At 41.8% G+C, this 72,089-nt stretch overlaps 1 protein-coding gene across 2 annotated transcripts; it reads right to left on the bottom strand.

Annotated features, from left to right (window-relative positions):
* Window positions 1-7,095: 7,095 nt before the first annotated feature.
* Window positions 7,096-33,927, bottom strand: SNX16 (sorting nexin 16). Of its 2 annotated transcripts, XM_086465410.1 has the most exons (8): window positions 33,911-33,927; window positions 29,236-29,697; window positions 25,333-25,419; window positions 20,688-20,836; window positions 12,997-13,066; window positions 11,264-11,400; window positions 8,911-9,027; window positions 7,096-8,623 (listed from the first exon to the last, which is right to left on the bottom strand). In XM_086465410.1, the coding sequence occupies exons 2-8, from the start codon at window positions 29,605-29,607 to the stop codon at window positions 8,515-8,517; spliced, it is 1,041 nt and encodes a 346-aa protein (XP_086321536.1). In that variant the 5' UTR covers window positions 29,608-29,697; window positions 33,911-33,927; the 3' UTR covers window positions 7,096-8,514. The 2 variants fall into 2 exon arrangements, with proteins under 2 accessions (XP_086321536.1, XP_086321537.1); XM_086465411.1 differs by lacking the exon at window positions 7,096-8,623 and having other exon boundaries at window positions 8,933-9,013.
* Window positions 33,928-72,089: the final 38,162 nt, after the last annotated feature.

Consider the following 72,089-nt stretch of genomic DNA (forward strand, 5'->3'; position numbering starts at 1 on the left):
ATGCTTCTCCTGAAGGAAGACAATAGGCTGGAGAGAGGAAACCGTAATAGGAGAATATCAAGAACAAGGAGAATAAATCACATAGATAATGCTTTGATTCTTTCACCATGCTTTGCAAACATGCTTGTTTACACGGCACAAGCAAGAGCTTGAGAGAAAAAGCCCTTCAGATCTTCAGCCCCAAGAGGCTATTAGAGTGGCTTGGCTAAGCTAAAATGGTGGCAGTGGCAAATATCGAATTTGACCACAAATGCAGGTAAAAAAAATTCTGCCTTCAACTTGGGTAATTTCTGCTAAAACAAATAGCAGAAACTGCATATGGATGCACAAGTAAAATTGATAATGTCACTAGTGACCTTGATATGGCTGTGATGCAAAGTTTCAGAAGTTAACAGCTGGGTGTGAGTAGCAGAGACCACCTCGCACTTTTCAGGTTAAAACCTTCAGCTCCCAGTGCTTTGCAAGCTCTGTCAGCAAAATGGGTCTAATCAATTTAGTTTCCTGAGCTGGGAAAAAAAAAAAAATCCTCCTGCACAGACCAAGAAATTCTGGAAAAGTTTTGTAATAGCACTAACCTGAAGTCAGATTTTATCTGTACCTTTTATCAGACACTTGTGGTTGAACACAGAGGGTTTTATTTCACAAAGATGACAATAGGAGGGAAAAAAAATGATGGGGGAAAATGGTAAGTAGTCAAGACATGAATTTATGTAGCCTGAGAATCTGCCTAGAGCACATATTGCGTCTGAATGAACTGAAATCTGAGCCAACAGCTGCTTCAGCAGAGCAGAACAGAGCAGCCTCTTTGTTGAGAGAAGCAATCTTGTGCTCTGACCTTTTGACAATCATGAGTCTTGTGTAAATCACATCATTTGAGAAATGAAAGATGTTGGTCTTTCCGTGGTTTTCTAGATAGAGAACTGAAACACATCTCTCAGAGGATGCCAGTAGCTGACTACAACATGCCGACAGCAGAGGGAACAGTCATTATTTGCACATGTTCCATTTCTCAGGTTAACTCACAGCAAGGTCGAGCTCAATTTTTCATTCTTTACTACTCCTTCATAACACATTACTTCGCACATTAATTTTGTGACACTTGACCTTTTTTTAATTGTCTATTTGAGTAGGGACAATTGAGTCAGATCTGACTGGTGCGAGATGCAAACGCAGCGATCTCCACAAGAAGCTGGCTTATCTGGGCTTTTCTTCTACACATAAGCAGAAACACCACCTCTCTAGACACATCAGCATCTTAATGGCTGACTTTATATTGTTTTTCAAAAGATCACATAGAATGAGACAGTTTTCTCATCTGCCTCTTCCCACACAAGTTATCTCCTTTCCCAACTCAAATCTAAGAGGAATGGCATGATGTTTGTTGTTAGGTTTATATCACCCTACAAGCTATGCTATTAAGAGTTCTAAATTAACAGTGCACATGAACACACAAAAAGTAAACTTCTCAGGGCAAGACTTTCTCTAAATGCACAAAGCTGTTGCCATAACAGGGTCGATCTCTTGCCTGATGCCTCTGCTTGTCCCTGTTTATAGGCATACTTATACTACAGAACGTGCAGGAAAGGGAGACCCCTTCACATCACAAACTGTCCACCCACAACCCCGATATCAGAAACACTGAGAACATCTAGGAAGGAGTCACAGGAAATTTGGGAGGACCAATCTGTAGGAGGTTTGCCACATGTTGCAACTGCTTCCTAAACTGCATTGATTTATTTATCTGTATCTATCTAGCTATTTATTTATTTTTTGAACATGCAAAGCAGTAATGAGATCTTGAAAGGTCAACACGCAACCTTCTCCTCATAGGCACTTGCCAGATGAGCAATGCTTGACAAACGCACATTAACTGCCAAACAAACAACTGAGCAGCATCTCATAGTCATCCTCAGCATTTCCATAAAACAGCTGTGGCAGCTCTGGTTTCTTCTAGATGAAAAGCATTAACTCACAGGGGGTGCAGGGACCAGAGGCTTGCTTCCCCACTGCATTAATGTGAACATCCTACATTTTCAGTTTGAACTAGTAGATGAAAGGAATATTATAGGCTGTAGAAGCAGCTAATAATTTATGAGCAGGGATGTTTAGACCTACTTGAAACCCAGCCAAGATATCCCAAGACATAGTCCATGCATACAGATAGGAGTCTCACCAGATGAGCGAATCATCTCGTTTTAAGCTGCTGACAAGTCTATGGGATCAGCAGTAACTCTAGGGCTACCTCAACTGACTTGCTGTGCAATCAGGGTGAATCATGTAATTGCTTTCTTCCTCATTTTCCCTATTTGCAAAGCAGGTGGAGCTACACCACTATCTGTCAGATAGGAAGTGGGGACAAGTCCATTACTTGGAGAGCATCTTGGTGATCTGTGAGTCACAGGAGCGCTGGGTGCAAACTAGCAAGCATTTAAGATCTCCAAGAGGAGCTTAAAAGGGATAAAAAGGTGTGTGGAAAACCATGAAAACATGGGTTAGAGTACCACTCCTGAAGGCTTAACAAAGGGCTGTGCAGAACCGGCTGACTTCCCTTGTGACAGACGAGACTCAGCCAGCACTGGGAGCTGAGCCCAGCACCCCATTTATCAGGCCAGCACTTTAACCAGATGAGCCACAGCACCCACTGGCAGGGAGGCCCACCCTGACAGTCTCCATGCTGTGGAGGGTGCGCTCTTCTCTGGTGATGCACGTTCCCCTCTCCTGAAGCCGAAGGGTTTGGCTCTGGCTACCAGTGACAGTGCTCTTCAGGACTGAAGTTATTCCTGGAGTTTTCCAATCCCGGTCCCATGTCTCCTCTTTCTCCAGAGCCACACTGCCCTGCTTGTGGTTTGGGCTCTTTACAAGGAGCACCACAACTCCAGCCTAGGCTAGGTGCTGGGATATCCTCAATGAGGCAAGTCACACAAACAGGGGCAGGAAGAGGGTGAGGAACTGGGTTACACACGAGACAAACGCGTTACAGACTAGCTTTCTGCCTGTAGATTGGAGGTTAAAGGTATAAAAAGAGAAGCTTTGCCAGTTCAGCTAGAACATAGTTAGCTTTCCTGAATTGTCCTTTTAGTGCCAGGTGCTGTTCTGTCAGAGAGACTTCATGGTAAAAGTGTTCATTATCTGTGAAGTGTGAACAGCGTACACGTCAGGTTTTCTGATTTATCCAGCTACACAGAATTACATTTGAGGACTCAGTAACTTTGGCCATTTGCATAGCTCCTTCAGCCTTCCTGCTATCTCTACATGCCAGTGAAAAATACCCTGCCTGCACACACCCTGTGCTCTGGGCAGCCTAAGCGTGGCTCTGACTGACCCTTGTTAAATGCAATCCTTCAATACTAGCATCGCTTTATCTGCTGATGCTGGATAAACCTGCAGTTTGGAGCTTTAAACTGTGCCCACCAGAAGAAAAAAAATGCTTTGTATGTGATGTGTGGGGTTGTGGTTAGACACATCTCAGGATAGCCTTTTCCTGACTCTGGGACAACCATCGGAACGGTCCTGAATTCATCAGCCCAAGAAGTTTTGAGAGAAAGATTTCCTATTCCAGTGTAACAGTCCAGCTACCCAACTGGAAAATAATCTATAAGCTAGCAGCAGGATAGATATGGCCAATGGTCACATCCCATCTAAGCAGGGATGACATAAGTTTGTTATGTCTGCCTATTACAAGACAAGAATACGTTAATCTTTTACTGTTTAGAATAAAGGACCGCATTTTTCCTACATTTTCACTCTTCCAAATCTGGACAGTTGCATCAGAAACAAAAGCTAAGTCAAACTTTGGAAGAAAATGGAAAACATTTAACAAAAGCTCTCGCTTAGTTTGTTTTCCTTGCAACACACAGCCCAAGAAAGACCAAAAACTAAAGGTTGCCCTTTGAAACAAGACCAGGATAAAGGTTAGCACAGCAAGGGGTTGCAGAAAACACCAGTGCTACAGAAGAAGAAACCCTGGGAGGAGGTTCGTGAATGGGTTGAGGTAACAGAGAACCTAAACCCCTCACAGCACAGCATCTGCGCTTAGCCTGTAGCTGAGGCTAAACTGCAACAGTCGCTCTGTCACCCAATGAACCGTCACCAGCCAGGGAGGGGAGGCAGGGAAAGGAGAGCAGAGCCATGGGTGGAAGGGAAACAGATTTGATGAAACAGCACCAACACCAACAGAGACACACAGAATTATACTCAGCCAAATGAGTATCTAGTTGCCACAACCGACTGGAGAGCAGTCCTCAGGAGGAGCTGGAGGAGGACCAGTAGGAACCTCACCAGAACCCCAGCAGGCACCACCCCAAGGAGCTCCCTCTCCCCAGCAAACCTCCCCCTTTATAACGACCATGACGTTACGGGACGGGCTGCACCTGGAGCTCACTCAGGGCAGCTGCCCTGGCTGGCTGGAGCCTGCCCAGCACGGCTGGGTGGGATTCTGTCCCAGCCAAACCAGGACACGCAGAAACGTACATTAGAGGAGAAGTGATTCTGGTTAGCAACGGATCAAATGAATTTTCACCTTCAAAGGGGAAAAATCCTCAAGTGTAAACTATGGACAATGCAACCACCCCCTTATCTCCCCTGCTTTTTCCACACTCTCTCATCTTTTCCTTCAGCTAGGAGATTAAGATCCTATGCATTAAAAACGTGATGGAGAGAATAAATAAAAATGTAGAACAAAAAACTCTACTGGTCAGCATGTTGGCTGCTCATCCAGAACACAAACTGTTTAAAAGAGACCTCTTTTGGAGAGAGCTCCATTATCAGTACTCAAAGTTCAAACACAGAAACACGGATGTGAGGCTACAGTTCGGATACCCCAGCATCCCTTAAAGCAAGTCCCATATTTCACAGGGAAAGAATGTATCTAGTTTTGAATGTTGGACCTGTTTAGAAATCTGAATGTACAAAGGGACAAAGATGTAATTGAGGTATGGAAAGTGGTCAAGTACTGGAACATGCTGCCCAGGGGAGCGGTGGAGTCACCATCCCTGGAAGTGGTCAAAAAACGTGTTGCTGTAGGGCTCTGGGACATGGTTTAGTGGGCGCGGTGGTGTTGGGTTGATGGTTGGGCTTGATGATCTTTGAAGTCTCTTCCAAAGTAGTGATTCTGTGGTTCTGTGAGTAACAGGAAGCAAGACCCCTAGATCTCTTATTCCATAAACACAGCATTTCCTACAGGATTCTTCTCTTTAGTGGCGATTCATGACCTTGGACTATCTGTGTTATCCAAAAAAACCTGAGTGCAGCAGCCACAACTTCAGAGAGTAACTCTTCAGAATCCCTCCCCCAGCGTGCATTAGAGCCTGCTGTAGCATAGGGGAAAAACCCCACGTAACTCTTCCTATAGAAAGTTGCATTTGTTATCAGTTCTACTAGAAATACAAATTTCTGGCAGGATCTGCTGCTGCTTCAGAGCTACGTTTCAACAGAGGACTAGAAACCGCAGAGAGAAAAATTAAACTAGTTAGTGGTGTAACGAGACACACGGAGTAAAATCAAGTTGGGACAGACATACCACCTGGAATGGGAGCTTTCCATGTCCCTTTTCTCCACAACTATGACCCCCCCAGAGCCACAAAGAGACCTTAACACCAAGTGGCGAGGACAGCAGCCAACAGAGGACACACAGTGCAGGCGATTCTCTCTGACAACTGCCAGGTGCTGCTTCATAAATTAGCGAATTTGCTCCCTTCCCTTGCGCTGGTTCGATGGGACTGTGATGAACGGCTGTCACAGCGGGGAAGGAAGGATGTGGGTTTTATAGGCATGTGTTGTGGATTCAAGGCTAGTCAGCATTTTCTTAGTGATTTAGCAGCACAAACCGAAAGCAGAGCAGCAGCATGGCCGGACTGCAAATTCTGTGAAGGATAAAAAATCCTGCAGGATTATTAGATTTAAGATATAGTATATATAAAAAAGCAAAACCCCAGTGAGATTAGACAACATATTAAAATATAAAACTAAGGGGAAAAAACCCCACTGTGAATCAGGGGCCGAACCATTAAGACAACTACCTTTGGAATGATTTAACTACAACAGAAAAGGACAAAGTGTTACTGGTCGTGGTTCCGGTAATTAGTTCACTCTGCTACAATTCCAGGTTTAAAACTCCTCTGCTCATCGTGAAGAGCGCAGAACTCCACTGTCCCCTTCTCATGAATGAAATAATTGAAAGTTGGCCTCTCCTGTACTAAAATTGCAGCTGTTGGTGAAATGAGAAGGAAAGGGGTAGAAAACAGGGCCAGAATGACTTTTTTTCCAATATGGGACAGACTTAGAAACCACCTTGATCAGAATGTTCAAGGCCACCGTGGCTTGTACACCTTACGTTTTGCATGTCCCTTGGGGGGGGGGTGTGTGGGTGTGGGTAACCATTCCTTAACCAATAACGCAGGGCAAGCGATACCACACGGCTGCTGAACAAATTCACATTTTCCAGCTCAAATTAATTAAAAGGCAAGGTCCTGCTAAACAACAGTGTCTGTTCATGACATAGTGAGTATTTCAGGTCAGCAAAATATCTTATAAACCTTCAAGACAGAGCACAACAAAATTTTGATTCCTTTGCCCTGACATTAATGCTTTCTTCAGTGACCAGATGCACAGATTTACCTCAAGTATTTCAGCAATCCCTAGCGTGTATAACCCAAGCACCTTTTCAAGGTTTTTAGAACATTTACAGTTGCAAACCTAACACTGTTTTAATATACACAGTTCAATCTTCTTTTCAAATAAGTAAGTGACATCTGACAAAAGATTTCATGAAGTTTCAGTAAGGTGTCAAAACTTTATTGAGTTCCCTCAACAGTGGTGAGGATTTACGCAGGACATACAAAAAAAAAAAAAGACTAGTTCCTTTTTTATTTTAATCTTCAACAGAAGTACAGTAAGTTTTCTGGTGTCTTGTTACAGTATTCTCATTCATTTGCATGCAGACAATTTTTGGTACAAAGACAAACAGATCTCAGCCCAAAAGTTGAATAACTGCAGGAAGTCACTGAGGTAAGAAATGTCTCTTTCTAACAGCATTTATCCTTCTACGGGACAAGGCATCGAGCTGCTGTTTCTACAATGGAAAAAAGACGACAGGTGTTTTGTCCAAAGTTTTATTTCACCAGGAAGGTTCATACAGTCCTGCACAAAGGCCATTGTACGCGCAACCCGGAGTACAAAGCTCCCTTTGAAAACTCCAGCACAAAGACACTGCATATCAACAGCATTAAACGACGTGGGTGGTATAGGACAAAAAAAAAAATTAAAACAAAGCGGCATTCTTCCTATTGGAAAAGCAGAATAAAACAAGGCACTTTCAGTAAATAAGTGAAGAACGGAACACAAGCTGTATCAAGGATCCTGCAGAGCTGACCCAGAGCACTGTAACAAAATTCTGCAGTAATGAACACGTAAAATACAAAAAGGCACTACATAACCGTCTCCCTGCAACTCCCCTCTCTCAACCAATTAGCCAACTGAACTTGGCACAATGGAGTCTTAATTATAAAGTGCATCTCCTGTCTTAATACATTTCGAAAAATAGGCTATAGAACATGTGGCGATATCCCCACGTGTACAATATATTGAAACAAAAATACATTGCAACTAGAGTCAATCTAGTTATGGACTGTGCAGGAAAAAATATGGCTTCTTTATAAGTCTTTCAATAACCTCCACAGAATCTGGAATATTTTTAAACAAACATGGATGCATTAGCAAGATGGTAAGAGGTAGTGTTCCAAGCCAAAGGCAAACTTACTGATTCTATTGTTACGCGGGTATATAGCAAAGGTATCCCAGATTTTCAAAGCAGCATTACCAAACAGAAAGTATTACAGCATGCCATCTTGGGATGAAAATACACAGTGTTTTGGGGGTCTCATTTTAGCTCCTTCAGCAAAAATGACCAGGTTTTTTTTTCTTTAAAATGTCCAACTATAATCCCATTGCGTAAGTACTTTTTCTCTTGGTACTGTAAGTTTTCCTATTGCATTGCATTAAAATTTCCAGAGGAATATTCTTCAACTTTAGAATTTAAAAACACCACATTCTACACTCTTATTAAATGTAAGATGAGTCCATTTTTACTTCAACAAGCATTAATTTATGGCTATAAGAATATGAAAACACAAATACCAAACAGATAAACACATCAAATGTGTCACTTCAGTGGCAACACACAACACACTAGTTAGATGTGTTTGGTGATTTCAGGTGAGGCTTTCGTCACTCTGCTAGGAAAGTCAGCCAAGTTGAGTACATACGCTATCTAAACTTTAGCTGATTTTAGCCCTTATTAGACTTTAATATATTAAATATATAAAGGCTAGATAGAAACTGAAATCAAAGCAGCATTGGGTATATTTCTTATGTTAATAATTTGTAAGGATTTATGTAAACATTCAAGATGTGCATTCTTGCTCTTTGCTGTAAATTCTTCACAGCTGCTGTATGCCCCTGCCCACAGAGCGCGTCCCAAACAGGAACCTTTCCCAGAAGGCAGCAGCTGCTCCTGATCTATTCTTCTCCATCAGCAGTGTACGCTACTTCGGCAACTTCAATTTCTGGTACAGAATTCTCAGCCAAAGAGCCACTCCAGCACGCCTCATGGTTATCTTTATCTGAGCTGCAACAACAGATCAATAAGCTTTGTCAAATGGAAACAAATATGATTCTCCATCGTCATTTTATGCCTGCAATCCACAAGACATTTACAAAGCTTGTTCAACTTCCCGTTTACCCCAGATCTAAAATTAGCTATCCTGAGGGCCTTTATGAAATGTGGCATAGCTACAGAGAGGTGCAGTAAAATGCTGAATTCCTCAGCTGTTCAGAATTTATACAAGACCAAACATTTAAACACATACTTTAAGAAAACCTAAAATACATGAGAAGTGAAACAACAGTATTTACCAGCTGTCCTCACCCAGGGTACCCTGGTCTGCTTCTACTGCAGAAGACTCCACCTCACCGCTGCACTCGCTCTCTTCTCCCGACATCTGACGAGTCATTTTTCCTAAAGACAAATCCCTACAACAGATAAGAACAGAGTACCGCCAATCCATACCGCAACCATCGATCACTGAAGAGCTGCTGGTTTCATTTTAAACTTTGTGGTTTTCTGGGAACCGATCAATCTCACTCTTATACGCCCCATTGCCTTTATTACTACAGCTTGCACTGGAGCTATTTAAACAGTTTATTTGCTCCAGCTTCTTATTGCTAAACTAAATCCAATCCCCTGGTTGCATCACAATTCAGTAGCTCTACAAAATTCACGTCCCAGAGGAGCGATTACAACTCTAGGTAAGAAGCTACAAGCAGCTGATCGAAGGCACACACATCTTGCCTAGATGGCAGAAGGATTAACACCAAAACACAGTCGAAGAAAGACAGGCAGCATGATAAAAAAATTTCTTCACTTTTTCCCAAGTTTCTCATTGTAACTTTAGAGTCACACAGTAAGTTTCAGAGGAATACATTTTCCCATTAATGATAAAGAGAGAGGTGGTAATTTTTTCTTAACAGCAACAGGGGCTGGCAGCCCGACCAACCTGGCTACAAACAGGAACATGGCCATGTAAAACAACATGAAAAGCCTTGTTTCCCAAGTATTGGTCTGCATGGAAAACACCTAATCAATTTAGTGTCGAAAGCTGCCAGTTGAATTGGAAAGAAAAGCTTCTGAATGACTTTGTGTTGAAAGTGATACCGCTGTATTCCACCCCCTTTTGAAACTGCTCTAATTACTACGTTTCTATAGTTTTATTCTAACACACACACACTTCAGCAACATGTCAGTGGCATTCTCTAACAGGACTACTGCCTGTGTTTGGGCCAAATCCAGCACCCAAGTCTGAAGCCTTGTCCGACTGTCCTCTCCTACCTCACAGGCATTTTAGGCACCTGGCCTTCAGAGTGGCCAGCAGAAGACGCTTTATTCTTGTTGGGCCATCAGATCAAAATTCCCCTTCAACACAGCCAAAGATAGACCCCTTCCTTTTGGGTTCAACTCCCATCAGACAAGCTCAACTTCTTAAACCAGGTCACAGGTTTACCAGGTAACTTTTACAACTAAAAGTCACAGAAGTTACTTTCCATCAAGACTTCAGACACTACTTGGCTGACTTTCAGTAATTTCAAATGCCTAGGAAACCAGCAGGGTGTTTGTGTATTTAAAAAAAAAAAAAAAAAAAAAAAAGGATCTTCAGGAAAGTACTGAGAAATAAAATCCTTTTTGCTACTCATGCCTTCTTACTTTTAGTCACACAGAATTTCCTATCATGCTTTTTCAGCCAAATGTGAGTTATTTAGTTTTTATTGACTATTTCACTATTTAAGCCAGCAGTAAGTCACAACTTTCTTGTCAAATGGGGGAAGCATCTTTCAAGTGCTATTACTTGCTGCCAGGAGTAACTGACAAACTCAACGTGACATTCAGATCAGTGTTCAATAAGCCACAACAACTCCATTTAAATCCTCTTCCAAATGTAGTTCACTTAAACCTTCTACCCAAAGATCTGATTTGTTAGTCGACCTGGACATGCTAGATTCAACAACCCAAGCACTATTAAAATGACTTCTAAAGGGACGATGGGAATTTACTCTTTTCCTAAGGAAACGCCACAACGACAACTGAGCAGGTCTAGTGGGACACCAAGTAGCCCAACATCAACTGTCCTGGGCCTGCTACAAAAAAAACCCCAAAAACAAAACAAACCAAAAAAAGAAAGGAGACAGGCACCATGAAGTTTTATAATAAAAATAAAAAACTCCCCCATTTTTCCTTGGATTCAAATGGGCAGTCTCCAGTGCCAGTCAAACGCTATCTGCTGCATCCTTCCTGGCAATTCACCAATACAGACATACAATTGCTTCATCACAATGCTCTGTCAAAGCTTTGAGTACAGGCAGAACTTTATAACTCAAAGCAATTTTTCCACTGCTCATCTCTAGCAGGGCATTTCACACATCCAGCATTTCAAAAGCAGAACAGAGTCTTTGCTTTATCTTTACAGGACTCAAAGGATTAGGAAACAATCCCCGTTACTTTAGAAAACACGGGACAACAGTTTCTCAGTCATTTCTACTAAACAACAGCTTTTTAGCCAGCATATGAGAAAGAGCCTACTGAAAAATATTGCCTTGTGTGTGGTTACATAGGTAAAATTGTTTCCAAGAATACATTTAAAGTGGTGCTCGTGACTACATAGAGAGAATGCCTTCATGTAAAGCAACTCCCCAAACCCATACAATTTCTACATACCTAATTCTTCTTTCAACAGCATCTATATGAAGTTGCTTTTCACTTAACAATTTCTTCAGTGATTCAACCTCCCTTTGTTTTTCAAGCAGTTCTTTTTGCAGACGGTAATTTGTTTCCTCCAGAGTTTCACAGAAAGCCTAAAAGACAAATTTAAGAACATCTTCCATTTAACTTCAGCGAACTGCCTTTATTGATTTTTCTTTTAGAAATATCAACCCGTAACAGAATTGCAGCTGCTTTTCTTTGTATTGATTACTATAAAGAGATATATAAACCTTAAAAAAGAAGTTCTGTCCTTAATAAAACAACGCCACTTTGCTTTGAACGACGAATTTCTTATGCTAAACTGCAATACAAATACTCCATCGCATAATTTGTTTGTCTCACAACAAGAGAGACAAAGAGGTTTGAGAGAGGTTTCTAGTCCCTAGTTTTGAACCTTTTCGCCCACACGGAACAGCAGCTGAACTCCCTGCTCCCTTTTCCCCTCATATAAGGTTGGCTTTCACATGACTTGGAAGTCGATTTCAAAGTATCGGATTATTCCCAAGACGCCAGGAATAGCTGGATGAAGTGCATCTTCTTCCCTCACCCAGGATACAGACAGGGTGGTACGGTTCTGTGCCAAAGGGCTGTTACAAATCTGACAACCGCCAGAGTCAAAGGACCAATACAAAGCCATTTTGAAAAAGTTATTGAAATGCCAAGAACAATTAACTACTCAGCCACACTAAGTGCGGTGTGTCACTCTGCTGGGCGTGACGGGTGTACCTAGGGCACGCTGGTGAATCTGCCAGTGGGCAACCTCACAACTGAACGGGAAGAGCCAGCGTATAACGCGACATCCATCGAACGCAGGAAGTGACAGAGCGCTGGTGTGGAGGCTGCTGACCGAGGGCTGGAAAAAGCCAGCCTGCCAACAGCGATGTCACCAACTTAAATAGCTACGATGAAAAGTGATTGTGTAGAAACCAAACTCGAGCTCGTAACAAAAAACATACTAAATCATTCAGACACCCGCAGTAACGTAACAAGAGCCAAGGCACTCCCACTTACACACAAAACAAACTGGTCAATATAAATTCAGTTGAAGGAGCATCACTTAACATTCGTAATTTCTACAGTACTAGCAATGTACGTGCAACTCCAAACCACACTGCTATTCTATAAAACAAGAAAACTGAGACCAGCTGTTCTAGCCAGACTCTGTACGGCTCTGCATGCCAGTGAAACCTACTTCTAAGAAAGCAGGCTGCAGCACAGCGTCATCTGTTCAACATGCTCATACGTGTGTTGAAAGGCTGCTGTTTTACAGCACTACTTAATTATCTGCATGAATGCTATTTTTTGCGATCAAAATTAATCCTTTCATTACATTTCAGAGCAAGAAACACTTTACAGCAAGACCTGAAGTCTTGCGACATGTTGAATGTAAACCTAGAAAAACTCTCCTCATATTCAGTAGTTCCCTTAAAAACAAATTTCATCCACTGGTCATCGAAGGCAAAAAGGAAGACATCAGATCTTGGGATAGCGAGGAAGTAGAGCAGTCAAAGATTATTAGTGTGCACCAATCACACTGTGTCAGGTTTAGGAATACATCCATTTGCAAATTTTTATGAAAGAACAGAAATAAAAACGTTCCATTCCAAATGCTTCAGCAGGTTTTACAATATTCTAACAACAACCACTGCCTTTCCCATTCTGTTTTTATCACGTTACATAGCACTTACCCTGCTCTCTTCTAGACTGTCAAAAGGACCTGGAGGATCATCCAGACAAAGAAATTCTCTCACTGCAAGACTTTACCAAATAAAAGAGAGTAAATTACTTGAAGTACAAAAAGGCAACACTTACATACGATCATACAAGGACAGTATTTCTTTAAGAGACAAAACCATCTATCCTCAAATTTACTCCCAAGTACTCAAAATAATGCTAACAAGCTATTAAGTCTCAGTTGCATGTGTTCACCAGGGAGAGCATTTCAATGTGACTGAGAAGTTCAACAAGTACAGTTGACAGTTCTGAAACAGAGTGTAAGTCAATTTAGAACATGATTTTTCAAATCTTCACGGAATTTGCTGCTACCTGACAACTGACAAGCAAGTTCATCACTTTGGTACCAAGAGGTTTGAAAAATTCTCCCGGTGAAAAATAAATATTAAAAGATAGATGAAAAAGTATGTTGCTAAAGTCCATATGCAGATCCCTTCAGGAAACATCAGCGGAACTAAGCACGGGTACTGAAACATGCTTATGTGTCTCCATGCCTCTATTTTGTTAAGATCATAATCCACTGACATACACAGTAAATACTTTTTAAAAAAGATATATAAGAATAATAAGTTATAAAAGAATAAGTAGTGACAAGGTTAGTGTGCCATGGATATACTACACAGGCAACTCTAAACATACACTTCAAGCCCATGCATTCACCTTAAAATTGCGTAAGATCATGTAACAGTTGTCATCCCCCTCCATGCACTGCCTTGCAAAAGCCAGAAGGAAGCAGGTGTAATCCTGTGGTTTACTACAGAGTATTTTGAGCATCTTGCTCATGCATTCTTCCAAATTTAGATTACTTTTCACAAAACACTTCAACATCTCCAAACATGTCCCTTCAACCACCTTTTAAGACTTTCCTGCTCTGTTGTAGTCATTCTTCTATATACAACCTCCAATCAGAATACTGTGCTCACAATTAATTAGCAAGTAGGAATTTATCAGCAATTCTGTGCTTGCACTCATTACTATAAATCTTTATAGCATCTCCTACTGCAATGAATGCACAAAAATGGAAGATCACAGAATGGTTTGGGTTGGAAGGGACCTTAAAGATCACCTAGTTCCACCCCTCTGCCATGGGCAGGGACAACTTGCACCAGACCAGGTTGCTCCAAGCCCCATCCAGCCTGGCCTTGAACACTGCCAGGGAGGGGGCAGCCACAACCTCTCTGGGCAGCCTGTGCCAGCATCTGACCACTGTCACAGTAAATTTCTTCTTAAGATCTCATCTAAATCTCCCCTCTTTCAATTTGAAACCATTACCCCTTGTCCTATCACTACCCTCCCTGATCAAGAGTCCCTCCCCACCTTTCCTGTAGCCCCCTTTAAGTACCAGAAGGCCACTGTAAGGTCTCCCCAAAGCCTTCTCTTCTCCACACTGAACAACCCCAACTCTCTCAGCCTGTCCTCACAGGGAAGGTGCTCCAGCCCCCTGAGCATCTTTGTGGGCCTCCTCTGGACCTGCTCCAGCAGGTCCATATCCTTCCTGTGCTAGGGACCCCAGAGGTGGAGGCAGCACTGCAGGTGGGGTCTCACCATAGCGAAGCAGAGGGGCAGAATCCCATCTCTCGACCTGCTGGCCACGCTGCTCTTGATGCAGCCCAGGATGCAATTGGCTTTCTGGGCTGCGAGCGCACGTTGGTGGGTCACGTTCAGTTTTTCACCCACCAGCACCCCAAGCCCTTCTCCTCAGGGCTGCTCTCGATCCACTCATCCCCCAGCCTGTGTCTGTGCTGGGGATTGCCCTGACCCAGGTGCAGGACCTTGCACTTGGCCTTGTTGAACTCCATGAGGTTTGCATGGCCCCGCCTGTCCAGGTCCCTCTGGATGGCCTCCCTTCCCTCAGCGCGTCGACCGCACCACACAGCTTGGTGTCCTTGGCAAACCTGCTGAAGGTGCACTCGGTCCCACTGTCCATGTCGCTGACAAAGATGTTACAGTGCTGCTCCCCTCCTGAGGAACAACACTTGTCACTGGTCTCCACCTGGACATTGAGCCATTGACCGTAACTCTTTGAGTGCGACCATCCAGCCAATTCCTTATCCACTGAGTGGTTCATCCATCAAATCCATGTCTCTCCAATTTAGAGACAAGGATGTCGTGTGGAACAGTGTCAAATACTTTGCACAAGTCCAGGCAGACGACGTCAGTTTCTTTTCCCTTACCCACCTTATCCATGTAACCCCATCGTAGAAGGTGACCACATTTGTCAGGCACGATTTGGCCTTAGTGAGGCCATGCTGGCTGTCACCAATCACTTCCTTATTTTCCATGTGCCTTAGCATATTGTCCAGGAGGATCCGCCCCATGATCTTGCCAGGCACAGAGGTGAGACTGACTGGCCTGTAGTTCCCCGGCTCTTCCTTTTTTCCCTTTTTAAGTAAGGGAGTTAAGTTTCCCCTTTTCCAGTCAACGTGAACTTCACTGGACTGTCACTACTTCTCAAATATGATGGATAGTGGCTTGGCCACTTCACTTTCCAGTTCCCTCAACGCCCATGGATGCATCTCATCAGGTCCACGGACTTGTGCACCTTCAGGTTCCTTAGAGAGTCTCGAACCTGATCCTCTCCTACACTGGGTGGTTCTTCGTTATGCCAGTCCCTGCCTTTGCCCTCTGTGATTTGAGGGCTGGAGCACTTGCTGGTGAAGACAGAGGCAAAACAGTTGTCAAGTACCTCAGCCTTCTCCATATCCCAGGTAACCAGGCCTCCCGTTTCCTTCTGGAGAGGACCCACTTTATCCCTAGTCTTCCTTTTATCACTGATGCACCTACAGAAGTTTTTCTTGCTGCCCTTGATGTCCCTGGCCAGCTTTAATTCTATCAGGGCCTTAGCTTCCCTAATCTAATCCCTGGCTGCTCTCGCAGTTTCTCTGTATTCCTTCCAGGCTCCCTGTCCTTGCTTCCACCCTCTGTAGGCTTCCTTTTTGTGTTTGAGTTTGTCCAGGAGCATCTTGTTCATCCAGGCAGCCCTCCTGGTGTTCTTCCTCTTCATTGGGATGCATCGCTCCTGAGCTTGGAGGAGGTGATCCCTGAACATTAACCAACTTTCCTGGACTCCTCCTGCCTCCAGGGCTGTATCCCACGGTACTCTACCAAGCAGAAAAGGCTGAATTCTGCTCTCCCAAAGCCCAGAGTAGCAAGCTTGCTGTTTGCCCTTCTCGCTGCCCTAAAGATGAGAGTCCAAACTAATTCTAAGTCCCATGGGAAGGTGAGGGCAAAAGGAAGTAATTTTCTGCTCATTCTCTGCATTTGAGGTGGATGCGAAGTACAAACATAAGAAAGGAAACTTTTTACCCAGCTACCAATCTAATCAAACAGCTTCAGGTTCGGCAAGCAAAATGAGGAGAGAAATTTCTTCAGTGAACACTAATTGATGATACCATCACCTGTAGTTTTAGAAAAGGCTCTGAAGATTATTAATCTAAAATACATTGAATCTCTATTTGGTTGTTGGATTTTTGTAAGCCTGCTTTCAAGTGGGTTTTTTTGGCCAATGGTTGGTGAGAATTCTTGTCTTCGTATCCACTTTTACCTCATCACCCTTTACATTATCCTGAAAAAATTTCTCCTATAATCATGATCGTTCCTTTCCCCACTTATCTATGTGACAAATGTGATAAAACCTTCCTTTTCAAGCCCTCTCCGCTGTTTTACATTAATCAATCCATGATCTGTGCAAGCCATAGCCTAAACCTGTACTATTAAAACAGCTTCTCCCATGTGCTCAAATAAATAAATAAAAAATTTCTGTTACCGAAACCAAGATTATCACTCCAATTAGCACAAAAATTGATGGTAAGGAGTCAATAGTTAAATGACTAGAAAACACAACCTCAAACCAAATGACAACTTACTCAGGCGTATAAAGTACATTTTTGAGAAGAAGAGCCGGGTTGTTTTTTTCCTGTCTGAATAGTTTAATCTGTTTGAAGCGACCCTTTTCCAACACGGTGCTCGAGTCCATTTTTTAATGGTTGAACTGTTCTTTTCATAAAGACACTGACAGAACTCACACATGATTAATGCAGAAGAATTCATTACGTGGAAACACTTCTGCTCATCGTTTTTCTTCACTATCTTCCTCCTTATTCACATAGCTCAGTTCAAACATATTCTAAGTATTTGATTTCTACATTTTGCTAGTAATTTGATTGTGTTATTAAAGGGTAACGTTCAAATGGCCTAACACGTGGTAATGCTTGTCAGTGAAAAAAGAAACATCAAGAAAAACAAATGTGCAAAAACATCCAATCTACATGTATCATCTACTTACAACAGGTCAAACCCATTTTTTTTGTTTTCCCTGCAGCTGCTACAGAAAACTGTCTTTTTCTACAGTTTTCAAAACTGCTTGAGACTGAAAGCTGTACATCCATTATTTTACATAAAGAGGCAAAGAAACTTAAAGCCACAAGTCACTGAAAACATCATTTCTTTATCTAAAACACGTACCTGATGGCATAAACATTCATTTGCAGCCTAGCTACTCTGAGAGCTCTGACCCTGATCTGCCCTCCATGTGTTACATCTCTTCCTTCCATTTAACGAACAGGAGAAAATTCTGCCTTAAAAGTATCACAAAAGTCTTTGACACCTTGTAACAGGTTGCTGTACGTGGCTTCCAAGGTTCCTTCCTCCTGGGCTAGCTGACATCCTCCTCAAGAGAGCCAAGATGACACTTCTGTTTAGTAGGTTAAACTTCCTTCTCCCACTTCCTGGGTTATATGAAATTTTCTTGGGGCTGGATTTCACTTTGATTTTTCACTGAATCTTCAATACAAGGCCAAAATGAGAAGAAATCCATAAAACGCAGACTAAATTTAGCCACCTGCATACCTTTCTATATTTTATCTTTAAACTACTTTCTGAATCCAGTTTTATTAAAAACCAGGTATACCAAATGAGCTCTCCTATCCCTGAAGGGTGAGTTCCCCTCTGTCAACGTCTCAGAGATAATACAGAGCATAAAGAGGAACAAAAGAGACTTCTCTACAAAGAGAAAAGGCTCATTTGGTTTTGGCCTGACCCAAGCAGTTTGACTTGACTTATGAACTGTCCATGAGGAGCTTTTAAGGAGGAAGCAGGGTCAGCTGCTCACCACCGCTCACATCAAGCACAAATACTACTTTCCATTAATAGTAACTTTTGTTCTCTGATCAGTGGGTTAAAAAAAAAAAAATCAGGCAGATTAAATCTCCCTAGTTCTAATCACTTCCTGAGGAATCCAGACCTTCCCCAGAGCCAAGCATTAGAACATATGCCATAGCAATAAGTTATAAAATTTATTTTAAAACTTAATCTTCATGCAGAGACTTACACAGCCAAGATCTGAGTTTTCCTCAAAACCAGATTTCAGTTAACTATCTGTTTAATAACCCAAACACAAACTGATTCCACAAACATTTAAATTCCCTTTTGTATCTGATGACTGATGAAGTCTAAAAGTCGTTCTGGGTTTTCTTTGCCTTAAATGCTGACAAACACTATTTTGCCCAATACCAAGCTCCATCAAAATACAAACAAGCTACCTGAAATGCCAAATCATCTGGAACCACATGAAGCACAAAGCCTTCAGAACTATTCAAGCAGACTAAAAGTCCAATCCCACTCACTAGTCTGTCTCCAGCAGCTCAATGTAAGTGACATTTAGAGAATAATTCCTTTTTTTTTGGCACAGCTATTACTGTGTAATTCAAGAATCAGGAAGTTCTTAAACTTCTTGGCCACGTATTTCACCCATGTAATCATGTTTAATAGCCACTGACAAACTCACAGGTTGATCCCCATTTCTTTTGGAAACCATTTAAGCTTTCTGTCTCTGACACCTCACAACAAAACTTCGCAACTCAGCATGACACGCTGAGAGATGACTATGAATCACCCAAAATATTAACATTCTTTACTCGCCTTCCCTACCCCCTCAATGATTTCATACGCCCTGTTTAGCCAGCCAGACGGCAGATTAAAGAGAATAGAACTCTGCAGAGAAGTTTGTCTGCAGCTTTATCTGTTCTTGCTTGCTTTCTCTGTACTTCTAGCAGACCCTCTTGAAATCAAATGCTGTGTTTTTAGCACTGGACTACGTGGAAGTGCAACTCAGATTCCCACAGCAATAACATTTTTTTTTTTCCTTTCAAGTTCCTCTTCAACAACTTTTATACTACTTTTTGACTATTACTGAATACTGAACTGATTCAGAGAACTGCTATTTTTCAGGTTGTAAAAAACAATCAAGTTTATGATTCTGTACATACGTAGTTACTGCCATTTTGCACTTCATGACATGAAAATTAATGTTAGTCCCTCAGCGCCTTGGGATCCTTCTACAGTACTTCAGAATCCCACTTTTCATTCCCTCTTCCAGATAATTTCCAGATATTCTGAACATCAAGGTCCGTAACTGTGATCCAGCATTCCATATGCAATACCCCTAAATTTCCACCAATACTTCTCCCCTTGCCTTTCACCTATTTTACACAAGCTCCCTCATCACTACTTGTTAGATTTCCCTCTGCAAAATACATTATTGCTTTTCCAAGTGTTACTTTTATTTACCTGCTTGCCACTTTGGGTTTTTTATTACAAGCAGTACCAAAAGTCAGACTGACTCACTAATCTCTAGTTTCCAGATTCAACAGTCAAACGCCTTATAAAAATGTGCCAAATGTAATAACAGCCATTCTACTAAAAAGTAAAGTAGATATGAGCATGATATGGTCTCACACCACAGCTTGGCAATTTTACATTTTAGTTACTGTAAAATTTTTGAGGAATGCTGTCTGCTCTGGAGAATTTCTTACTCTTCGTCTTCAACGAAGTTTCAGATGAACAGTTCCTTAGACTCTCTTCCTTAAAGAATCTCTGGTACAGCAACCTCAACTTTTTTATTTCTGGTGCTGAAAAAGGTTTTTACAACTAACTGCTCTGCCGCTAGCAACTTGCTTACTAAAATTCTCTTTTGGCCTATATTAAAATGATTCCACATTTCATTTACCAGAATCATGCTTTACTTATCTTCCAGCTTGGGAAGACTCATCCACTTGAATGTCCGTATGAAAAAAGATATCAAAGAGACTTCTGCACTCTGTTGCTTAAACACATTATGTTTTTTAGACTCCTCCTAAGCTTTTTTTGGTTTGTCGTTTACATTTACTCATATAAAGTGACCTATAAAAGCACTTCTATTACCATCACATCACGTAAATTAAAAACCTTTAGTTTAATACACATTTTAAGTACTAATTGCATAATAGTGTAGGTATTTTCCATTACAAAAGCCTAACATTTAATCTCAATGTAAATTAACAATATATCAATTCTGCATTCAGCACATGGAAGTAATGTTTTAGGAGTAAACATGGGATTAGTTTAACACTTTAAATATTACTGCTTTTAGTTAGTAGTTAACCACATACAATTCAAAACACTGCAATTCCCCTTTTTTGCTTAGGTTAAAATGGGATTAATTTAACAGGACACTAAGTAATTCACACAATGACCAAACACACGACATGAACGTTAATGAAATTCTTTACCACCTTGCTCAAAGACACACTGCTAGAGTCTAGGAGCCTATATGAGGAGTTTGGACATAAAAAAAATCCAAATCCACAAGCAAAGTTTAATCACGTACCAGTTAGCAATATCTTTGTGAGCTACTAGGTTCTGGAGAAATGCTTGTAGTCCCAACTGTCGATCTTCCAAAAAGTCAGGATTATAATTATCCTTGAACCAGCGCTTTGGTGGAAGGGCCAAACGAAAGCCCGGAAACATATCTTTTAGCTGAAACAGAAATCAAAGCCAAAGAAAACCAAGAAAAAAAGTCGTGATGAAATATTGAATTTGACACAGGCGTGGACTTTACTCAGAATTACGGGATCTTTCCATCTTCTGTTTTCACACACAAGGTAAGCCTCAGCCACAAGCACAATCCAAATTACAGCATAAGTTGTGGACACAGTTCTGTCACTTGTTATGTTGCCTTATGCAACCAAATGACCTCTCAAATTTACCATATAAAAGTAGGAGTGAAAGACTTTGCTTTGTTACTTAATGTCTCCGAGTCTGCTATTTAATGCCTTTGAGTCAGTAAACATAAGAAAATTGTATGAAAGTAAGAAGTATCAGATGAGTTATCATTTCAGTGGTGTTTCTTCTGAAGTACTCAGGGATAAATAGTATTATATAATTAAAATATACAAAAGCTTATTATAGACCTACAATTCTGCAACTCGCCTTTTGGAGGGGCTAGCAGAATAAATTACAACAGGTGCACGAGATACTTCTAGTAAATAGTAACTCCTTGTACACCCAGAGTATTAAAATTTCAATATGCAGGGATGTGGCTCAAACCCTAGTACTAACACGCAAAATTGTATTTTTGAGTTCTTTAAACAGTAATGGGGTACACTCGATGTCGGAAATACCTAGAATGTTTCTTTGAACTCAGTAATGAAACATGCAAGTGAACGGAAGCATAAAATTATATAACAATGGACCTGTCCAAGGATGCCAATTTATTATTTTTCTAATATGCACAAATATCAAAAAAAACACTAAAGCTTTCACAAGAAATAATTTTTAGATTCCTTTTCTTAGAAAGGCTGCTTGACACAGAAAAATCTCAAAGAGGATTTACTGCCCACAGGAAAAAGCAAACAGGTTTTACAAAATCTAATATTCCTCCTACTGCCACAGGAATTGTTTAAGCTTTTTCCCAAGACAGGATCAAGCCAAGTTCTGAGGGATGAACTGCACACACCTAAGACATTCGTACGAATGTTTCAGTGATACAGTTTCCAGAACCTGCCTTGACTAGAACCGAACCCAGAAAGGATAAAATGAGTTCCTGTGTTAGCTGCAGAGGACACCATGGATAACCACTGCTAGGAAAGCTTTTTCAACCACAGATTTCTGCCTAATGGTAATTTCACTTTCCTGCTTAGGTAGATCATGTAATTTATTTCACAGGAAAGAGCATGCCTACCCACAGATTACTCCTTTTGTGGATGAAGAGAGTATGAGAAAGCTAGCTGCTGTCAGCAGGCTAATTTTTAACAGCACAGTCCTGGGGCATTCTTCCTTGAACAGTCCTCAGACACAGCAGGAAGAACTGTGGGTCAGACAAGTTATGCTGGCTGTGATTGCTTGAGTGGATCCGGCATGTTTCCTAGATGTCTCTTCCCTACATCATCACGAGACAGATGAAGCACGTCACATGAGGCACAGTCTCAGGAAGAAATGTTAGCTTCTTGGTTCTTAAGACTGGCTGTTTCATTATATGCTCAACACCTCTACCAGAGCAGGAATATACAAAGTTCTTTTCCCACCATTTTTTAGGATCGAAGAGCATTCTTCACATACTTCTCCAATCCACTAGGTGTCTTAACAAATAAAACCTATGCATCTAGCCAAATGCCTGTATTTAGCCTTTGCTCCTAACCCCTCAAATTCTGTCGAGTTCCAACATCCACTAAGAATAAGATTTTTGTTAATATTACACCAAAAGATAGTATTTCAGTCTTTGCTGTATCACTCGCTATTTGCTTCCCACAGTTTGCTCTCAAGCAATGGATCTGTTACTTTACTGTCTCCTTCCCTTACTTCTGTCTCCAATGATTTACTGAATGTTATTGCTCTCAGCATCCTGTGACAGTCCACCCTGTACCTCAGCGCTTCTGCCTTAGTCTTTGTACTTAGAAGTCTGTAATGTTCTCCTTGGGCTGATCTCTCTTTATATTTTTTTTAATTACTTTTGACTTTGAGATCGTTATGTGGCTTCTTGCATGCCCACACTGGCAATTTCTCATCTTTCCTTTACATTGGATTACTTTGACATCACCTTCTATTTGTCTTCTTTCAGTAGGTAGGGAGTTCTCATAATCTCTTCATTGCCTGGAAAATAGATAGCTTCGACATTCAAAGAACTTGTTGCTCACACCTGAAATATGTTCTTTTCAAGTCTTAACCTTGGTTTTATTCATTAAAAAAAAAGTTCATGGTTTTGAGCTCTTTTACTCTCATTAATTTCTATTTTATTAGCTGTTCCTGACTAAAAATATTTCAGAAACCAGTGGAAGTATAAAACACTTTCTAGGACCCTACAGCTATCTGTTTTGTCTTCTTTATTTTGAGAGATCAGGTCAAACAAAGAACACTATTACAAAGTTCACGAGCTGCTTCTATGACTTCGCTGAGCTGCATTCATTCATCTAGTCCTGGTTCTACCTACACACATTCCCATTATGACACTGTTCCTATTCTCATGTTTTCTCCATTTCCACTGCCAAAGTCCCACTCAGTTCAGCTTGGACTGGCAAATAAGTATATGATTGACACAAAACTTACTGCTCTTTTGTCTGTGCCTGGTCTTCCTGAAAAGCTATTCCCTCTCTGTAGTTCTTCAAACTGATTCACATGGTTATCATAGTGATCAGTTACTCAGTTTGGTTGGCACTTAATGCCAAGTTTCTAGTACCACTTCAGGGAGTGAATAATCTGCCACCAACCTCAAGATGGATGGTGGGGAAAAGGATTTGTAAGATAGTATATATCTCCTGTTTATATTGGATTTCTAGGAGATAAGGTACAGAAAATCCTGGAAGTATACATGCATGCAACTTCATGTCTACCTTTGCCATTACAGAACAAGGAATTGCAAGTGTTGCACCGTGTCTTTTGAACCACTGACATCTGCATGCAACCATCCACTCTTCAGTTCAGAAGACATTAAGTTTTTTGTAATGAGAAATGCCAGTTCCAGGAACTGAAACGTACCATAGTTCTGAGACTTCTAGAGAATTACAGAACAGTAACATAATAGAAGTTCAGATGTATACCGGAAGATGAAAAAGCTTCAGAGTGACACAAAGGAAAAATAAAATTCTTCCTTTTAAACAGAAATCCTAATACCTATAATTGTTTTAGAAGCCAAAGATTTTCGTCAAAGATTTGACTGCAAAGACTAAGGACCTCGCTTGTAAAATCTAAACATCTATTCTAAAATGAGTATCTGTGGCATTTTAATTTTTCAAACTACTCATAACCACACAAAGTCAATCCATCTAAGTCAGGTCTTGATCTATACCCGACGTAGCTGACCAACATACAAACTGCTGTACGACTTGACTTCTGAACTTTGAGTTGAAATCTCTGGAAGATCATCACCTCAAAAAAAGTCAGGCTTTTGCCAATAGTGAGGCATTCCTTAATTTAGGGTAGACTGAATTAAAAGACAGAAATGTCTTCAGAAAGAACTCTCTAAACTAATTCACATTCAACAATCTGTGGTAGTTTTAGACTGAGCTCTCTTTTAAAGGTAGCCTAAACGATATCCAAATAGGTCAAAACAAGAACCCAGAAGTGGTAAGTTCAAGTCTGTATTAAAAAATTCAGCAGAGGCAAGTTCTTAGCTGGTTAGACACAGTGATCCAAGGAGAAGAAAAGGTATACAAAAAAATCCCTTCCCATGGGTAAAAAAAAAGGGAGAGCTAAAACGTTACAAGTTTGAAGATTAATAGACATAACAGCAGAAAATGTGTTAAACTCGCAATGAAAGATTACCCTTAGGAGTGGACAGTAGGACAAAGAAAAGTGTAATTCTGTTTTTCTACTTCTGTGCCTCTATGCAAACAATGCTAAATGGGTTAGCCAAATGCTATTCACCAATTAAAAACTTGGGCTTTTTGGACAAACGTTGCTTTCAATTGTTTTACAACACTGAGTTGCTGACCCAGAGCTCCTATTTCCCTGGCGTCTGTCTTCAGCTTTAAAGATGTGACACAGTATTTCACAATTGACTTCAAAGACACTGAGAACAACTGAACACTGAGCAACATACAAAGAACTTCTTACGTTCATGAAAGTTCAGTTTTATCATGAAAAATGTAGTTTGTTGTTGCCCTGAAAAGGACCAAGTCATTACTGGATCATTCCTGCAAGACAACACAGACCCCTAGCTCTATTTCCATGCAGGGGATACAACAATTACAGAGATAATTTCCTTTATTACATAGACTAGGAACAAATATAAAGCATGAAGCACACTAACAGCTTCAGATGAAGAAACACCTTCTTTACACTTGCTGTAGTTATTTCATGTATCTTTGAAAAAAAGAGGAATCAACTGTTTTTCATTCATTAATATGGTATGTGTTTTACATGCAGTAAAAACAGAAAGAACAGAAAAAAGTGACAAAAAATGTGAGACACAAAGAAAATGAAACAGGAAAGAAGAGTAAGGCAAATCTGTCAAGAATTTACCAGTGTATAATTCTCACCTTGTCATTAAGCCTGGAGAAGTCAGTGTACCGTCTGAAAACCACCCAGCTTTCCTCTGGACTTCTTTTTACCAGTATTTTGTATACCTGTGTGGAAAAACAGGAACATCAGAAAAATGCACAGATCTTCACGCTGCAGTGGCTGGAAAGCTGAAGTTATCCTTTTTAACGAAACAAAACTCATGCATAAAAAGCCTCCAAACTTAAAAACTTAATTATCAGTACAAACAGTATAAATTAATTTCAGAATTTAAAGAAAGGAGTTTCTATAATTCCTAAATATATTTAAATATTTTCTGTCTGTATGAAAGAGCTTGTGAAACTGCATCGTGATTTCTTCCCTAGGAAAAAAAACAAGTCTCAGCTATCAAAGAGGTAAGTGAAATATGTTTTAGTGATCTACTTTATCCTTTGCTGAATTATAGTTTTACTCGTTAATCCTTGAGGCCAATCTGTTCTTAAGATGACTGTAACAATTGTGTACTGAGTGTTATATTGTGTTAAAGAGTCTCCTCTGCCTTGCTCCACAAGGAAAAGTGATGCAGGATAAAAATAACATTGTCCTCTGGTTTTATTTGTCTCGAACATTAGGTTTTGTCTTTCCAGGCCAAATACAACCACATCCTCAGATGACTGCATCAGAAGGATTCTACTAGCACTGTGGAACTGAAGTAATGGATTGTTCAAGTCAGGTTTAGCAAGACAACAGCACAGCAGCACCATTCTCCTATTTAAAAACCGACGGATAAATAAGATAAGAATTTAAAAAAAAAATCAAATAATTACTTTCAGGGGGACTGATACTCAAATGCCTGAACACAACAAATCTAAAAACACCCAGCTTCAACTAGAAAATGATAGACAGTGCCCAGGAAAGCAGGGCGCTCGTGTCACAGCCTTACTCTCCCCAATGTAAGGAAAACCAGGCTCCCCAGCTGCACTGGGTTAGCTTTCCCAGTCAAGGTGTGCTCTAGTTAAAAAATGGAAAGTACAAGAAAGAAAAAGGTACTTCTCGAATTGTAATGATAAACAGTCCCTTACAGGCATTTAACCAAATTCTATTTAAAACATTTTCTAATCTGTCACATAGCAAAACCTCTTCCAGTATTCCATGTTTTCACAGCAGGTTGTCTCAGCTGATAAATCTATTTTTCTTGTTGCAGTCTGAGCATGCGATAACCCCAGTGCCAGCCAACCTCTCTACACATGTGAGACTGTTTTCAGCATTTTAGGTGTTCTGTAACATATTAAGTTGCAGACAGTTACACAAACTACAGATCACTGGTGGAAACTAAAACCAATTTTTCAGCAAGAACTTATCTACTTTTTAAACACAGAATTCTGCTTTCAAGCAGCATCATCTGCGGACGTCACGGACTGCGGGAGAGGCAATCTCTCAGTCACCAACGAAAAGCTCTGAGCTTTTAAAATTCAAGCTACAAGACATGCCGGGGAAGCCAACATTAAAACCTAATTCTTCTGTCTTGCATTCTCTGTGTGTTTGTGCAAACATTTTAGCTTTCTTGTCACACCAAAAGGATAAACTCTTATTTTATGAAAATTTCATAAAGCAGAACTGCTATGTAAAATTGTGAAGGCTCTTTGCTAGTACACAGCAAAACCTAGAATAAGAAGCTTTGGCATATGCTTGCAGACTTGCCTGCTAATCAGTATTCTATTCCAGTCGTGTATTCTACTAAAGGTTCTGCAAAGGCATTGCTTACCAATGCACACATGAAAAAAAAATCCAGTTAGTCCAACCCTCACTTTGAATGGTTTGCAAGTAAATATTAGTCAACTTAAAAAAAAAGTCTTTGCAAATTATGATCAACTTAATTGTAATAAGGTGCACAATCAGCTTGTCACTTCTAGCCAAAAAAAAATACAGTCAACCTGAAATACGTTTTTGGTTTTCTTGCCAAAGTTGAAAAAAGTTTGGGTTTCTTTTTGTCCTTTTTCTTTTTAAGATTTGTAATTAATAAACCAGAAAAACTAGCCTATTACAAAATCAACTGTCAGTTCCTTCACACAAGGTTTTGTGAAAAACCTACAAATAAATTCAACGAATTCACATCATTCCAGTCAATCCTGATCTGCCTTATTCCACAAATACAAAGTATTTAATGAAAATATGCCAACATGTAGTAACAATCTCTGGCTGATTCAGCATCTCATTATCATTTCTGGTTGGCTTCAAAAAAAAAAATAAATAATTGCTAATTGGACATTCCAGGACCGCTAACTCATTTGAGACCAACTGCTTACAGAGATGTTTTCAGCCTAGGTTTTTCTCCCAGAAGCTTCAGCATCCATGTACTCCAACATGCACGACCATCTACCTCTCGAAGTCAGTATATCACCCAGCTTCAGTAACTCCAATTCATATTTTTGGGAACTATGAGATGCTAACAAACTGTAACAAAACTTCAGCAATTGAGTCTCCTCTCTTTTACAGGAGACTTCAATTTAATTTCCAGTCTTCCATCTCATTGATTTTGCACTGCAGAAGCAACCAAAATTTCTAGGACTAATTACTTGCTGGTTTTAATGCACAATAGCACGCCTATTTTCAACATGCAACTGAAAACAAACAGTTAATTATGCACTTTCAGGGACAAATGCAGCAACAGAAGTGAATTCAGACAGGCCAAAGATGCACCCAAGCTTTTAAGGATGAAGAATGTTTACTGTAGCCTGGCTTTCTACAGAAAACAAGGAGTCAAAAGTGTCATTGCAACTACAGTTGAAGAACATCTTACACGCACACTGGAGTACATCTTGGTATACTTTCAGACTAACCCTTGTCAATATAACAATACTAATGATTAGTTTCGTTTTGAAAGTATTGTTCTAAAGGAATCTTTTAACCTACATTTAAAAAAAAAAATGAATCTGTCTTCTCTTATGCTACTGTGCATGAAGATGTTAGAAACTGAAAAACTTATGACAAACTATTACTCACATAATTAAAAAGCATTATTTAATTCCTTGCAAAAAAGAACTTAATTTTAAGTGTTTCCACTGTCATAAGGGCATTAGATACCACATTTCTCCAATATAAAAGAAAACAGAAGAAAAAAGAAGTTGGTCTGCTACTTCCTTACCTATTTATGATTAATGCTGCTCTCCTGAACTAACATCATTAATAAATAATTATTAACAAACAACTTCCATCAGTCCCATTACTGAATTATCTCAAACAAATGTTTCAACCACATCCACAAAACCAAATACACAAATGCTTTAATACATTTATGGCATGTAAAAAAAAAAAAAAAACAACAAAAAACCAAACCACCACGAATTGCCAGCTACAGTACGTTTTCAGACAAATCAATACCAATCAGGTGTTTTACCATGAGATACTGCATGTGTGACATCTCACTGATGTTTTCAGAGCAGATTTCCCCTTATTGGAAACTAAATCTAGCAACACAGGAAGGCGAAAACTATGCATTTGCACTTTAATTCAAACACTGTATGTGACTAATAACTGTAAAAGGCAAATATCAGGATGTCTTACCATTCATTTCGAATAAAAGACTACATTTTATTTAAGATGTTTAACTATCCAGAACTCCTGCAAGTTCAATTTCACAAGGAATTGTAACTTTGCAAGGAATTCCTGACTTTTCCAGCAGAAATTGATACTGAAGTAGCACGAATTTCTTCTATTCCATGTACACAATTACAGGCAAGACTGTCTGGCAAAAGTCTCCATTTTCCCACTTATATACTGGGAACGGCATTCTCCTGTCAGAGAGCAGTACTTTGAAGCTAAATCGGTACTTGTAAAGTACTCCAGCACCCCTGAACTGGATTAATTACTGAAAGAGAATGCAAAGTACATTCAACTGTTATCTCGTCATTATGGGTACATACTATACCATCCCCAGCACTTACAGTGAATTTTGCCCTCTCCTCCATCACCTCGTAGCCCAGTATAGTAGGCGTGGACGGTCGGTCTTCCCAGCTCCTGGAATCGGCATTCTGCTCTATTTCTTCTACGGGCTGAGTGCAGTATTCTATGGACGTATCCACACCTGTAAATTTAGTCCTCACAAGCGGACTGCTACACACAGATGACGTAGAACCAATCTGGTCAGGCACGCTCATCTTTTTAAAACTACCAGTTGTGGAGTCCTCCAGCTGTCCTTTCGAGGAGCTGGAACTCGTTGAGATGCTCCCAAAAGACGAGCTTCTTTGGTTTCTGTTTGTAAAGCTGGACGATGAACTTCCAATAGGAATAGGAACAGGAACGTACGGTGTTGCCATCCTTCATGAAAACAACTCAGTTTCTGGTCCAGGAGTTTAAGGGTCATTCACTGCATAAGCCATGTTTTCTCTTCTTTTCAAGAACAGTACCTGCAGTGAAGGACAGAAAATATTGCTGTAATTTTTAAGCAAAAGCAACACTAAGATACTGCTTTGAAAGAATCTGTATCAGAATTGAGAGTGTCCATGGCAGTATTGACGGTTAAACATTTTCACAAGGAGTTTGGCTTCATATAAAATGCTGCTTTTAAACTGTATCTCCACAACTTGACGGACAGCTTCACAGGAGTTCTCTGTCTTCACAGCTATCAGAATTAAGATGACAGAAAGTTAAAGTAAGATTCTGAAAAATCTTTTTGCCTTTTATTATTTAAGTGCTACTTTGTTTTATTGAAAAAGTCAGCAATTTTTAGGCATACAAGAAGCTGGTGTAGTTTTAGTGACTCTTTAGTACAAACAGTACAAAAGCCTTTCTCAGAATTGCTTCTGTAAGATATCTGGAGAGGACTACATGAGCCAAACACACATGCAACCATTTACATGACACGAATCAAAAGACAACACAGTAAACAACTCAGGTGAAAACCATATTTGCATCTGTTACGTATTCACTGAAGTGTAATGGAACTGGTTTCAAAGCAAAATATTTTTTCCAAACAACGCTGTTGCCTATAACGCTGGCAATGTTAACTGGGCACATTTTCTGTAGCTTGAATCGGAGCAATTAGGTTTTACAAGCACGCACATCAAAAGCGTTACTGTAATAGCAGCTGGTTTGCCATTCCAGCACATTAAAATGGGAAAAAAAACCAAGTTCAGGGAAAAAACATAAATAAAAGATTCGTGGTTTTTTTTTTTCCGACTACTTCAAGCCAAAATTTCTCTTTTCTGTGCGCGTGTGCACTTTTCTAAAAAAAGCAAAAGAAAATTAAGACAGCAGTATTGAATTGCCAAAAAAAAAAGCTCATTTTAACAAAGTCCCCAAAGAAGAGGTCTTGCAAGATGCAAATCAGATGGTACCTCCTTGGATTAACAGGATTTGAGTCACCACTGATTTCACCCAAGAGTATACCAACCAACCATGGGGCTGCCGGTGGTTGCGAGACGGGAAACCATCAACCCGATCCACGTCACAAATACAATCAACCATCTACCGAAGCACAAACCAAATGAGTTTCCTAATTGCCAGGCCGAAACGAGCTTTCATTCTCTTGCTCTAAACAAATCTTAGAGAACACAGGTAAGGAAATAAACACAACATGAATCAGTACCAACAAGAAAGACAGAAATGCTCTTGAAAGGATTCCTTGAGTGAAGGAAACCCCAAACTTCCTCCTCCTTTCAGCTAGGTAGGGGTACCTCAGAAAGCTCATGGAACTTGACCAAGAACAGTTCCGAACTGGCAGCGACTCCTCGGGAGCACCTCTCCTGCACTGAGGGATGAGGCTGAACACTCGGCAGCATCCAAGGGAGCAGAAATGTCACTACCCTAAACCCTTGCTGACCAACTTTGCTGGTCAGGCACAGGATTCGGACCATCCAGCAGCACCTATTGCAGCATAGCCCTGTGCTTGGTTGTGTGACTGAACTCCACGAGTCAGACAGCTGAGCAGCTTCAGCATCACATCACTTGAAAGCAGCGAGTCACAGCAAGTCCTGGAGACAAGACGTTCTCCTGGAGTAGACCAAGATCTAAATCTCTTTTTCCACCTGTATCTCAGTAAGTGAATCTGTTTCCTGTCTCGAACAATAAACTTTGCAATAACTTTTTTTAATAGAGATAGAAATACCAGGACATGAAGTACACTCTGGTAGATCTTCTCTAGCAATAGCCTTGTCCATATAAAACACTGAACAAGGTAACTCCTTTTTCACTCGCCACTTCAGTGACTCCGCAACATTACCAGAGCAAGGAATTGAGAGTGTCCCCTTAAGGAATGCCCCACCCGGCTATGTTCCTGGGAGATGGGGGATTAAATCCCTATAAATAGAATGCAACTGAGCCCAGGTTTGCAACAGATCGAAGGATCTGCAAATTAAAAAACTGGTACCACTGACTGAACATTTACTGGCAGCTGGACTACATTAGGACTGCTCCCAGTTTTAGTTTCTTTGGGGCTGTGTAAGACCATCCCAAATTGTGAGCCAATACATATTAAACGGCAACGATCACAGTATTTGCTTCTAAAGGACATTCTTGACTCAGTCTGATACAGTAAACGTACCCACAGATAAATAAAAGCAGCTGATACTGCCAGTGTCACACCCAGAATCCTGTAACTCTGAAGAGTAACAGAAGAGTATTCTTTGAGTAACAGAAACGTCCAGTCAAGTGAGCAAAGGGCACACCATATCATTTAACTTGATTTTTTTTTTTTTGGTCAAGAACACAGAAAAAAAAAACATAAAAAGATATTACAAGTTACCCAACTCATAAATACATATATATGCATACATCTGTAAAACCATCTTAGACTGTAAAAGTATAGTGATTTCCAAGTATCTAAAACATTTACATGCTATGAATCACAACAGGGTTTAAAATTACATTAATTTGCCCTTTATGAAGGCTAAACATTAGAAAAAGAATACAATGCTTAATGAGGGTCACAACCTTAGGAATCAAGCCTTTTCTACAAATGTAGGCGTTTACTGCCAATTCATGCAATAAAAGGAACAGAAAATAATCTGATTAAAAAACCCCAAAACTTTTAGACAAACCGTATCGCTCCTTGCTTACATCGGTGCAGCGAGGAGAGGAGAGTTCGGTGCACAGCCTGCTACTACCCAAGCTTCACCACAGACCGGTCTCACATGTCACTGCACTGGACCAGTATGATCACTGCACCACAACAACTTCCAGAACAAACTGATAGCTTGCGACACCTAAGAGACAATCCAGCACCTGCGCTCCCTTTCCTGTCTAGATACGTACCTACTTTTTGTAAGAAATTTGATTCCTGTTCAGAACCCGTATTTGGTTTAGTTTCATCTCCGACTGTAAGTTAAGAGTGAAATAAAGAGAACAGAACATTTGCTGGAAGTATTGAACTGCTGGATCCAAAACAAGACAGGATGGGGTCCCAGGAACCTTGCTGTCACATGCTACGAACCAGCGTGACACCAGCCCGTCCTCCTGGGTGTTTACAACAGCTACCTCCCTTTCTATGGGTGAGGCAAACAAGCTATAATAAAACCACTTTAAAAGGGTTTGCCTCCAGCTCGCAGCTATCGCCATTCCAAACCCTTTTAAGCTAATGGTTTGTATGTTCGGTGAGGAACATACAAGCCACGCGCTTCAAGGATAATAGACTAGAAACAAAGCAATCCTTACTTAACAGTTCTAATTGGATTTAGAAGACTTTTAGCTGTGCAGTACTACTTGTGATCAGGTTACATGTATCATGCCTCTTTTCAGGCCAAACCTCTGCTGCTCAGGATTCAAGCGCTACCACGAACGGCAGCTGAGGAACCAGGGGGATGCTCAGAGACCACTTGCCGAGCGAGGTCTTAGAAAATGTTTTAAAAACAGTCGCTTTGTGCCCACTTCAATCAACATGTTCTACTTGTTTACGAACTCAAGAGCTGGGGCCCGTCCACCCCACCTCGCATACCGAGGGGGACAATGCCTGCCCCCCAGGAGCCTGTCACCGCACTGGGCACAGCTGAGGGGGGGGCTGCCCCAGCCCACTCCACAGCAGGACGTGCTCGCGGCGCCTACCTCTGCCCGTGACTTCACGGCTCTCAAACAGACGAAAACCAAACCGTACGGTCACCAGCGGCCGGCACGGTCCCGCCGCGGCGGGAAGAGCCCGGCCCGTCAGGCGCACAGTCCCCCTCGCCGAACGCCGCCGGCGCCGCTTTACGTAACTTCAGAGGCGGCCGCCGAGCCAGCGGTACCGGAGAGGCGGGTCTCCCGCGGCCGCACGGCCCGGCAAACCCTGCCCGGCCGCAACCGGCGGGTTCCACAGCAGCGCGGGCCGAGGATCCCCCTAGAGGTGAGGCGCCGCTCCCCACCCCCGCCCCAGGGGCTTCCGCCCCGCCGTCCCGCCCGAGCGGCACCGCCACCGGCCCCGGCCGCGTCACAGCCCAACCGCCGGCGGCGCCCCCCACCGGCGGGGGCCGGCGCAACCCCTTCCGCGCAAGTGCGCGGGAGCTGCGCCACCGGCCGGCGCGGAGCGGAGGCGGCGGGGAGGCCGTGCCCGGCGCGGGACAGGCAGCAGCGAGGTTCCACAGCCCCGCCCGACTCCCTCATGCTCCTCCGGGGCGGTGGCTGTCCCGCCGGGCGGACGCCCCCGCTCACCTGCTCGCAGCCGCGCTCGTCTCCCTCTGCCGCGCCACCGCGGCGGCGGCCGCCCCTCCCCCTCGGCCGGCCCCGCCCCGCCCCGCCCCTGCGCGCGGCGCCCCGGGCACCTGCGGCGCGGGGCGGGGGCCGTACCGGGACCGCCAGCCCCGCCGCGCCGCCGGCAGAACCTTCGTTTCCCGGCAGGCAGCGCGGGGCCGCCCGCGGCGGGAGCTGCCCGCGATGCATGTCGGGCGCTGCAGTTCTCGGCGTCGCGGTGCGCGGTGCCCGGTGACAGGGGCTGAGGGAGGCGCGCGGGTGCGGGCCCGGGCTGCCCCAGGGCCTCTGGGCAGCTGTGCTGGGCGGGAAGGAGCGGGGCGGGAAGGAAGGGGCCGGCGGGTCTTCGTCCTCCTGGCTGCCGGCGCGGAAAGGCTGGGAACTGTCAGGTGTGGGGTGTTAACGTGTGAGCTCACGTAGCGCAGCCGTAAAGTCCTGCTGTGCCGCGAGGTGTTTTCTTAACGGGTGTCGTGGTGCGGATGTCACGGGTAACAGGGGAACCCCTGTTCTTAAATAGTGGTGGAAACAAAGCAGCGTCTCACAGTGACACGGCTGCGTGAGCAGGAATGCCGTGCTCTGGAGAAAATGAACACAGAACAGTCTGTATTAAAAGGTACATTTTCTTGATGTATTTGGTATTCTTTTCATAGAAATGCTATACCTAGAATTTCTGAGAAAGTCAGTCGAGTTCTTATCCAGAGGTTACCACACACGTGGTTTTCTGGGGTTGCCTCCCCTCCACTTTGGATCTTGTACCTGGAAGGAACTTGAGTGCTCCGGGGCACAAGGGTGTCGGCAGCAGGCCGGAGCAGCAGCTGGGGCTGCGTTCCTGGGGCCGGAGGCACCGAGACGCTTGCAGAAAACACTGCACCTCCCGTTCGAGTGCTGTGCAGCTGGTCTTGCTTATGATAAACATGATGTTTTCTGCAGAGCTCGGGCACACGAATGGCGTCGTAAAGCCATGCTGGTGAGGTGACCTGATCCGTGACACCGCCGTACAGGCCTGGTGCGTGGCCCATGTCCATATGCGCTGCTCCAGGGGCTGCTGCTGGAGTGATACTCTTGGGGAGTTTTGTTCTTTGGTTTTTTTTTCCTGTGTCCTATTGTTTAAGTGGTACATTGGACTGTTTGGAATGAATTTTGAACTCCAAGGGTTTTGTGGATGTTCGTCCTTCAAGCGGTTTCCTCAGCTTTGGCAGGACCAACAGCATTCGAGGGGAACTAATAGTCTTGAAAAGCATTTGTGAATGGCTCATTCAGGAGCCGTGCCACAGGGAACTTTTTTTGGATCCAATTCTCTCTTTAAATTCCCAGTTCTGATTTAAGTATGTAGTACTCAGAAGCACTGGGCTTTTGAAATGTGTTATAATAATGCATATTGTAAATCTGGGGAAATTTAATCAACTGCATTTTGAAAATTGCACTGCCGAGCCTGCTGTGCTGAGTGTGTAATGATTATGAACTTTAAACTTTGTCTCGCTCAGGATGAAAATGCCATCTAAAATACAGCGGCAGAGGAGAAAAAAGTTTGAAACAAGAGGATTCTAATTTCCAGTTGTTCAGAACACTGTAGCGGTTGATCATGTCTGCGCATTACAGTAATTTAGTTGTATTTTCTATGCTGTTTTTTTTTCTTACTGTACATTTTTATTTTTAAAGTTTGCTGCCTACACCAAGCTGCTTTTTAAAAACAAATGAGATTTTTTTTTTTTTCCCCACCTCTAGAAACCTTTGATAGTTACATATGCATGTTTTTCACTTTGTTAGCCAGCTGTCCTGACAGCTCATGACATGGCATTTGTCGTACGGGTTCACGTAAGATTTTTAGCTGCCCCCTCCCAATAATGAGGTCAGTTGTCACTGTGACGCTGTCGATCAAGCAAGAGCCCTATCCCAAACCCTTTGAGAAGAACGGGACGTTGAGCAGGCGTGGGAAGGAGGGTGAGGCAGCAGTTCTTGGGTCATTCAGGAATTCCAGGGACATCAGTGGGAATTTTGGCTGCCGTGGAACGCGATGCCTTCACATCACAAGGCGCTACTCACACAAAGCCGTCCGGAGTGGCTGCTACATCCCTGGGGGGAGACAAGCTATGCAGGATTCAGGTGAATTAAAACTAGGTCTGTGCCTTTCCAGGTTTTCTCTTCGGAGTGGCCCTTCCGAGCGCGCTGCGGCCGCAGAGCGGTGACCCTGCCTCGCTGCAGCTCCCGTGCGAGCAGAAAACCTGCGGCTATCATCGCAGGCGAGATGAGCCACCCTGTGGCGATGCCCTGCATTTCACGTGCGTGGAGTCGGAAGGACAGCAAAACTAGTTACTCGGTGTTTAAAGAGACTGGAAAGTGTTGGCTGGGCTGCCCCAGAAAGTAATCGCCTTTTTATTCTGCCCATATTGGTACCAGATGTCTCCCATATTCTCCCTTCATCCACTGGTTAGGTGGTTTTCCAGAGAATTGGTGTATGTATGTTATAGGCCTGATCAAAATCTGACAGGCTATCATAACCCTTTGTGCCAAAGACATGGGTTTTGCTAACGCCGGCTAGTTAGCTGGCTGAATTTAACCTTGTTTAGGGGATAGGGTTTGCAGAATCAGAAAAGCCTCTTAACGTAAAAGAACTTTATGCAACCTCTGTGAACTTCCCAGCACTTTCTCTTCTGGGAAGAAGAATGCGGAAGCTGCTAATCGTGTGACACTAGTGGTCCAGCGATTCCACCTTCTGTTGTAAGTAAAAAAAAAACAACAAAACCCCACCAAACCCAAATAATTCTGTAGGTGAGAACTCTGGGATAATCTGTTATTGAATTAAACGTAGCTTCTGCTGTGCTAGTTGAGGCATAATGCAATGTTTTCAAAGTCTCACCTGCCCTTGTGATCATGTGAAACACTGAGGGTAGATTTTCAATCAGGTTATGGGATTTAGGCACTCAAATCTCATTACATTTCAATTGGATGTAGGCACTTAAATTCCATTGTGTTTTAGAAGAATTCAGGCATTCAATCCCATTATATTTCAATGGGATTTAGGCCTTTCTCAGGATACTGTGAAATCTGTGACTTGGAGGATATTTGTTTTGTGGCAGAACAGCCAATTTTCTTTCCCAGCTGTAGAGCCTTCAGCATTAGAAGTGATGGTGTTTCTCTGTTTCTCCTAAAGGCAATTCTTTCTGTAATTCCTTCCAGGTGCAAAACCTACACAACTTTAGAGAAGTACAGCTGGGTATTTTGAAAGTAGACGTAAGCACCAAGACTGGGAATTCATAAAATGCAGGCATTCAGATCCTGAGTTGTGATCCGTAATACTTTAAGCAGTTGCCATGTCATTCTAACATGTCTCCACTTCATAGATGTCGTATCAGCATGTGTGTGTGTTGTACCTTAATACTTCCCATGTCTGTGCAGTGCTACTGTAGCACATGTTCAGAGGGACCTTGGCTTTTAAAAGGCTGAAAAACCGGAGGTTTTATACATGCCCTTGAGAGCTCCTGTCCTTGGGAGTTTGTACTCCACAGTTTCAGATACTTGGTGGTCGAAAAGGACCGAGGGAAGGTAAGAGGTGGGAATTTAAGCTCCGTTGCTGGCTGGCTCTTTGCAGGTTTGATCTGACTTTCTGTGGTGCACTGCTCTGTGGCTGGCTGTGTTCAAGCTTACTTTGAAATCATCATGAGGCATCTCGCTCGTGCAGTGTAGGCTCCTAGAAGCCTGCACTCCTTCTTCAGAGTTGGAAGTATTGTGCTGAGGACTAGGCCCTCCCAAAGTCCAGTTCTTTGTTAGCTCTCGATCTTTATGGTTTCTAGGACTTTGTTCTAGCTCAGGTTTTGAATTTTAGACTTGACCCTTGTCCAAAACGCCCAGGTGTGGAGTACTGATGGCCCCTTTGTCTCCCAGCTGATGACTCTCAGCCTGGTAACATCTGGTCTTCTGATGCTTGCCGTAAACTTTACTTATAATATAGTTTTACACCTAAATGGGTGTCAAGGTGGTATCCTGATAATAAACTTTTATGGAATAAATAAAGACTTAATACACTTTTTGTGGAATACCAGATCCACAAGTATGTTTCAGCTGCTGTGTATTATTCTGGTAATTCACTGAGCTACAAATGGGACTTAACAGCTTTCTGTTCAGTTATGGCTGTTGTGCTTCCCTCTTAGACAGGAGTCCTCAAGTAAGAAAACAGAAGCAGCAGCCTCTAAGGAGTTAAGAAATCCCTGCCTGTCAGAGGAGAGGTCTGCTTTTTGCTGGAATTTTTCCTCTCTTGGGAATTGCTTCTGGGTAGAGAAGCTCTCGAGTGTTACTGCCAGAATTTTCAGATGAATAAACTATGAGTGGGGATCTTAAGATAATATGAGTTACAACATTTGCTTCTGTCCTGTGGCAGGTATTGGGATCCTTAGGAAATGGTGTCCTTCTTTTTTTATCCTCACCATCAGCATTTTCAGCCCCTGTCCTAGCTGGGTGTATCTTGCTTTGGCTTTAAAACACACAAGTAATTAGATCACCAACTGCTAATAATGATGTGTCACTAATAAATGAGAATATATGAAAGCAGTCTGATAAATGATTGTATTGATGCTTGGGCAAAATTATCCTAGAAATTGACATCTGAAGACTCGTTGACACCTGGCTACCCTTCTTGAAAAAGAACAAAAGATGTAATCTTGGCAATAGGTAGACTTTGTGATGCTCCACTGGCGTCCTGCTTTCCCTGTCTTCTTTGCCTTGGTCTGTATGGGTAAAATCGTTTTTCAGGGTCTTTCGATCCTCTGTGACCAGCAAGAAAGTTTGGAGCAAGGCAAATTTACCTTGGTGGAAGGGGATTATGTTGGAGAACATTTAAACAAACTGGACATATGGAAGACCAGTGACCTGGTGGAATGCGCTGATGACTGTTGAGGGAGTGGGCCAATGTCACTACAGGGCCACTTTTGATCATCTTTGAAAGGTTGTGGGAGGTTCCTGAGGACTGGCAGAAAGAAACTGTCACATCCTATTTCAAGAAGGATGAGAAGGTGGATTTGGGGAGCTACAGGTAGCAGTTAATCCTTGAGAAGGTGATAGAGCAATTAATTTGGGAAACCATTTCTGAAAATGAAGGACAAGAAGGTGATCAAGAGTAGTCAGCATGGTTTTAGGATGGGAAATCATACCTGATCAACCTAATAGCTTCCTGTAATGAGGTGACTAGCTTGGTGGGTGAGGGAAGATCAGTGGAAGTTGTTTATCTTGACTTAATTAAGGCTTTTGACGTGGTCTCATATAACTTCCTCATAGATAAACTGATGAAGTATGGGCTAGATAAGTGGGCGATAAGGTGGACTGAAAACTGGCTGAACAGCTGGGCCCAGAGGGTTATGGTCAGCACTGCAGAGTCAAGGTGGAGGCCAGTCACTAGTGATGTATCCCAGGGTTGATATTGGGTCCAATCCTGTTCAGCATCTTGATGATGGCACCGAGTACACCCTCACCAGATTTGTCAACAACAAAAACCTGTGAGGAGCTGTTGATTCACCAGGTAATTGTGCTGCCATTCAGAGGGACCTCAACAGGCTGGAGAAATGGGCTGTTAGGAGTCTCATGAAGTTTGACAAAGGGAGATTCAAAGTCCTGCCCCTGGCGAGGTGCAAACCCATGAGATAACCAGTACAGGCTGTGAACTAACCAGCTGGAAAGCAGCTTTGCAGAAGAGGCTTTGGAGATCCTGGTGGACACCAAGCTGAACAGGAACCATAACGTGCCCTTGTGGCAAAGGCGGCCAATGGTAGCCTGGTCTGCGTTAGGAGGAGTATTGCCAGCAGGCTGAGGGAGGTGATCCTTCCCCTCTACGTAGCACTGGCAGATAGCATCTGGAGTGCTGTGTCCAGTTCTGGGCTCCCCAGTACAAGAGAGATATGGATATACTGGAACAAGTACAACAAAGGGCCACGATGATGATTGCAGTCTTGGAGCTCCTGACAATGAGGAGAAGCTGAGAGAGCTGGGATTGTTCAGCTCAGAGGAGAGAAGGTTCAGCGGTATCTTACTGATGTGCAGAAACACCTTGTGGGAGGGTGGAAAGAAGCCGGAGCTGGGCTTTCCTCAGCGGTGCCCAGTGACAGGACGAGAGTCAGAGGGCACAAACAGAAATACAGAAAATTCCATCTGACCGTAAGAAAGCACATTTCGCTGCGAGGGTGATCAAACACTGGAGCAGGTTGCCCAGAGAGGTAGTTGCTTGATGGTATTTCAAACCTGACTGGACACAGCCCTGAGCAACTTGCACTAACTGACCTCGCTTTAAGGAGGGGCTGGGCTAGATGATCTCGAGAGGTCCCTTGCGACCTCAACCCTTCTGTGGCTTTGTGAGCTTAGTGGCCCGCCATCCTGCTGTTGCTGCAGAACAGAAAGATGCCAGGCACAGTTTCTATTTCTGTTTTCTTGAAAGCATCTAAAAGCATCTACTGCTCAAAGACTACGGGAGCAAAGTTTGTTCTCGTTTGCTGTTATGTGATGAAATAAAATTCGGCTTGTTGCAAGTTGACGGGTAATCTTTGAATGTACTTTCTGATACTTTTTTCTGAACAAGGTTTTTTATTTTTCCTTCTTTTTTTTCCTCCTTGTAATCAATGTGAAAAGAAAAGAACATTGTAAGGAAAACCCAGGGAGCAGAGAATAAAGAGTTATTGTTAATTAAGTAGTAGACCACATGGTTTCTTTCAATCTAAATAAAATTGTTATGGCAGAGATTTCAGGCATTTTGATTGAGGAGTCGTATTCATGTGCAATAATGACTTCATTCCATGAGTTTGAAGCCTGAAGTTTCAAAATGGTTAGTTTGTTCTTAGCTAGAAGAAGTGGTTTTAAATGTTCTTTGTTTTACGTCAGTGAAACATTCACTCACTTTCATTTTGGGGAAGAGGTGTTTCTTTCCCAGTGATAGCCTTGCGGACATGATGGTACCCTGCATTGTAATTTGACAAGGCAAAGCTTCTGGTCCTTGGGTACAGCCTTTGTAGAAGGTTTTGGTTTTCCCTGCTAGTGCTCTACAGCTTTTGTATGGCACAATCCATTTTAGTATTGGTTTGTGAGAGGTCTCGAAAGTATGTATTTCTCTGTGGGGTACAGAAGAAACTTGGTCATGTTCAAACAGGAATGGACACACAGATGGGACAGTCTCTGTTAACAGTTTCGCAGGTTTCTCTGTGACCTTGGGCAAATCACTGAAATGTCACTTTACTGTTGATTCTTAGGTCTTGCTATAGGCTCGTTAAGCAAGCAAACAAAGTTCTAGTGAATATAATCTGAATCTGGAAGGCATCGCTATTACTTGCACAACCCTATGTTCTGGATTTGAAGGGATGCTTGTCTTTCCTGCACAGCACAGCTCTGCTGCAGTATGCTTCTGCTGCCTGCAGTTGCTAACACAGCCCCATAAAGGGCAGTGTTCATTAACCGTGTCTTGTGCACAAAGGACATGAGTTTCATTCTTTCTAACAACAATACAGAAATCTTTCTGTTTATTTCCAAAGTTCAAATAGCAGCAGTGGAGTGAAACAGCTTTGTCTTGGAGACACATGTGGTGCATTGATATGGAAATGAGCACACCCTGTGCTCCAGTAAGTGCCAAGGGTGGCAGCCGTGGTGCTGCCACGCTGAAGGGAGCTTCTGCGTTGTGTTCAGCTTGTGTTCAGCCTGCCAAAACCCTAGCAATGTTCCCTGCTCCGTTAGAGGTGGACTTTGAAATACTGCTGTACTCGATGTCGTTCCAGGTGAAGTTGGCTAGAGTCATACTTTTACCCTTTTCTGGTGAAGTAGCAACATGTAGTTAGTTATTTTTAGATTAATATTATACAACGATGTATTTAGCTTATGGTAAAATCACCAGATAGTTTTGGCTTTGAAGAAGAAGAGGAAAAAAAAAACTTTGTCCTTTAGAAGGACTCTGTCTATTGCTTTCTGTTTATTTAGCCTTTTAGTCTTTTCCTATTTCAACTCCACCTTATGAATTGCAATTCAAGAGTATGTTGTACACCGACATGTTAATTTAGCATTAGCGTTTGCAGGTTCTTCTAGGGCAAGAGGCTGCTGTTTAGTGGTTATTATTATTGCTATCTTGTACAGCCCAGAAATGTGCTAAACATTTGCAGACGCATAGAAAAGGTCATTATTTTTTGGATGGATTTGTAACTTTACATTGAACAGGATTAAACATATGATGATAACAGATATTTCAAGCAGAAGTTGGTAAGAGCGAACAAGGGTTATCACATGAACACCAATCACTTACTCCTTTTTGGCCTTAGCATAGAACTTTTTAATTATCAGACAGTATTTATCATGATGGATGATTACATGGAGCAAAGACTCTTTAGGAGAGATGAACTGCAGTGGAAATGCCTCAGCCAATCTCAGCTGCCCCAAGTTTCGCTGAGCAAGCATGATAGGAAACCCCCAAATGGCAGAAACGGAGAGGCAAGTCCACTGCCCAGCGTGTTCTGCACTGCTTGTCTCGCTGCCATCCAGACACAGTCCCAGCAGCTGGAATCCCTATCCCTTCCTTCTGAACTGCCTCAGTGAGTGTAAGAATATGGGAGGGAAGCAGAGGGTGGGGTGATCCCAGTGCGCTCACAGGAGACAGTCACGTCTCCCACCCTCACCCAAGACTGGGGAAGAGCTCCCAGGTACCCCAGCTTCGAGTTAGTACGCGATACCTGAAATGGCCTTTTGCCTGGAAACTTGGACAAAACTGATCACTAGCCTATTACAGTGTTCCCGAAGCCCCCATAATTTTAAACGAAAGGGGAAAAAGAGACACTTGGATGAGTGAATAACGGCTTTTATGTGCTGAGGAGGAAGGCAGTCTTTAGGATGCTTTTTGAATGAACACATACATTGCTGTGGCTGGATGTAGTGGAAACAGCAGGTACTACAAGTGTCAGGTGAGATGGCAAAAAATGTGATGATGGTTGTAAGAAAGGCTAACAAATACTGGATGGAGTTTTGCTGTCAGGATCGTCACAGATATTTCTAACAAGATACAGTATGGGATGAAACGAAGTCAAAATTAAAATGGTCAGTTTTTAATGAGAAGCCAGTATTGTCTTTTGTCATTACAGGCACGAATACCCACATCCCCATGAATGCATACTACTTGCGTAATTTAAAAATGAACTTAATTTTGATGGTATTAATTTCAATGGAATAAGTCTTCCTAAATGGTCTGAGGTGTTGGCCTGACGCTCTCACTGTGCAGTATTAAGGATGTGAAGTTTTGGCTTGAAGACCTTGGCCTACTGAGTCTGCTCAATTGTCACTGAAAATTGTTTTAATCTTTTAATAAAGATACAGGAAAAAGAAAAAAAGTAGTTAGAGCACTTGAAGTGTAATTTATTAAGTGAAGTTTGAAAGTCATGTTTTAAAATAAAACCTGTAACTATAAAAATACATCAGACAATAACAAGTAAAAAATTTTCATTTCACCAGCATCCCCTAATTGCTTTCCTTTGAATGTAAAATGATTTTAGAAGGAAGTTCTTCCCCCTGCTAAACTATGTTATAGCTGTTATTAAAGACTTTATCAACATCTTTTTTAGGAAAAAAATTGATTTCAGTGGATTCAAGGTATTGCTTTTCCTGAGTTTATACTCTGATATGACTTTGCTGGGAATAAAACAAGACAAATAGGTGTGAAAGGGGAGAGAACAACAAAAGCTGACAGTGCACTTTTTATTGTCAGTACTGATTTTTAGCTTGCAGCTTCACTAGTTGAATGACAGGCACACTTAGCATCCAGCCGGAGACCCTGCATCATCCACCTTTCAGGCTGCCTGTGAAATGAAAAGAGGTCATGCCTTGGTTGCCTAAATCAGATCTCTTTCACACCGAAGAGGAAAAGAGAAGTAGGAAAGAGGAAAAATAAATCGGAGCAAGAAAAAAGATGAATAGAAGAAATGTTACATGTACAACCTAAGTCTTGTGTTCTGGATGATGTTACAGATTCATCTTTAGCAGTGAATAATTATGAGACAAAAGGAGCTGGACTTCTCTTACTCTGTAAAACGTAAATAGAGGATTTTACACCACAAAACTCGGTGTATGAACTCTCCTTGCCTGGTATTAAGTGGAATTTCTTTGGTGTGAAATGAATTGTGTGCTGCAATTTGAATGGTAGCAATCTGACTTTTGTGCAAGAGAGATGGCTGAGAGGAAGCATAAATAATACTTTACTGTTTCCTTCTGACATGTAGATCATGCTGCACATTAGACGATGAAGATATTTCTGTCCTTTGATATCCTGTGTTCTCACAACAAATTATTATACATCAAAGAAATGAGCTCTGAGTCAAAATGATAGTAAAAGTGATGAGCTAGAAAATAACGTAAAGAGCTGGTACCTGTGAAATTACTGCAAATGTGTGAAGAAATGGGCTAAAGGAAATTGCTCACAAAGTTGTTCAAATTACTTAAGCTGCTGTCTGAAAAATAAATAATCTGGGATATGACTGTTAAAAATGGAATGTGGTTAAAAGCTGAAGTTTTTGAAGCACTGTATCCAATACTGCATTACAAGCCATTTTTCTTTAACCTGCTTCCCTGATTAAAGTTTTAGAAAGATTGTAGTGGGGGCAAGTAGAGGGCAAAAGGATTGCCAATGTCATAGAGAATCTTTCTTCTCGAAGTCATTAGTCCTTTTCCAGCCATGTCAATAGGAGGTTGAAGTCATTATTGCCAGAAGACTATTCAGTGGTCTATGTGAAATGAATTGATTGTTTCGTTCTTGTTCCTGTTGGATATTTACATCACAAAAAAAGATTGCTGGGATCGATACCACCCAGCTGATACCAGAGACTAAGCAGTGGTTGAGGATTCATTGCAGATAGAAAATTGTAGTCAATGTGACAGATGATCCTTTTAGGAAGGGATTAGGTGAGTCATGTACAGCAGTGGGGAAACTTCCTTTGTGCTGACCAGGGTCTTTTGCAGTCTGGTCTAGTCTTGCTTCAGTGGAGTGTCTTTCCATACCCTCCTGGGGACGAGGCTTCTTCATACCTATGTTTAGCCATCTAGATTTATGTTTGAGGTGGTTGTCTAGGATCAGACAAAGCCATTTTTGGAGGACCCATTTTGGAGATTTTTTGGATGGCTTTGCACAGGTCGTCCATGTAGTACCGTTCAGAAATGTTGAGCTCCAGCTTGTCACCTCCTGCAGGAACAATTGGTTTTTGTTTTATTCATATGCCCAGAGAGGAAACGGATGTAAAAACTCTTAAGTAAAATGCCGTGTGGGTTAACTTTTCCTCGATGGCTACGAGATTAAGAGCAGAGATGAACAGAAGACAAAATGTTATGTATTCTGTGAAAAAAACAAAGGAGGAGAATGTAATATTTTAGCAGGTGTCAGATATTCACACTCAAATTCTTAGTGATGAAACTTACTCTGAAGGCAGAAAGCAGTGTTTCTTGTTACTTGAAGCACAGACTTTCCACAGATTCCTGCAGTGGAATCTTATCTTTGATAGCTCTTGTTTCTGGGGCCTCAAATTCCTTACTTAGCTCTCTGTTTCGGTTTCTAAGCCTTTAAAATGGGGATAACAGTACTTTCTGTCTCCCTTGAAAAATGTTACTGAAGCATTCAGCATCAAATTATAGATGAACAATGGTAGGTATGTGCTGTATGTGCTCAAAGGGCCAGACTAGCACCAAGATCTCTGCTGTGGATGGCACAGACCTATCTTAGATATCGAAGTATTACATTTCTATCAGCAAACAGTTATAATCTGTACATAAATTTTTCAGCTGCAGCTTTCAAGCCCTTTTTGGTTGTGGCCTCAGTTGTTTTTTTTTTTCACCGGAGGGAAAATACGGAGCAGAAGGGTTACTCTAAGCTGTGCTCTTGGTGATATAGTTGGATGTTATGGAAAATTGGAAAACAAATTATTGCCATGTCTTATTAAAGATCCACGTGTCTGGACCAGATGTTTGCTCTACAGCCTGTTCTGCTAATGAGGAGAAGGGTAACTAACCGTAACATGATTGATTTCTGGGTGAAGGTCCACCTTTGCCTCTAACCCTAGCAGGTGTGTGTATTTTCTGTGCTGCAGAGAATATTATATAGCCTGTCCACTACCAGGACTTATGAAAGAAAATATGTTGGCAAAGCCCAGCAGATCAGTACTCTTTCTTTGGGATGCCCCCCCCCCCCCCCTGCCCCCTGCCCCATTATTTATTTGAGTTGCTTTGATTATACCTATTTTACTGCTTCTGTTGCCTTGAATTGTGAGTTGTGATTGCTTAGGTAAATGCACTGCAGGACTGTTCTCACTTTGGCTTCCAGAAATACTTCTTTATGTTTTTCAGTGAGATACTGTTTTGTAATTTACAACATTAGTCTCATTGTGTGAATCTCTACAGATACCTCAGCAACCTCTTCAGGAGTGACAGGGTGTGGGTACCGTTTCCCTCTGCTTTCCTACAGTGAAAGAATAATGCTGTCACAAAGCTGTGCTAAAGAAGACTAGCTTTTTCTGTGCTAACTCCCTATTGTTATGTACGGTTTTAGTCAGTATGATTAAAGAAAAGGATGAAGCATCCTAGCTTTCTGGATGCTCTAAAAAAGTCTGTCATCTCCCCTCGGGTTTTCCACAAATGTACTTGAGTGTTCCTTTAAGTCTCGTGTCTGAATTTGAGAATATCCATAAAGGAAAGAAAGATTGAAGCAATCTCTGAATGTAACTTTTGAAAATTGGAAATAGGACTAATGAAATCTCAGTGTGGGTCCCTAAAAGATAGTTTAGTGGTAGGTGCTGAATAGAACGTGCTGTGTGATTTGCTGATGAATCCTGTGAGATTTACTTCAACGCAGGATCAGCCACACCGAGAGCAGAGCAATAATTCAAGCACTTCTCCTGGGTGACAAAATTGCTGTCTTCCTGTAGCTGAGTTAGTGCTGAAACGTACAACAAGCCAGCTCATATATTTTCAATAGGAATTTTTTAATAAAAGGCAATAAATTTAAAGCACCCAGCTGTTCTATAAAGGCGTAATAAAAAAGGGACAGTGTATAATAAATTACCCATCATTTATTTTAAAAAAGGGTTTCTAATGAAAGCTTAGCACTAATTTGATCTAATTACACTGGAAGAATTTGGCTATTTTCCAAGACTTTTAGATCCTATTCATAGCTGTTCTACTTTAACACTTTATAGATCTCTAGCTTATCTGCAGTATGTCCACTGTTCTTCAAAATTACTTTTTCGCTAAAGACCGGAAACTACATCTTTTGTTATGAACTATAAGCTTGTATAGGCAAGGATTTGAGTCTTGACTAACTATGCCCACTTACAGACCAAACTTTTTGCAACAAAAAACATGTGGTTGTATGAGCTGTCAGCAATGTACATTGCTCCCCTTAATCTATTTCTCCATGTTCTCTTAGCTTAGTGTTACCTTTTCTGTTCAACAGAGTAAGTTTTGAGGTTTTGGAGGGATTTTTTTTGCTGCTAGCCTCATTCTAAATTTATCTGCATTTAACAGCATATGCTGTCTGCTTGCTTGGGGATTTAGTTTGAAACTCTCCTGTACTTGACAGCATACTCTGTCATCATTGGCTGTGCTTCAAATTAAGTATTGTCTGAAAAATTGTCCATTTCTCTTTTTGCCTGGTTTCTTTTCTGTTTCTTTATTAACCCTTAAAAACTAAAGCAAACCAAAATTAGCCTGATCTTTAGATAGGGTAAGACCTCGAAAAGGAAAGAGGCATTGTGAAATAAATGGGTCCATGTTAGTTCTGACAAAATTACCTTCTGTTCCTATTTAACTTACTTCGGTCTGTTTGAGTCCGTTAAATTATTTCTATTGGAGAATATAAAAATTACATAGTTTAATGCAGAGTAAAGACACAGGTACATATAATTTTGCATTTAATACAATTAAATACCCTTTACTTTTTCCTCCATCCATACAGAGGATGCTTTCAAGGACAGTGACAGTAAAAACTTAGCCATGGAAATTGACTGGCTTCCTTTTTAATCATCTTCAAAAATTCCTTCTGTTCATGTTGTCCGCAGACTGAAAAGACTTCTGCTCTCAGAAACTCTCTGCAATGGATTGAGACCTCAGTGCTTCTTAGCACTGGTAAAATAACAGCCTGACAGCTATTGGATGGTGGGAGGGATGGTGAGTTGATCGCTCAGGTTACTGACCAAGTCGCAGTCTCAAGATTTCAGGGTAGAGGTGAAACTATTGCTTTTGTTAATGCTTTCTCTCACTTCAAGGTGCTGAGAAGTCAGGTGAGGTGAAGTCGGTCTTTTCAGGAGAGAAGCTTGCCCAAAGGCCCTTTTACATTTCTACCTTATACTTGATTCATAGTTAACCCTTTTGCCTTGATCTAAATCAGCATTGCATATCATTGGTAGAAAATGAATTAATTTCCTTCAGAGCTAGTCTTCTCAGGTGATGCTTCTTTTTTTTCTGTGGCACCTTTCTCCTACTAAGTTTTGAGCCATGGTTCTTTGGGCCCCAATCATATCTCAACATTATGATAGACCAATGTGACTTTTTATGGGCTTTGTAGTAGAAAGCATTAGGATAACTCATATGGTCTCAGGGACTCCCATTGGTGGTCTAAGGGCTGTGGTTGCTGCTATTTTAGGGCCTTTTCCTTTCCTCCTTTTCTAGGCAAGATTCTGTGGCTGGCTGTTTGAGCCTCTAATAAAGGAGCGGAGCACTGGCTGTTGTATTGCTTTTGCTCCTGATGGCATTTTGTCGTGCACACCCTTTCAGTCACTCATTGCCATGCTCTGTGCCCAGGAGCATCACCTGTGTCTCCATCGTTCACACCGTGCGCCTTGCAGTGTGCATACACGGAGATGTGTGTGGGATGGGCCTGATTTTGATTTAACAGTCATGTTTGCTCCCATTTCAAGGTCCTTTTATGCTGCTGGAGCAGTGTAAACGGGCACTAGTGGCATTTACCTGAGACTTAAGCCCTGTTTAAACAGGAAGGGATCTGTTCTGTCACTCTGACTCAGTTTCATGTAATACCACACTGTACAAGTACTACTAGACTCAGTGGGTCTGTTTATGTGACAAAGTGCCGTTTATATGAGAAAAGGCAGCAAAATCAGGCTGCTTGCACTTAAGCCCAATGCAAACTAGGATATTAACTGACTCTGTTACAGAAGAAGAGCTGTTGTAAAAGAAATATTTGACACTGGGAAAGAAAGAACAGGTCGTCAGGATAACTCACCTTGAAGAACACAAGCAGTGATTATATGTCATTGTTTGTCAGCATTCCTCTTCTGTAATCTTGGCAAAGTTAGCTGCAGAGCTGAGGCGTAACTCTGATGGGACGTTGGCATACTGGAATGGCTTAAGTCATATGAACTGAGTGTGATCTGCCTTTGTCGGCAGCAGGCAAACAGAAGGCAATTTGGTCAAAATTCCTTCTATTATGTTTTCAAGGATGTTCTCTGTAGAAGAAAACGTTCTTTTGAAATGTATTTATTTTGAAGTGTTTGCATTCACAGAGCTCATACTACCTCCGAGAGCTCAAGAATAAAGGTTTGAGAAGAACCTCTGTGTGTAACAGACACTATACTTAGGAACTCAATTTTCCCAGCATGCATAATTCTAAATATCGAATGATGGCAATTGCTAAGGACATTTGAAGAGTGGGACATTGAGGAGTGTTGTCATACTATATTAGTTATGGGTAATAGCTGCTGACTTTGGAACAGCGATGTGAAAATCAGACCACTTCAGAAGCTCAATTTGGAAGCTGGGAGAGTCATGCAAGGTGACAGATCAGTACTGATGTAGGAAATGTCTTAGAGGCAGTTAACTGCTGTTTTATGCATAAGTAGTCAGGGTCCCAATATTTTTCCTATGCAAATCAATGTCAAAATTCAGGTTAACCTGATTAGGATCGTCTCCTTGCAGAGAAGGATTGTCTGATGCTATATCAGAAAGAAGAGTTATAATTACATTTTAGATGGAGAAAAGTTATGAATTCCATCATTTACATAATATGTTGAATCTAGCGGCCCTAGGAGAGTTCTTAATATCAGTTATTGTCTTTATAGAATAATTCTTGTTCAGAGAAACAAATGAGGAAGGTGCTTTTCCATGAATTTAAGAAGGCATTTTGAATTGGTATGCATGGTATGCATTCGTGCTGATCCTGCAGTGTGCATCTCTCATGGACGTATTCCTAACTCACACTTACATTTGGTGAGAGTACATTGAACATTCCAGCAGGCTGCTCGCTCATCTTTGGTAGTTTGCCTAAAACAGTGTGATCTCCGTAGCTAATGATGCTTAAGGTTTTTTGTTGCAACTCATCCCTCATCTACACAGGGTCACCTTTGCCATTTTTGAAGAAAGACTCCCACAAAAGAAGGATGTTCAGGAGACACTGGCAGAGACCTGCAATATGTCGCAGGGAGGAAGGAAGATTCCTTCTAATCTGTGCTATAAGTAATAAAATGTGGCCAGGCAAATAATTCTTTTTCTCTGCAAAAGTTCAAATAAACCATAAGGGAGATATTATGAACTCATCCAGCATGTAAAAAAACTCATATTCTCATTCATTCATGAGGTGACAATAAAGAATTTATTTTGTGTCTTACATATTTATCATTTTTGGATGTCAGAAGTATTGCTTTCTATCATCACTTAAAAAGATTTTCTGGTGAACCCCTCACATCTTCCATGGAAGATTTATATTATAGCAGGGAAAGAGTTCTTTTGCTATCATGATATAAACTGGATTTTAGAATGGAATTATCTGTATTCACAAAGGACTGTTTTTAACATCTGGGTATCTAGACTAGGAGTGTTGCCACTTTAAACAGAATTTCCATATGAGAAAATTTTATAAATGTGGAATTACTTTGGACTAGGTAGTGGCTTAGTGAATGTGATATAGTATATGAGTCTCAAGATTTTCAAAAGCTGTGCCTAGTTAGGAAGAAGTATATGTTCCAGTGAGACTCGTGTAATAGGATGATTTGCTCAAATATGGGAACACTCAATGCTCTGGCAAATAAGTAATTTCAAAGTTAGTTCCCCTGATTTATCTGTGTTTGTTACCTCATTCCCCTTCTTCAAACATCGAGGCTTCTATTTCTAGAATATGTTCAGTGTCATCACCAACGTTAGTCCTTAGCTGATAAATCCAAATGTTAGTGCAAATTTTTGGCCATTGAAAATGATGGAAGTGCTTTTCTGCATGTACTCGTGCAGAGTAATTTCTTTGCTGCTTTGTTCCAGTGCTACTTTTTGCTTTTGTACAACCTGATTTTCTTTAAGTGGTCTGACAGAAAAATACATGTGCTGCTGTTTCGATTATTGCTCACATTATTTTAGGATTAAAAGTTGGATTGTTGTGCCATGGTGTGTTACTGAGTATTTACGGTGATATGCATCCTTGATTATTAGGGTGAGAAGCAATTTTTTTTTTTTTTTAATATAAAAGGAAGGAGAAGCTGAAAAATGCACAAATGTTGACTATAAGAATCCCTATTCTTAGTAAGGCTCATGCTGACTGTAAGTACAGAAGAGCTGTGTAATTTTTAGTGCTTAAATTAAGGTTTGGTTTTGTGTTTTTTGACAGTTCTGGCCCCTATTTGTTCTTAGGTATTGCTTTACTTTTCAAGCAAACCATAATATGTGTACCTAAAATTCAGACATAAAAATAGAGCATTATATGCATGGAGTCTGAATCCATTATGTGATGGTAGGTGTTGCTTATGACAAGAGTGATTGTATTATTACCCCATCTGGACTACTTTTTGTATAATTTCTGTATTAACTTTCATAAGCTTTCCCTATCTAACTGTTCTTCTAAAAGGGATTTTAGACATGAAATAGTGGGGGAAATGTTTTCTTTTCAAAGCAAATACTCTGGCTTCACTCCTAGGAAGTGCTGGTGGTACATCTGTCTTCCTCTCTTGATGACTCTGGGGAAGAGAGGTTAAATTGCAGTAAATCTCTGCATACTACGAATTATATGTTTAATTATGCCTGTTCCCTGGCAGAAAGGTAAGAACTTTAACATTCTGAGATGTGCAATTTTTTTCCTGAGTAAATGCAATGGAAATATAATGAAGCTTCCTTTTTGGAAGCAGGATGATGATTATTTTTCTGCCGTTCCAGAAACCTCAAAACAATAGGAAACCCTTGAATTTGGTGCATTTGCATGTTCTTGGAAAAAGCCTACTTTTAAATAGGACAGCACTGTATCATTTTGAAGCACTGAAGAGTAAGTAATATAAAATCAACCAAGAGGATAATCTCTGACATTTACAAACATTTATAATGGCATTAGTTCCAAGTAAGTTAGCTGAGGCAATTTGAACCTGTAGACCTGAACAAATAAATAAGCGTGGCTTGCCATCAGCTATTTGGGAGATGTACCGGTATTGCTGTGGAGCTTTGTGCATCCAAAGAAGCAGGGAGATCTACCAGATTTCTCTGTGGCTTCCTTCAGTTAAGACATTGTCTGCTTTACTAGGAGGTATTTCACAAACAGGTAAAAATGCTATGTTGCAGAAATTGTTTGGGCTTTCTGGAATTTCTGCTGCAGTGTTTTGGAGTTGGTCTGAAAATGATGGCTTACAAGAGGTGCAGTGACAGGTCTTAAAGGTGAAATTAGTTTGGATGAAATGTCCCTGATTGGCAGATCTGGTGATATTTTCCCTTGCTTATCTGTGAAACGAATCCATCCTTCAAACAGCCGCATGCGGTGGTTAGACTGTGTTGCCAGTGCAGGCCTGAGCTTGCACTTGATCCAAGTTGAGTTTTCCAAATTCTCCGAACTCAAGCCAATGCTGAAGCAGCTTTCTGCAAAGCCCCAAGGAGTGCAGGAGAATACGAACTGAATCTGGGCACATTTTTTGCGTGAACAAAGTGTGCGCTTAGTACCAGGAAGGAGAGCTAAGCATAGGCATGCCTGCTCTTGCTTGACCTTTGTCTTCTGCCCGAAGTGCCACGATGACTTGCAGTCGTGTAATATGGCCATACATGGATCAGAAGGACTGGTATTATGGTCAGCATGCCCTTCAGGGAGCCAGGCCGGTGTGGCATGGGTGACCTCGGCAGTATGAGTGTGCGGAGAGTGGCTCCGGGAACATGCTTTGGAGACTATTAAGCAGACATGGCAGCAATTCCTGCTCAGAGGCTCAAGAAAGTGTGTGCAGAGTGGGACTGACCAGTGGCAGAGACCCTCGGTATGACAATGTTCATCAGGGTCCTTGCGTTAGCAGTGCTCAGGTCAACTAGCTCTCCATTCTCAGCTCCAACAACTTTAAATATTTGCCCTGAGAACCATTTGAGACAATTAACCTGATGTGGTGTTCAAAACTAAAAGCTTGATTTAAAAGTAGGGAATTTACAGAAGCACAACTGAGAGTTCATTTTGGCTTGTGAAGCCTTTATTTCTGGTACTAAAGTTTAAGATGGAAACAACTCAGCTTGACTTCCAGTTCCCTAGAGTGAATTTGTAGGCCTGAGATTTAGAAGAAAAAGACCTTTTACTGGTATATTGAGATATTTAACCTGCAAATCCATAAGAGAAGACAAAAATGCGTGTCCTCACAATGCTGCGATTGCATTTTTTAAGAGGAAAACGACATTTAAAAACCGGAAACAGTGCTAAATGCCAGTTGTAAGACGCACGTTTTAATGCTGATTTCCTGCTACCATCTGCTCTGTAACAAAAAGGCAGTGTCTTAGTTTCTGGGTCAGAAACAAGGCTGTCGTAGTAACTTTGTACTTCTTGGAGGATGTCGTGTGCTTTAAACCAATTCACTCCTGTGGTGCTGTGCAGTGGGAGATCATCTGAAAAGTTTAAGATAACCCAGGACAATTTAAATCACACAGTTTTAGCAAAAGCCTGTTAGTTTTAAGCGCTAGCATAATTTGGCCAAGGACTGTGTGTCGATTGATTCTTGAAAGTCAAATGCACATCTAAGTAAGACCTGGAGGCTTGCTGCAAATGGTTTTATGTTTATTCTTTTTCAAGGCTTCCTTTATAAAAGTTTAACTGGGTGACACTTCCTAGTTTATACCAAACTTTTATAACGGTGAAATTCAGACTACAGGGTGATCATCCTGACTGTAACCTCGTGGAATCTGTTGTCCCATTCTCTACATTACTGTTCTAATGAATGCCTGTTTTTTTGCAGAAGAAGTCACACAAGTCATCTTCTGAGTTAACAACGTATTATATTTTCAGAATTGCTAAAATGGAGTTTTTAGAAGTACCTGAAATAGCTATTGACTGCTGGTAAAAATTGAGAGGACAAATTATTGCATTGCTGTGGTGTGTGGTCTAATGCTGTTGTATGTGTGGGGTTTTGTGGGAGCTGAAAGACTTGCTTTTTGTTACCAACTTTCTGAAGTTACTCTTCTGCCCTTTTTTTTTGTCTTGTTTTCATTCCATTTCCAAAAGAAGTTCATAGATTGTTCATAAAAAAAAAAAAAATCAGCTGGTGAACATTTTCATCTGCTAGAATATCATTTTAGCAGGTTTAGTTAGGGTTGTTCAAAAGAAACCCAGGACACCAATATTCACAAGTATCACCATTTTGGAAGTGAACATTGAGTATTCCAATTAAGTCTGGAAACGTCTTGAAATTGGCAAAAAAACCCCATCAGCATTCAATGAAGATCTAGTCTTCCTCATGTGAGTGTCTTCCTCTCTCTCAACTGGCAGCACAGGGAATTTTCAGTTATACTGAGAGGCTTCAGCTGGGAATATAGGAAACCCATAGGACAGACAGGGTGGTCCTGATCACCATTCTGGTGTTGATGTTGCCACCAGCCTTCTACACAAGAGTCAAGGAACACCTTGGGGGAAAACTGACGTTATAGTCCCTTCCCCTGGGAAGCGGTGTGTGCTTTGTTTGTGTGGCTGGGTCACCAGATAAGCACAGACGTGATTCTCAGCGAATGGACTTCACTGAGCCCTGTTCCCTTCTTCTGTGGGGTAAGTGGGTATCTAGGAAGTCCTGCTGCCTGGCCCCAGGGCTCACCCTTTCTGGGACAGTGCCCTACAGGCTGGCCCACTGCCCTGAGGCAGGGCAGCGGGCCTGTCTTCCCTCCCATGCCAGTGGTAGTAAATCACTCAGAATCTTTTCAGGGACTGAAGTGCAGTTCTCATGCTTGTCTGCCTTGTCTTGTCTTGCCCTGGATCTTCACTTTCAGGCTCAGTGGCAGATTCCCACTGTAATTAGCAGCCTACAGAGTTGATAGATGTACTTAGTCACTTAATCTTAGGTTATGCTAGAAAGCAGCTGATTGGATTGCTGTCTTAGACATTCAGTGGGTTTTCTGGAGCTTCAGAGTATTTTGCTGTCCTCTTTCTTGTGTTAGCCCGGGAATGCTAATAATTAAAATCCCCTCTTCATTCAGAGAAACATGGGCAATGGCCCAGCAAGGCTGCACATACCACAAACACTTGTCATTTTACCTTGCCTGTAATGGAAGCTGAGGGCAGAATCCAAATGGAGAGATAAGAGTTAATCCTTGGAAGTAAGATGAAGTTCACAAATTGTTTATTTCACAACTTAGTTTATTTGTCTGGCTGCAGCTGTCTATATGGTCCGCCTATCTCTTCTTGATAAAGACATCATTTATCGTTCAGAAGCATGGCTCAGTTTTTTTCTGTACCAGTGCACACAACTAATGCGTGTCATTAATGCAATCCAGAGGGAGCAGTTCGGAAGATGAGAGGATAATTTACTCACCATGTGCATTCAGTCCTCGGCCTCCGTGCTGAGATTCCCCTGCTGGTTTGGATTCTGTTTTCTGACAGAAACTTGCCCTACCTGTAATAACCAGAAACGCAGTGAGCCTACTAGTTTAATTCAAGGATAGGCTGGTACAAATTCTGTTTGCAATATTTGGAATTCAGAAAACTCAGTTCTGTTTTAATCTACAGACCCATGCCTAGTTCTGGTGTTGCTACCTCTTTATGAGTCGAGAGCTACGTAAGGAAAGACTATGAGGTAATTATAATCACTAAAATGTGAATAAATTATTAATATTGATTACACTGGAAATAGGTCTGGTTTGACTCCACATGAGGAAGAAAATTCAGGGTGGAGAGAATGGATTTCAAGATGTGCTGTGCTGCAGGGGTGTTGCATGGTGCTGTAGGTACCAAAGAGCCTTGGCCTTAGCGAGAGCCTGCTCTTTGCAGCTCTGCAACCTCCCCCTGAGGCCGCTGAGCTCTTTAGCAGGAGCCTCTGTGCCAGCATCTTCCCATTGTTGTTTTCACACCGTGATTCTTGTATCATTCGTATAGAATCACACCTCCACATCCTGATAGTGTTGTTACAGTGGGCTTTCATGGAAGTAGCTACCACTGGTTCGAGAATCGCCCCTCTTTCCCCTCTGTCTTTCTCTCCTGCTTTGTAGATTTTAATTTATATTAGAGAAACCAAACACTCTGCACAGCAAAGAAGATAATAGTCATTCAAATGCTCAATAAATGTTATCCAATAATACATGCAGACAAAAGCTCAACAGTCAGTCCCTGCACAGCACTTGCATCTAATCAGCGTCCTCTGCACAGTGCTAACAGCAGCGTAAGCAGGAGCAATCCACAGGCAATTTGGATGGGTCTCAGTGAAACATTTGGGACGAGGGGAAAAGTCCTTCTTCTCTTCACTCTCACCACCTGCCTCCATCACCACTGGTGACACTGCCTCAAGGATAACCCTCACCTCGGACCCCATGGCTGCCCTTACTGGTTGCCCTTGGGGGAGTTTTTCCTCCTCCTCTCCACATTTTTCCCCTCTCCTGTCCTCTTTTCTCTGTTCTACTCCTCTGCTTTTGGTTTTGTTTTTCCCTCAAATTACTTTGTTAGAGTCAATGCACGTCATCAGCAGTGGATCCTGCTAATAAATCTTTGTGCACGTTACCCTGCATCAGCATCATCTGTGCAGTGGGGAACTGGTGATCAGGGTTGAAGTAGAAAGCTGCAAGTGACAGGTGGTGGTCCAGACAGGTAAACGCTAAAGAGGACAGAGAAGTGGAGCAGCTGGACCTTAGGCCAGACATAGCACTGGTGTGGGTATGCTTGTATGGTTGTCCTGATCTCTGCTATCAAGTGCTCTTGCTGAGAGTAGTTTGTAACAGGAAAATTATGGGGTACTTTTCAGCTCTCTCTACAAAGGACATTTTTTTCTAGAATAAATGCTTCTGTGCAAGGACTTTGCTGGTACTGATGTGTCGGTCACAAGGACTTTTAGTGCCGGCATATGTTTGTAGGACACCAGGGTGTGTCTGTGCATGTCAAAGAAAGTGGGATGCGCACAGAGGCAGGCAGAGGCTTGCAGCCCCAGCTGGGCCCAGCACGTTTCCTCTGACAGAATGGGACGCACAATGAGTCCAAGTTCTTTTGCAGCCATGAGTGACTCTGTTTTTCCTGCAGTTTGCTTATTAAAATTATTGTTTCTTCTCCTTCCCGGTACAGAGGATGCGGGGCACTACGTGATCCCCCGTACAGCGAGGCAAGCATCCCAAGCAGGGAGCAGCCTTGAGGGTGTGTTAGCCCCAGGCGCTGCAGGGCTGAGGTCCCCAGCATGGGGTGGGCTGGGCACTACCTCACACCAGCGGTCCCTGCCTCTGCCTGTCAGCCCCAGCAGAGCTTCCAGCGCCTGCCAGAAGCCTGCCTGCAGATCTCTAGGAGACTCTGTGAAGTGACCTATTTTCACATTTACTTACAAAGGCAGATATAGCTCGGTCCTTACATAGTTTCCATTCTGTTGTGTATATACTAATTACGTATTCCATGGAAAATTATAACCAGCTGACTTCTTCACAAAGAGATACAATATCAAATATACTGTTATTTTTTCTGTTCATAAGTAATTGATAGAAAACAGCAGGTATTATATTTTTGTTTCGGAGAAGATAACATTCAAGGAAGAAGATAAAGGAAACCTCTCCTTTTCTCATAGGTGAGGGACTGATAAGTTATTCCATGGCAGATAAGGATAGAACTCACACAGGTAACAAAGCTTTGGAAAAAGGGCACGTAATAGCAATAGTAGTAGTAATAATAAAAGATGAATGTATGCTTATGTTGCTAAAAACTTGTTTGGATGCAGAGCTCCAAAGCTTTCCATATTATTGAATCCAGAAGAAAAGCTTTTTATTGCTCTTAAATGAAAAACAAACCCAAACCAAGCCACTGTACAAATGCAGTGGATTTGAGGTTTTGACTGACAATGTGTAACCTGAAGGTCTTTTATTTTTACTTGCTTTACTACATTTGTGTGTGGCACAAAATTGAAATTCCAGTATAAGAAGAATTTGTAACTCCAGCTGTCTTTGTACATATTGAATAGGGAGAATAAATATGTCGAACCCTTCTAAAACCCAAGAAAATTCTCCTGGGAGGAAGTTGAAATAAGAGAAAAGGGATATAAGGGTACCTTACCTGTTCCTGTCCCTGGATCTCGTGTTTGTTTCCCTTTTGTTTCCATTGACTTGTTCTTCATCATGAGGAATATTCCTTCAGCCCGTTTGTCCCGTTGCTCTTAAGCTGCTATTAGTATCTAATAAGGGTATCATACTCCCACTGAGCTGTCACAGTTCAGTCAAGATTCCTGGTCTATTACACACCATCTCTAAGTGCGCTCTCCAGCGCTTAACTGGGGAACAAAACCAGAGTTTCCAGCCCATCTCTTTTGGTCACACTGGGCTCTTCTTAGTCCGGTGCTGCTCAGTCCGTTCTTGGTGACCGCTGGGTGGTTTGGCCAAGGTCTGCTCTGTGGGAGGCCTTACGCCAGGTCTGGGTCTGCTGTGCCAGCCACACAATCTGCTCCCATCGGCCAGGCGGGTAGGGAGGGAGATCAGTGCAGGGAGGGTCACCAGTGAAATCCAACCTGGCCAAGATGGAGTTTGCCACTGGTCTGGGTGTTGGCTAGAGTCTGTCGTTGGAGTAAGGCCGTCAAGAACAAGGCAAAACCATCCACTGGTTGTTGTGGGCTAGATCACAGGCTCTGTGCATAGACTTACGCTATTTAAAAAGTCGTCTTCTTCCCTCCATCCAATTCATCAATATGAAAAAAGTGAAGAAAAGATTAAAAGTTGGTTTTAATGAAATACAAGAGAATTAACCACAAGACACGTCAACATCCTTATATTTCATGCAGTCCCTTGCTGATTACATCTTTTACTGATATCCATCTGAGTTGGTGATGAATCTCTTCTATGCATTCTTCACTCCTCGTGTGTAATTGAGCCTTACCTAGCTGAGGTGTAGTTAGATAACTGACTGACTGTGGTGCTGTGCAATTGGTTTTACATGGGTGCTGAAGAGTGGAATAGTTGCTTGTGGTACAAAATATTGAATGGAAGCAGCTCTGAGGTCTGTCCAAGAGCAGTTTAGAGATCAGGGATAAATTAAACCTTGTGAAACTGGGCACAAATCTGCGTGAGTTGATGGAATCACTTATGCCAGGGCTTAGTGTGGCATAGCGAGCTCCGAGCAGGGTTTGCGAAGCTTTCCAATACCATTTGAACTGAGCTTTTCTTGGTGGTCTTTGTCCAGCATAGGTAAAGCTATAGGTATTTTGACATTTGCTAGAAAATAATGAGAGCAAAAATGGAAACCTGGTATCTTGGAACAGAAACTATTCAGGTGTTTGGGGCACTAAAAGTACATCATGGTGAAGAAAGGTCTGAATCTCTGCTTTCTCTGGCTTGGAACAAGGACTTAAATGTAGTCAGAGGCCAACACAACATCATTTGCCATTTGGCTCTCCTGTTAGGTCATTCGACACCCATCCTCTGAAATGGCAAACGGATCCAAGGCATGTTTTCAGCACAAAAGTTACAAATGCCTCATTCTGGAAATGTTTGCATGAAATGAACTTTTGTCAGAAATTAAGTTAAGCTTAACATTTTTTCACCTAGCTCCTTAGTACGTCCTTTTACTTGAGAATATCTGATCTTCACCCAGGTCTCTGATCTATGTCTTGAAATCAACCGAATTTTGTATTAGGCATCTAATGACTCTTTGGAGGTGAAAAAGAGTTGTACCTTGTGATTTTAAAAGTTGGAAGTTCTAGTATGGGTGTCAACATAGATGTTTATAGACTTGCTGATATGGTAGGGAGGAGCACATTGCAGCTTCACCAGTTATGTAAAAAACCTTTCCGTTGTATTTGCCCTGGGAAAACAGTGCCTTTCTGCTAACATCTGTATGTCAAAGCAAGCTTATTTTGAGCTTAGTTTAATTAGCAAAAAACTCAGGATCTACTCTCTCTCTTGGGCTGATGGTTTGTAAATAGGCTCAGAGCTGAATCAGAGATTTTGTGTCGTGTTGCCATTCATTAAGTAGACTGAAGTAAAAGAAAGGGCTGAAGGTCTGACTTGCTTGGCAGTCAGCAAGGAAGAAATCCTGAGCTTGCATCTCTGCCATTCAGTTTAAAAATGTGGAATGCATCTGATGAAATGGAACATTATTCCTGCCCATTTTAATTCTCTTTAAAAGTTTTGCAGACTGACTTTCCACAACAAAATGTGAAGGTTTCTCTGCTTCTCTGGACATGTCCTGGAAGATGCCTATTACTCCCAGCTGCCTTTGAACTAATTGAGCTGCAGCTCAGATAACAGGACTCTCAGTTTTGCCAGTTGTATTAATTTGAACTTGTTGAGTAGGTGAGAAGAGGAATGAAAGTAACTGAGCCAGAGTTACGTTTTCCATGGCAAAATTTGAGATAAGGACAATGTCCTTTTACTGGTTCTAGCTGAGGGGGCAGGTATATTTTACAGATGTAAAAGAATTTTTCTGTTTTTCTTGAAGTGAAAGAGTGAAATCAAGTTCTGAAGCAATTGATTTTAAAATCAGAAACATACTAACAGGTTACAAGGAACAATTAATAGTGATTTCGTTTGATCAGTGGGCTGAACATTATAAAATGGGGATACCATAGTAAAACATTTACATTGGCTTGCACATTTTTTCTGTGGTGGAGGCATGCTTTCTTGGTTTTAGAGTATTGCATAGCTTTCACCTGACTGTTCTCTCTTCTATCGAGTTACATACTAAATAATCATGTAATTTCTGATTACACTTCCAGTAGAAAAAGTGTTTTGGTGTGAAAGTACTAAACTGATTAATAGCAAGTCTAGTGTTAGTTCCCAGCTCTGCCAGAGATTTCTTGACTGGTCCTTGGCAAGTTGCCTCATCTCTCTGAGCCTCCTTCCTTGTCTGTTAAAGGATGGAGGAGGGTTGATGGTTCATCCTTTCTCCCATTCTTCTAGAAGAAACTTATTCTGGAGAGTGTTTAAACATAACTTGGACGTCACTGTATCAGTGGTTCCAGTACATGTTTCCTGCTTGGCTTAAAAAAGCATAGATATATGCTGTTAAATCAATTTCAGCATGATTGTACCAGTGCTGCATATGAAACTGCTCTGTGAGCCTCTTAAAATGGAAATGACCTTGTCTCACTGTCCTGCAGCGGTGGAGTCAGCAGCTACTGTCAGGCTGTCTGAGGGACTGGGACAGTGAGTTCTTGGCTGTTTCTGTCTGGCTAAGCTAATGGTAAGCCGAACAGCCCAGTTAAGAGTCGGCTCTGGCCTGGTCTCTTTGCTAGTCATTGCTGACCATGAATGCTGTGAGAAGTGCCGTCATTTAACTGAAATTCTCACTATGGTAGAAAAAACTGTGATGAAAAGAGATTTTTACTGTGTTTAGCCCTGAAACACGAAAGAATAATATTTTGATTCTGTATTTTATTATGAGTATGATTGCTTCCTTATTGCAAAACATGGTATAAAACACAACCTTAGACGCAGTCCTGGCAAGCGTTGTTGGCAATCAGTGTGAAAGGAGGATACTTGGTCTTTTGCAGAATTGTGCTGGTTGTGATTGGAGTTGGTGGAAGGGAGGCTAGATTGTAATTTTACTGAATTAATCCCATGCTTGGAGATTAATTTAAAACTTTTTTTTTTTTTCCCTGGGGGGAAGATTATCTGTTTGGCTTAACATTCAGTGGCATTTACACTACGTCTGAATGGCTAACATAATTTCATTTTTAAGTCTGAAACTAATTTTGCATTTTGAATCCCCTTTCCCCTAGCAGTACTCAGAAGGGAGCTGGAGATTGTTTCAGCTGTCTCATCACCTATGAGCAGTTGCATTCTGTTTTGTTTTAATCAGGTTGTGTATAAACAAAACGCTTGCTCTTAGGCACTTCTCCTGAATGTTGAGGAGCTAGCATTCATATAATTTTATAAGAAATATGTTTATCAATTCATTCAGTTCATCAATGTATTTTTTTCCTTAATACATGATTGGTAGGAGCTATATAAGGATAGTGAGGATTAGAATTATCCAAATAGTGAAAGAATTAAAAAGAAGAATCTGCTACTATATTAGTTATACAGGGAAGAGACTATAACAAACTGTTTGTCCCTTCTGAAAACATCTTATTAGTATTTGTATTTTAAAATAGCTGAGTTATAGTTGGTGCAGCTGTGTTTGCTTCAGGAACTGGGTATGTTGAATCTGATTTGGATCAACTCTGTGCAGCTAGGCATCCTTCTGGAAGACAATGCACAAGCCTGCTTTATCTGTCTTACTGAGAATTAACCCCCAAAGCCACCCCAAACTGGTTAGAAAGGTACTGAGGCTTCCCTTTATTTCTTTTTAGTCACATCATTTTTCACCTGCATTCATTGGTGTTTCATTCATTCATTTCATTCATTCTTCTCCAGTGTAAACTGTGTGTGATTGATCCTTCCATGTTACTAAAAATGAAAGCATGATGTAACTAACTTTAGTTGCGCCTCCATTTGTAGATCAAGCTGTTCTCTCCTTATGTCCCGTGAGACCAAGATGTGGCATCAAGTGTGAAGCCAGTTTCCATCAGACATTTAAAACAAAACAGAGAGATTAGTGTGTGCATATCCATAAATTAAAAAAGAAAAAGCTCCTCTCAGAGCTGGAATTAATTTTTTTAATGTTTTTTTCCCCCAGTCTCATGTGCCATATAGAAAGTGTTTTATTCTAGGTGAATGGGTATGTGGAAGGGTACGTCGTCCCTTTAGACGACATGATTCAGATTTGAGTACAGATGCCTGACACTTACTTCCAAGACTGTATTGGGAGGCAAGGCGACTATTCAGCAGCTGAATTTTGTGTTCATGCTGAGAGGCAGCAATGTGCTAATGTACCACAGAGTCTTTTCTTACACGTCCTAAATAAACTGCACTGGTATTTCATTCACAGTGTACCAGGCTTCAGCAAGGCGAACTTTAAGGACTTACGCATGTTCAGTCAGTAATGGATGTCAGTCAGTGGACTAATATTTATTGTGATGGTGAAAAGGGAAGATTTTAGCACGTGTCATGGAGTTACTGTGCTCAGAAGCCCATAGAACAATACTGGTTCTTTTTCATATCATACTAAATCAACTTTAGAATACAAAGTTCAAAGGTAGTTAGGTTTATTGCCCAGATATAGCTTCAATGAACTATCAGAAGCCCACATCTACCCCTAGCAAGTTCTGTTATTGTTCCTGGTGGATGAAGGGTTAGGTCTTTCTTGTATGGGTTCTCTTCAGCTGTGGGTAAAGGGAAAAAAGGAGGATTGCTCAGCTGCTGTTACTGGTGTTGTGACAGTTAAAGCTGAGAGTTTCACCAGTTTGCGATAGCTTCTGTGCCAGCTGGAGACTGCCAGAAAGCATTGTGCTCCTGTCAGTTCCCATCAGTGTTTCTAGAGTTTTTTGGAAAGGTGATGGTGAGGGTCTCTTTTCTGCTGAGAGATCCCTGTGCCTGAGGAATTACCAGAAGGGGAATATAGAGCTCCTTTCTGGTCTTTCTGCACACCATGAACAGCACTTAGGAAGTAGAGCACTTGGCCTTATGTCCTGTAGTTTTACTTAGCTGCTCCTTGCCATCAGATACTGCCAAAATATATATATCAAGGTTAAGTTCCACATCGTTATGATGTCTGCCCATGAATGCCCTGAAAAAGTCATTGCACCGTTGACTTTCAGCGTAAAGTGCGAGTCAGAAGTCTCCCAAGTGACTTTCTCTGCCTTTGCTGCTACTGATTTTATGGTAATAACCTCACTTGGAGATGGCAGATGTGCAGAAAGACTGAGTCTCTTTCCCAAACAATGTACAGGCTAAATCCAACAAAAGAAAGAGCTAAAGATGCGTGGGAAAGGCAGACAGTATCAGACAGGTTGATGATAGACATTTGTTGATGTTAGTTCCCACTCTTCATTGGTACTGCTTGAATAACTATTAATTACTTCAAACTTCCCAGTCTTCAGACCTCAAGAAACCAAATGGCAGATAATTTCAATCATTTTTTTCAGTGAGTGCATGCAGTATGGAAACACATCCTTCCGTTCCTGCTTTGAGCTTGAAAATCCTTCTCTGCCCAGTGTCCTGCTGAGGCTTTCATCTACCTGTGGCTTGTGCCACGTGCATCTGCTCTTACTCCAAAGTGTTGCTGCGGCAGAGGTGGGAGCTCGGTGCTCGTGTTTTGTGCCAAGACTGAAGGCCATGGTGTGGGTATGTGGCTGGGAGGAAGGGACCTTGCGGTAGCAGCTCCTCACTCTGGCCTTGGTCCTGCGGGGAGGTCAAGGCCATTGCTCTCCAGTGCAGGTATGAGCAGGCTGTGGACCTGAGAATAGTGGGTAGAATGCAGCAAAGAGTATTTTCAGCTCCTTGCTTCCCTGCTGCTTTAATCTCAGGGGTCCAGGATAAATAACGGTGCTGAGGTAGTTGCAGACTAATAGTATTTTTACAAAGTGGGATCCTTCAGGTAGGAGCAGGCGGGCTCTTGCTGTTGATGGATTAGGCTTTGCTGAAGGCTTCAGCCTGCTCAGCACTGAGCACTGTATTCACTGACTGTTGGATGAACCCCTAGTTAATTTGACTATTTATATCACTTTTTTTGAGGAAATCAAGCAGTGCAGAATGGGACAGTCACAACTATCCCAGACCCAAGCATGGAGCTGTCTCCAGGGGCAGCTCTGCCATTGCTGGAGGTCAGAAAGGGATTGCCCTGTCAAAAACCCTCCACTGAAACATAGATCAAAAAGAACATGTGTTTGAGTAATACCTGGTTGTACATGTGATTGAAAACTTTAACATTCAAAATTTTTGAAGGGATAGAAAGGGACGCTTGTTTTCCACCTCTGCTTTATAAGCTTATCTGAACATATTAAGCACTGGGAACAGGTCAACCTTGGGGTCACATAGGTTCCTCAATATGGAAACATTTTTTGTTTGTTGTGGTTTGATAGACTGGCTCCTGTAGTTCAGTGCTTGTCCTTGTATGGTTCTCCTCTCTTATCTCCTCTGAGCTGGAACTATGCTCAAGAAAATAAATTTTCATGTGGGGAAAATGTATTTCCAATTCTTGAGCTGCAGAGGCAACTTTTAAAGTACAGACCAGTAAAGTCTGTGTGAGTTGCCAGGCATTCTGGCTGTATCTCAAATGAAGATATAACCAAGCTGGCTTTGAACCATGTAGCTTGCGTATAACAAGGACAGTGTGCAGAATTAACGTAGCTAATTAACTGCGATGAAAAGCTGATACACAGGGCTGGGTCAAGGCTGGGTCCTGGCTTCTGGACTAGCTTGTTCCAAGGAGCCTCCGGGATCTCTCTGCAGCCCTGCACCATGCCGAGCAGACACGTCTCCAGCAATGAAAGGTTGTACAGCTGTAAGCTGCCACGGCTGGTCTTATTGAGGTCTTATGAGTCTGAGACTGCATCCTGGCTCCTTTTTGGGCTGTGGCCCTGGAGTGCACAAAGCTGCTTCCTCATTGCATACCATTGCTCTGATTTCTGCAGAAAAGAAAGCCGAGCAAGCTCCAGCAGGATCCCAGCTGGGCAATCAAAATCCTGGAGCATGCTCTGTTTCTTCTTGCTAATGGGGTACAGTCTTAGGCAGTGAGGGCAGGATTCATCTTGGTTAACTGAAGCCATGGAGAGTTAGCTATCAGTTCTGTACTGGTTGTGTAGGTTGCCTCAAAAGGAGAGAGGCAGGTGCATTCAGTGGATGCTTTATCTTGTCCTGGAATAGATGAGATGAATCACGCTCTGGAGGCGTCTGTTTTTCTCCATTGACTGCATAGAAGAAGACTCAATGACTACGTTGACTTTTAGACAACTGAAGTTTGGCGAGGTGCATCTTTTGGGGTTTGAAGCCATGTGCTGGAACATTTGTTTTTCAGGGTATAGTAAAAGAAGAGGCGTGTTCCTAGTCAGAGGATCTGAACTACGTAGTATGAAAAACAGCTTGTTTAAAGTGATGAGAAGGTGATACTTGGGAATAAACTATCTGAGACCATTTAAGAAAAAGACAAACTCAAAAATCGCACAAAGCCTAAAAGTTCAGCCAAATCAGTATGTGAATCTAGCTGGAGCAATTGCATGAGTAGCTAAAACTAGCGCCTTATTAGATCAAGTTGGGGAAGACTTTCCAGAGCTCGATCGTAGCTAGCCAACCAAGTTTTGAGTGCTGATGAAATCAGAGCTAACTCGTTTAACCTGACCTCAGAGCATTTGGGAAAAGAAATTACCTAAAGGCATAGATAAAGTCATAACATCTTAGCTCATAATGTTGCCCTTTTCCCTCCTGACAAAAAAAAAAAAAAAAAAAAAAAAGAGCAGATGTATAACAAATTCTATATGTCTATTTGAAGTGTGTGCACCTTTCTCAGAATGCAGTATAAATCTCTGGTATTAGCAGAGACAGCTTCCCTATACTTAAGTGTCTGGAATCCCTCACAGATAAAGTTTTTATGATTATTTTGGCGAGCAGCAGCCACCACACTTAGTGAGATGGCCCAGTGATATGGGTAATTCAGTGCTTATTCACCAAAAGAGGAGAAATAAGTCCTCAGCATAATGGGTAATGAATGTGTCTGACTTCAGTGACTACAAGGGGTGGATGGTGAATCATCTTCTTGCGGAACTGAACATAGCTTTTTTCCCCAATACTTTTTGACATTTTTCATACTGAAGAATACATAAATCTGTCGTTTTTTTCATGCAGCTTGGCTTTAACAGCATCAAGCAAGTTATGCTGAACAAATCAGTCTTACTTCATGTCTGTTGTTAAAGAGTTTATTATTCTTTCAGATTATGGTGAAAGCTATTAATTGTTACGATTCCAAGTGCACAGTTTTTTGCCTGTGTTCACCTGCCTAGATGTTTTGCATTGTTTTAAGGAAGATTGCAAAAGACATACAAAAAGTTAGGCCCTCAGTATTACCTTGGAAAGTACAGAGCTTCACCTTATTTCAGGGCTGGGAATGGGAGCACCTTACGTCTCTCCTGGCAACTTCTGAATTCTTTCAAGGTAGACAGTACTAATTTCTTACTTCTGTTGCTGATGCCTGGTTTTGCTTTCCATGTCCAGAAGAGACCGTTATGATAAGAAGACCTATCCCTCAGCAAAATAAAAGCCGTTCACTTACACCAGACAGTTTTGTATAAACAACATAACTTTATGTTTGAGTTATGACAAATTTTTTAGGATATGTCATGCAGTAAACACTATCTTGGTCCATGTTCTCACTCCCTCCCAAACTTACCCTCTCTCTGTCTTGAGGAAATACTTTTTTCAATGTCTTTCTCTGTACCTCCAGCACTCTCCAGGGGTAGTTCACAGCGGTACATGGCTGTGGTTGACCCTGCTGTTGGGCAACACAACTGCCAGATTGAACACCGTGCTGCTTGGCTCTGGGCAGGACTGTGATGTGGACTGTGTCACACATCGAGTGACAGCATTTATAAAGTGTTTTCTTGTATAATAATGTAAAAATCAGTGTAATTGTTTCAGTCTCACTATTTGGTCCAGATAGGTGCATAATTGACATTATTACTTATAATCTTATTTATCCAGGATAGTCTTTTTGGTGTAATGAATCATAACTCCTGATGAGGTCCCACAAGACAGCATAGAGTTTTAAAAGCAAAGGAAAGCAAGTCTTATTTTTCCCTCCGACAACATTCTTATTTTTCAGTGGCAAACTCTGTCAGCCTGCCAAAAATAAACATATATAATACATTTATTCATCTGCTTCTCTGAATTATCTCAAAAGACATATCAGCCTCGAGCTTCTGAGATGGAATCTGACCTGCTGATAAGCTGATGTGGAAGTTGTCTGAGTTAAGAAGAGAACAGATACTGTCTTGACGCATTGTCTCAGTAAAGGGCTGGGGCAGGAACTCATTGGAACTATCCATGCTGCAGGACCTAACTGGGAATGCTAGCCTTTTGTGCGGGTTTTGACTGGGACAGAGTTAATTTTCTCCACAGTAGCTGTTATGGGGCAATGTTTTGGATTTGTGCTGATAACTCAGGGATGTTTCAGTTACTGCTGGGCAGTGCTTGCACAGAGCCAAGGCTCTTTCTGCTCTTCACCCCACCCCACCCATGAGGAGCTGGGAGGGGACACAGCCGGGACAGCTGATCCCAGTGACCAAAGGGATATCCCACACCATGTGACATCATGCTCAGCATATAAAGCTAGGGGAAGGAGGAGGAAGGGGGGGACGTTTGGAGTGATGGTGTTTGTCTTCCCACGTTACGGTTATGGATGCTGGAGCCCTGCAGTCCTGGAGAGGCTGAACACCTGCCTGCGATGGGAGGTGGTGAGCGAACTCCTTGGTTTGCTGTGCTTGTGCGCAGCTTTTGCTTCACTTGTTAAACTGTCCTTATCTCAACCCACGAGTCTTCTCACTTTTACTCTTCCGATTCTCTCCCCCATCCCACTGTGGGGGAGTGAGCAAGCAGCTGCGTGCAGCTCAGTTGCCGGCGGGGTTAAGCCACACCACCTTTACTGCCAACTTAAATCCCTTCCATGCCAGTCCTAGATGCAACTTAGAGGTGAGAGACCACTTGACTTTGAAAGTGTTCCTGGAGGACACAGCTCTCGCCAAAATGCAGCCTAATAGCTCTGATTTGGGTCTTTAAAAAAAGGGGCTGTCAACTTAGTGAGAAATTGTTTATAGACAGAGAATTTTTTCTAAAGCAAATTGATATTTATTGATCATTCCCTTTACAGGAGGAAAAAAGACTTTGTGTAGAGACTTCACAAAAGGCCATTCAACATGGGACAGAGTGAAGTAGCTGTGTTCCTCTCTGGAGTATAAACTGACTTTGTCTTTCTTCTCGCTTACCTAAAAGCAGTTTTTCCCCATTTTCTTTCATTTTCAGGATTAGGGCTTAATAGGAATTTGTGGCTGAGATTTACTCTGCTTCCAGTTTCCACTTTAGAAATAATTTATATTATTGTCATGATGTAATGAACTGATCAGTTAATGAGCTCTTTATCAGCTACTAAAAATATAGATGAAGACCTTACAGAACTTACTAAAGGACTTTAAAAGGCCTGATTTAAAGGAAAGATTATTTTCTTTATTTCAAAATTTCAAACCCAGTCTGATATTAGGTGGTAGATCTGAGTGTCTACAGAATGACAAAAAATCGCTTAACCCAATGTTGTTTTCTTTCTTTAGCTAAGGAAAATATAATGAAAGGTAATATAAATTAACATTGGCCCTGAAACTGGACATCAGGATTTTGTTGATTTGGGGTTGAGCCAAATGGGAACAGAGTATGCAATCCTTGCTTCCTGACCTCCTTCACTTGGAGAAGTCTGCATTTGGAGTCATACATGAACAAAAAGCTTCTCAAAGCTTCCTAAAACCAAGTATATAAACTAACACCTTTGAACAAATGGAATTTTAGATCCAAAAGGCTGGAGGTATATCGAGACTTGATCTTATGTTAGGAAGATCTTGACTGATAACCTTCTAGCCATTTCAAAGTCCTGGCGGTGATTGTATGAGGAGGTGATGTGTTGTAGTGGTGCTGAGTCAGCTGCACTCTGTGGAGATTACAGACCTTGGAATACCTGCAAAAAGTTAATCTAGCAGTGCTCAAGGCCATAGGAGTCTTGCTTTTGTCTTGTCACCCTAGAAGAGAGATCTGGGAAAGACCCGAGTGGTACTTAGTCCTTGGCACCACAGCTATCCATTGAACTACCCACTTGAAAAAGTAGACCAAAGCATTCCTTGTGCTAACATTAGCTGTGTTGAGATTCTTGGGCATATTACTGGAGGTTTCATAACTTTTGCATGATCTGTTCTGCCAAGTTATTTTATAACCAAATGGCTGGGGGGCTGCTGGAATTTAGAGCATGATGCTTTGCTTTTCTCTGTTCCCCTTCTGCCACCCAGGGCATGACTGGTTTCCTTCTGATTCCTTCTTGGCACCCACACTTAGATTATTCCTCTTCCCTTCATGTTGATGTATGCTTTTTGTTTCTTTGTGACCTTCAGAAAACTCTTTTAAGATGAATGAGCTTAAGGCAAACCAAGCGTGAGGATGTGTCCTGAATGAGCAGGAGGTGCTACCCAAGGGGAGCGGTGAGGGTGGAGGCGAAAGGGAGCCTAGAAGAAAAAAATCAGTATATTTCTTAATTTTAATTTCACAAATTGTTTTTAAAATTGCCTAGAAGACGATCAAATAGTTTGTACAGAGCATGCTACTCTGTTAACTTCCATTTTTTTGAATTTTTTAAGTGACCTCCGTGGACCGTTTTCTTCAGTTGTGTTTTTGCAACCTTTTCTCTTTGAAATCTAAAGATAATTTCATATACATAAGGAACATAATGAATTCATATTGTGTGATTATTTTTAGCCACATTTGATCATATAGCCAGACATGCCTGCAGCAAAATAACATCGGTGCTGGCAGAAAACAGGTAGTTAAGCAGGTAGGCTGTAAATAGCTAGGCATTGCTTGAAAGCTATCAATTATTTGCATTCCCAAGTTCAACTGTTACACTGAATATTTACCTTGCAAACTGAGAAACAGCAGCCAATCTAAGCAAGTCATTTGCTTTTCAGTATTAATTTCATTTCTTGTGCCAGGCTCTGTAAATGTTTCCTCATATATCATTGTCATGGTGCCATACATTTGAAATGTCAAGTTATGCAGTGTCTGGTGTCGTAAGAATACTACTAGCAACAGGGAGGGACAAAAAATACCATGCAGAAAATAAACAGTTGCCCTAGTGCTGCAGTTCTACAGACTGTGTCATCTAAGGGTTGTTTGGATGTGTAGAAGCTACATCCTTTGAGTATTTTAGCCACCGCTTGAGGAACCTTTTTGTTGTACTGAAAGCAAATGGTTTGTGCAGTTCAACTGCAGTATTTCTTTCTTTCCCTAGGCTCTTGCATCCAAAGTGAACATGCCATAAAGGGCAGATAAATGTCATTCTTTTTAGTAGTTATTTTCCAGTTATTGTTAGTTCACAAGCCTTTCATGAGAAATTATAGTGCTAAAGCAAAGTAAGAGGCAAACTTTCAGATGACTGTGTATTGTATGGAGGAGACAAGGGCTCTATTCTGCTCTCCTGCCCCTGATTTACCATCAGTTTTATACCACACTAGCACAGCAACTGAAGATTAAACAGGGGTTAACCTTTCTGGTTATCCACAATTTCTCCCACTATTTGTAGAAATGAAATAATTTACCACTGGGTTATTATTTTTGTAGTGGAGTATTACTGCTGTAGAGGTTAAAGAAGTCAGGACTGTGTAGTAAGCTGTTCATAATAATAAGCAAAAGGTGATCACATTGTTATCCCCAAGAGGCTTCACAGAAGGACGTCTATGTTGTGTTTTGTCATTCAGCCCGTGTATTTCTACCCAAAGCAACACATTCTGTGCTGCCTGGCCCTGCAGCCAAGCAATGCCGACTTACCTCCACCATCCCTGACCCCTTTTCATGCCTCTTCCAGCTCTACCAGTGGATTTAACAAGGAGGTATACAGCTATTTATGTCAGCATCTCCTCTTATGGTTTGAATGTTTCAGACTGGTGGATAAGTCGAGAGGGCTGAAATCCAAATTTAGCATCCTTGGCTTGATTCTTTTGCTCAGGCACAAACATCTACTGCTGCCTGAGCTATCCAAGGTGATCTCTCCAGCAGCCTCCAGAAAGGAATGGGTCTCACAGAGCTCTTGTGAAATACATACCAGCTCTGCAGGGATTTGTCAGATACTCTAGTGCGTCTCAAGTGGCACTAAGGTGTTTAAACATGTATCACCACATCAGGCCCTAAATAATCAGTGTGCAAATCAGAAATGCATCTTCCATTT

Source organism: Leptosomus discolor, chromosome 5 (assembly GCF_034619465.1).
Source record: "Leptosomus discolor isolate bLepDis1 chromosome 5, bLepDis1.hap2, whole genome shotgun sequence".
In the NCBI taxonomy this organism is placed as follows: Eukaryota; Metazoa; Chordata; class Aves; order Leptosomiformes; family Leptosomidae; genus Leptosomus; species Leptosomus discolor.

What these genes read in the sequence shown, in the direction of transcription:
- SNX16 (XM_086465410.1), bottom strand. Translation starts at nt 29,607, where the DNA reads ATGGCAACACCGTACGTTCCTGTTCCTATTCCTATTGGAAGTTCATCG. An exon ending in TCTCCAGGCTTAATGACAAG is followed by an intron (nt 20,837 to 25,332) that starts GTGAGAATTATA and finishes TTTCTGTTTCAG; the next exon opens with CTAAAAGATATGTTTCCGGG. An exon ending in CACAAAGATATTGCTAACTG is followed by an intron (nt 13,067 to 20,687) that starts GTACGTGATTAA and finishes TATTTGGTAAAG; the next exon opens with TCTTGCAGTGAGAGAATTTC.